General features: G+C 36.3%; 4 protein-coding genes, 1 long non-coding RNA gene and 1 other non-coding gene across 6 annotated transcripts; 5 read left to right on the top strand and 1 right to left on the bottom strand.

Annotated features, from left to right (window-relative positions):
- The first annotated feature begins 3,896 nt into the window (after window positions 1–3,896).
- LOC145584994 (uncharacterized) lies at window positions 3,897–5,013 on the top strand. The gene is made up of 3 exons (XR_014100494.1): window positions 3,897–4,184; window positions 4,276–4,339; window positions 4,470–5,013. It is a non-coding gene; the product is annotated as an uncharacterized LOC145584994 (long non-coding RNA).
- Window positions 5,014–6,500: 1,487 nt separating this feature from the next.
- On the bottom strand, window positions 6,501–11,284 carry LOC145583965 (uncharacterized). Its single transcript, XM_081640909.1, has 6 exons — window positions 11,256–11,284; window positions 9,351–9,683; window positions 9,174–9,245; window positions 8,096–8,225; window positions 6,932–7,150; window positions 6,501–6,872 (listed from the first exon to the last, which is right to left on the bottom strand). The coding sequence occupies exons 1-6, from the start codon at window positions 11,282–11,284 to the stop codon at window positions 6,501–6,503; spliced, it is 1,155 nt and encodes a 384-aa protein (XP_081497035.1).
- Window positions 11,285–33,708: 22,424 nt separating this feature from the next.
- Window positions 33,709–33,814, top strand: LOC145587092 (small nucleolar RNA R71). The gene has a single exon (XR_014101132.1). It is a non-coding gene; the product is annotated as a small nucleolar RNA R71 (small nucleolar RNA).
- Window positions 33,815–36,748: 2,934 nt separating this feature from the next.
- LOC145583964 (protein FAR-RED IMPAIRED RESPONSE 1-like) lies at window positions 36,749–38,687 on the top strand. The gene is made up of 3 exons (XM_081640908.1): window positions 36,749–37,691; window positions 37,824–38,073; window positions 38,426–38,687. The coding sequence occupies exons 1-3, from the start codon at window positions 36,749–36,751 to the stop codon at window positions 38,685–38,687; spliced, it is 1,455 nt and encodes a 484-aa protein (XP_081497034.1).
- A 19,285-nt stretch (window positions 38,688–57,972) lies between these two features.
- On the top strand, window positions 57,973–59,432 carry LOC145583963 (uncharacterized). The gene is made up of 3 exons (XM_081640907.1): window positions 57,973–58,495; window positions 58,592–58,876; window positions 58,954–59,432. The coding sequence occupies exons 1-3, from the start codon at window positions 57,973–57,975 to the stop codon at window positions 59,430–59,432; spliced, it is 1,287 nt and encodes a 428-aa protein (XP_081497033.1).
- Window positions 59,433–60,001: 569 nt separating this feature from the next.
- LOC145583961 (uncharacterized) lies at window positions 60,002–61,252 on the top strand. Its single transcript, XM_081640906.1, has 2 exons — window positions 60,002–60,597; window positions 60,958–61,252. The coding sequence occupies exons 1-2, from the start codon at window positions 60,002–60,004 to the stop codon at window positions 61,250–61,252; spliced, it is 891 nt and encodes a 296-aa protein (XP_081497032.1).
- The last annotated feature ends 10,837 nt before the right edge of the window (window positions 61,253–72,089 follow it).

The following is a 72,089-nucleotide window of genomic DNA, read 5'->3' as shown; positions in this document are numbered from 1 at the left end:
TTTCACCCTTGAAGGAGTTCATGAACTTCAGGAGTTCCTCCCGAGTGACTGGGGTGTCCCCCCTGCTCTAGGGGGCTTTCCCTTCTGATTTTCCAGGGGGCCTTTTTCTTGGACCCGCCTGGTCAAAGTTCCGTTCCAGCTGGTCTCTGGAACGTTTGTATCTTGAGACGAAGGAGCCATCCTTGGCTATGTATGTCTCCACTTCATCATCATCATCATCCTCATCCTCAGTGACAACCTCTGATTGAGGGCGACTGATTGGAGGAGGAATACCAGAGCTTTCCGGTTGAGGAACTGGTTGCGGATTTTCTTGGCCTACCGGTTGGATAACCGGTGGCAGGTTGGTAGGATCAGGATGTGGTACAGACTCTTGAACCATCTTGAGGTACTCTCCCCACAGACGGCGCCAAATGTTTTGGGTGTTTTTAGTTCCTCGGGAGAGTTACAACTCGAAGATTGGTCCGGTGCGGCCTGTACCTGCAAAACAACGGAAACTCCTGTTGGTTGGAGTTCCGCCTCCGACGGTCAAGTTAGAACGTGTAGGAGAGTAAAAGGTGCGGAAATAAAGGTAAGATCTTTACAGATCCCGAGATCAGGTGCTTTCTCTGATGATTGAGAGAATGCAGGTGATGTAATAAATGATTGAATCAACTTGTTCCCAAAATGGGGAATCTCTCCCTATTTATAGGGTCATGGGAAAATGTGCCCTTATTTTAGGTCATGTGACCTAGATTTGGTGGGCTATGACAAGTCATGGGGAACTGGGCCTGAAGGCCGTCATTCCTTGGTGTGACAGTGGTGTCCACGTGTCACTTTTCAATTGGCCTTTGCATAGACCGATATGGCGAGGACAAGTGTCTTAATACTGGGCAGACACGTGTCGTGCTCTCAGGCCGCCACGTGGCAGGGTAATTTTACCCAAAACATAGGGTTTCACAATCTCAAAAAGTGTCTAGAAGGCCATATGAGTTTTTTCACCCAAACAACTATTCATATGTGGATCTCAAGCCGAATTAGTGCTAACTCACAGATTGTATTGCTTCAGATGAAGATTTTTATAAAGGCGATCGTTGATCAAATCTACGATGTAACTAGTTCTAAGGTGAATTGTATTTGTATTGAAATTTTAGATTTCCTCGGAATTGTTTGTAAGTGTCGTTTGGCTATCTTTCATTAATGAAATCCTTTCTCTTCTTGTCAAAAAAAAAAAAAAAAAAAAAAATTAGAGATGATAATTAAGCCAATGACCCTATATTATTCATCATTAATTTATTCTACTCATCACTTTCTCCGTCATTCTATCTATTTTAGCTTTAATCTAGTAGGCCTCCATTTGTTATGCGTCTGCAAAACAAAACCAAAAAAAAAATAAAATATTAAGGCAAAAAAAATACATGTGATCTTATTGGAAGTATAAAAATCATATACATACATAATTAATGAAATGAAAGAAATACATGTAGAAGTATTGGCACCCATACGCTATAGCATTGTTCCTTTTGCTGTTTGTGCAATTCTTCCATTCTATATCATGTGTTTTAATTTCCAAATTTAAGTGAATGAAAAGATCACTTTCAACTTTACCAATGTATATTAAATTAAAAAAAAATAAGAAGAGAAAAAAAAAATCACTTTATTTATTTATTTTTTATATATTTTACATACCTTGCCAAGTCTTGATTTTCACAAATCGTGATAAGATGATAACTTCACGGCTTGGATGCTCAGATAAATAATCTTGTAATTGATCCGCATATCGATTCCATAAAGTGGATCTTAAAACATTATTTCTAAATTCAATAAACAGAAATATCATTAATTCAACATTTCTATTCTTTATTAATTATTTAATATCTTAATGGTTAAGGGCATGTTCACATTAACTGAAATGAGCTGAACTGAATGGAGCTGAACTGAACTGATTGGAGCTAAAGTGAACTGAACTGAGCTGAAATAAATATTTTATGAGAGGGGGAAATTAGGAGCTGAACTGAACTGAACTGATAAGAGCTGAACTGAATTGAACTAAAATGAACTAATTGGAGCTGAACTGAACTGACCTGAAATTAAGTTGAAGTGAATAGGCCCTAAATGTACTTACTGTAGGTCTTCTAATTGGATAGTGGTCACCTTCGTTCTTTTGCTTTTCTTTGATTAATCATCACTACTTAAAATTCCAGAAATATAGCCAATGACATATATTATACAAAGAACATATATATTCTTTAAAATTTATTAGAACATCTTAAAAAAAAAAATGATCACATTATACATTAAAATTCTTTTTTAAAAAAATTATATCATACCCACTAAATAGTTGCTATCTAGATTATTTGAAAGAATTATTGCATCAAAGGGCTCCAATTCAAAACCATATGCATTTATCTCGTCTTCGTTTAGTTGATGTTGGAACGTTGAATTGACAACAAATGCTTCTTAGTTAAAGGATGTATTTTGTCACCCTCGCATATAAAAAGATTAAAAGTTATAAATTAAATGTAATAGCAAAATATAGTATATGGAGAAATACAATTGGTCAAAAAAAAAACAACAATACCTTTTCATCTAATAACACAATCTCAATAGAATAGATATCAACGAATGACTCTAACTCGCAAGGTTACATTTTCATTAGTAGGACTTATGTCCTTGATGAATACGAAATTTTCAGCCATGAATGAATGAAAATTATAATTAAACAGTATAGTAGAAGTTAAACGGTATAATAAATATTTAAAACTCAAATCAGTTGTGATCAATGCTTAATGCTTATAGCCTTATATAGGTTTTTATATAGTGTAAATATCTTAAGTAAATATGGAAAATTAAAATTTTGTATCCATTATTAAACATGCACATAAAATTAATATTTAATGGTAAATGGATATATATAGATATATATAAATATATAAAAATTAAATACAAATAAAACTATATTTAGATAGTATTGTGGAGAATAAAAATTATATTAGAATATTTTAGATTTTATGCTGCTTGTTCACATTATTTACTATGTATATATTTTCTTATATTAGTTTTTTTTTTTTCTTTTGAGGAAAGTTTATTAGTTTAATAATAATATTAGTCTAAAAAGTATAATTGACGTGTTAGAACTTAGAAGGGGTAGTGGAAGAGGGTGGAATGATAACATTTTGATCTCTCTTAATTACAAATAATACTTTGATGATAATAAAAGTATGAGTTTACCCCAAATAATGTGGAGTATCTACTAATTGAGATATTATAGCCTAGCTATTGCCATATGCTCATAATAAATCACTCAATTGTTTTAATTAAGCTAAGTAAGATTATGGGTTCCTTAAAAAAAATAAGTACAACGAGATATTTATGCATGGGTATATGTTAGATTATCATTCTTTGACTTTATGGGTACATTTTAGATCATCATGCATCAATTATAAAATTTAATGATTTATAACCATAGTTAATCATGTATAATATGTATAAGAGTAGAATCTTATTATTGATAATATTATATTATTATGTAATAGAATCAATTACATTTAGAAATAAGCAACACATTATACACTAACTAAAATATTACGTCAATCCTTCTTAAAAAAAATTGTGTCAACCAAGATTTATATCCATATTAATCACGCATATTATATAATAGAATCTTATGATTGATAATATCATGTAATACATACATATGTATATATATAATATAATATAAGAATATAAGAATGTAATAAAATATAATAATTTAATAAGGAAATATGAAAGTGGCGGGAAAATAATTGATGACATTGTGACAAGTGTCATTTTAGGTTCGCTTTTAGTATAGGTTAATAGATAGATAGATAGATTAGGAATTTTAATATGTATGTGGTAATTAACCACCATTTTATAAAAATTTGTTGTCTTACTCTCACCCTTCGGCCTTCACAACTATACTCGCCGGAAGAAATGGAGGGCAGCCAACAATGATCAGTGCATCACAACCACCATCGGCGTTAACCATTGGCTACCCACCACCGCCATCACTCATATGTTATCCTTTTAAAGCAAGCTTCTTTCTCTCTCTCTCCTCTCATTCCCCCAATTTCTGCCATTTCTACTGTTTCATCATACCTTCAAATTCAAAATCTCCTTTTCATGCTTCATCCCCAATTTTCTTTACTCTTCTCACCAAATCCTTAATTCTTTGCTATTTACCTCAGGTTCTTCCACCATTTCAATTTGTTGTTGCAATTTCAAGTTGTTTTTACAATTTTTTTAATTTTTTATGGATTGTTGTTTGTGGAATTTAAGGTGGGACAATTACTAATTGTTGATGACCATGATGGGTGTTTCACAGATGCGAACCACTGCCATGGTATTTGATTTTATCTTCTTTTTTATTCAATTGATTTTTGTTGGGTTTTTATTGATCTTCGAAATTGATTTGGGTAATTTATATTGTGTTGGGTTTTTAAACTCCATTTTGCTGGTGGTGCTGGCCGTAGTGGGTATTCTAGAGATAGTGGGTTGTCATGGCAAAGTGGAAAGGTCCTTCGGCGGAGTTCATGTGGACATCTTCGTCAAATCGTCGGCCTTCATGATTTTTGTACTGCGGGCTAATATGTAGTATAATAGTATCAATTGGCGTTGGTGCTTGTGGGTTTTCGCAGGGAGGGGGTTCGGTGATGGTGGTTTGGGGGAATTGGGGAAGGGCGACGACAGTGAGGGGCGGCTGGACTGGCGCCATCGAAGGTATAAGTAGGGGAGGGAGGGGTGGCTGGTGTTGGGAAGGAGGAATGGCCGGTGGTGGGGAGAAGGAGTGAGTTTTTTTCCTAATTAATTGTTAATTATGTCTTAATTAAACTGTTAAATGAATTTATCACAAATATAAAAAAATTACCGGTCATTTAGGTGGAAGGTAAAATATTTCGTTTATAGCAGAAATCCCCTAAAGTTTGTATTATTTAGAAATACTCAAAAGTTTGACTTGTTTTTGGCAGACCGCTTAAAGTTTGTATTATTTTAGACAATTTTTCCTTATTTATATTTATAAACATATGTTAATTTGACATAACTGAACCACCTGATTTATTTACCACCTTCCCCTCTGGTAACTACTTTCCGTTTATAACCTAAGATTAATGTAGATAAAAGCTCTACTGATTACCATTCTTAACAATCACGACAACAAGATTGTTTTGAATTTCATACTATCGAACATATGTAAGTAAATAGAAAGATCATGTTGATACTGAAACCATGAAAAGATCATGCTAATACTGAAACCATGAAAAGCATCAGTTGGAAGCCTACGACAACAATCACTAAATAAAAAGGAAAGCAAATACGGCAGCTACCAACTGTTGAGACATGCAAAGGAAAGAAAATCCACACAAAAAAAGTATGCCAACTTGGGAAGCATGGTTAATAAAAAATATCCAAAAAACACACCCTATTATGAAAGTAACACATGGTTTTTCTCCATTCTAATTGTGGAATAAATTTACTTTCATGTCCAATCTAAAAGCACACCATTGCAAAGCAAATTATTCAAACGTAGTCTGATAAGATCTCGAGTTAAACTTTACATTTCCAAAATAAACAAGACGAAAGGAAAAACAAATTGCCATCAGCAAGCTACTTATGTCCAATACTAAATTAGAAGTTGGATGGTGCGTGCCTCTGTTCAATGAACCACATACCCGAAACTGAGGGAAAAAAAAGACACTTTCACATCCAGGAGATTTGCAATGGTTTATAACGTAAGACTAATGCTTTTAATTTCTCCATAGAAAGATAATAATTGAGGATTCCACTTTGCTTTGCTACATAAGAAATATTTAACTACAAGCAAATACACACACACACACACATCATACCCTTTTAAAAAAGAAATGGCAAATGTCTCATAAGTGTAAAAATTATTAAGCTATTGGTGAAAGGTGAACCAATATCTTATACTCTGTATCATACTATGCAGTGTAGTGGTATATAATATTGTCCTACCACTTACATGTATAATCCTGTATCTGAGTCTTTGTGCATGTGTGATAGGTACAGTCTATGCTACTCCAGCTCATAATTCTCTCTCTTTATGACATAATATACCAGTAATAAACTTATGAATTTGTCAAACCAAAAAAGAATTTACATCAAAGACCGTAATCAGCCTCCAAATGTGTTATAAGCTCGTGAAACATGGACATGTGTGGAGAAAGAAGGGGAGAGGAGTTGTATGTATGTGTTTGAGGGTGCACTACACAAAATTACAGAAGAATCTAAAAGCAAACTGCATTGTTTGATTTCTCCTTTCCTAACAAGATTATCTCCCAGTGTTTATAGCATGAAAAGTCCCCAGGAGAATTAGTTACTAACAAAAGGTCCCTTCATCAATAGAAGAAATGACAAAAGGCATACATTCAACCAACTTACGTGCTTTTCAGAAGGCAACTAGCATATGTAAAAACTTGTAACCATAAATTATAAAGGCATACCTGTACAGCCTTCCCAACCGCCAACACATTGCAAATCACCATTCACAAAGCAGATGGTTTCATCACAGGGGAACTCTGAGATTCAACATGAGTACAGCTTATGTCATTTGTATTTGCAGGAGGCTGTTCTATATGAATGATCTTTCCAAACAGCTGAAATGAAGTGACACCTTTTCCGGGTAAGTTGAATGAATGATGACCAGTATTCATTGCACCAAAGAACAACACACTATTGAGACTATCAAGTGAAGGTGTCTCAGAGGATGAACTGGCAATATTCAGGTCAGTGGATACACCTTCCACTTTCTGTGACATACTACTATCCAAATTATCATCAGTGCGCCCTTGGTGAGAATCGTTATTCACGATCGTAGGTGAATTAGATGGATAAATACTAGGAAATTGCCTGGCTCCCTGCATGCAGCGGGAAAAATGTTGTAATTCATATAGGATGGACTTAACTGGTCCATCACCAGTGAACCAAATCCGAGTTGAGGAGTAAAGTAGATATCTCCCTTCCCATCAGCAAGTAGAGCAGAGTTCTGCACACCCTTGAGCCTTTTGGCTAGGGAATTAAATGCAGCATGAATAGTAAGTAGGTGGTGGTGGTGGTGGTGTTGGAGCAATACACTCCACTTGCCATGGACTAAGCATAATACTTCTTCCAACTTTTCTGGCTCATCCCAAGTAACCTGGAAAGAATTATTACAACATTACAGAGTATTTTTGATTTTTTGATTGAGGGCCATACACATTGCTTCGACTGGTAATTTGATTGAAGGCCACATACATTGCTTCTACTGGTAAGCTACAAATAACTTTCTTCAAATTAATTCTTATACCAGAGAAACATGGATAAAGGCATGATCACAAGTCATGCAAGGATTGCCCCCAAGCAAAAACATTAATATCTTGCATGAGCTCGTTGCACATAAAACAAGCAACTCCAACAACAATATTAAGAGTGTCATAATAGGTCTGATGTCTTGGTTGAATGCACTGATGCCTAGTGAATGCAAGACTTCTCTAAAAGTCGAAAAAAAAAAATTGACAGTATCCATTTAGCATATTATCACAAGCTCACAACACAAATTAACTGTTAGATCAAAACCTATTCATACACTTGCTCCATAAAACTAACTAATTTATAGGAATGTGAAGTCATTTTTTAATAAGCTATGATACCCCCCCCCCCCCCCAAAAAAAAAAAAAAAAAAAAAACCTTTCTCTTTATCGTTAGAAATTGGATTAGGAAGTATAGAAAATTTATCAACAGCACTGTACTCTGTATCCACACAAATGATGTATCAAGAACAAGCCTGACAAAAATTATTAGGTCGGCACATGGTAATCATTACAACAATATCTGTCTCCTCAGATGGTTAGATAATGAATGCCTTATGCCCTTACCACAATTTTATCATTTAAAGCCAAATGTCAAACTTTTAAAAAACAGTAACAGGTAACATGAGAAACTTTCTTCAAGAATGGCATCTGGTCATTTTACAATTTATTTAGGGACAATTGAAAACATCAATGGGAACATGCGAAACGTTCCATATTGTTCCTAGCGCTACTATTGCATCTGATTCGTGATCTCTTAACTCTACATATGATCCCTCAAGTGATTAATAAACAACTATATGAAGCAGATTACCCAAAATAGTCATAGCAAACACGTAAGCATGGAAGTCAAGTAGAATCATGAAGTATTTGTCTTCATTACAAAAGATGTTTCCAGCAACATTGGTCTTGCTTATTCCAGCACTATAAATCCATAGCAATAACATTGAGGAGCTGTGGTATCATACCACTCCCCGAGTAAGGATAGCCAAAGTCGCTATCCCTTAGACCTCATAAAAGACAGTCTATGTCATTTGACAGGTATTCTTGCTAGTTCCACTCCACAATCGAGCTCCACTTAAAGATGAGAATATGATATCAATTTGGTATGATATTAAACCCACAATATCACCAGAGTTCATAACTTACAACACATTTCAAAAGTACAAATCATGTAAGACCTTAAGACACTTGAATGACATAAGACTTAGATGTTCCTAAATTATACCTCTTTAAAACAGCCAGTGAGCACACTCATCTCAACCCCTCCCCTCACAAACATTCCATAGAATTCCTATTTCCAATCCTAGATTCCTAGAATCAACTGCATATCATGTGGACGTACTAATTATTTGATAGTAAAATATACCAACAACTAACAATTACATTATTCCCATTGCTACAATCAACTGCATTTTATGTGGACTAGTTATTTGACTACCAACACATAAACATTTAATTACTCCGCATTTGATAGTATTACACATAGCAACATATAATCATAAATAGATAAATAAGGTAAGCAATGGCAATACCTGAAGCATCCGCCACATAGAACCAAGCCAAGGCCCGTCATTAGGACAAGGCACCACGGAAGTAACCGTCCCATTAAACTACGTCACCATTGGCCCTCCATCCACGACATTCTGGGGAAATTTAACCCGCGTTCCAGAAGTCCAATTCACTCTGCAAGCCTGCTCCACCTTGTGAGCTTCCACCACAAACTCGGGCAGCCCAGCCTTGGGATAATACACGACCTCGAATGGCAAATCTTTCATCGCCTTCTCCGTCTCCTCCACCACCGTCTCTGCTGGGACCCTCCCCCTCTAACTCCTGAAAAACACGCTCGGTCTTAGGGTTTTGGGCACATACCCCTTAGGCAGTCTCGATAGCGGCGTAAAATGCCTTCGAATCCCAACAGACAGTTCCCCTGTAACCTTATTCCTGGCAAAAATAACAGAATCCTTACGAGTAAGATACTTGCTATTCACAAACGTGGTTCACCTAGAAGTCAACAAGTGTCTCCTAGGCGTCCCTCTGTAAATATGCCTAAACGCCCACTTAACCCCATGAACATCATTGATTCTGAGTGTCTGCACCGGCGGATCCTCTTCGAAATTCAACGCCGGAAAAGTCGATATAGCACAATTCTTCGGAACGGAGAATCCACCACCATTGTTGGCATCCGAATTGGTTATACACTTGACGAAGGAATCAACCACATTATCATTATCACCCCCTTCATCATCTCCATTACCATCACCATTATAATTACCCGTGACATGAATGTTTATCAATGGCAAAAGCCGATACTTGACGAAAACTTCGTCAGTAACAGGATCAACCCAATAAGTAACATCAACAACACGACAAGCCCTACGTCTTGGATGACATCATTATTTTTAAAGTTTTTGGTTTTAAGACAAAACTTTGTTTTTTTTGATGCATTTAAGAATCTGAGTCTTAAAAAAAAAATGAAGTGGAGTCTTAAATACTCAAGACTCAACTTAAGACTCAACTTTATACCTTATAGACAGTGTTTTCCTTATATATACCTCAAAACACAGTATTTTGATAAAAAAAATAATAAAAAAAAGAAAAAAAAAACTTTTTTTATTTTTTAAATACAAATAAATCTATGTACATTTCTTCAAACGAAATTGTATGTACGTTGTTTTAAAAAAAATTTATGTATTTATGTACGTTTTTTTTTTATTTTTTTTAATGTTTTTATAAAGATAAAATTATATATATCATAATGTTTTTTTTTTATTTATTTTATCTTAATTATGTGTCTGTCTTGTTTCCAAAAAAAAGAAGTACCTATCATCATGAGTATATTTAACAACAATTGAAATATACTTCCTCCGTTTTTTAATAGTTGCAACACACACTTTTTCACGGTATTTAAGAAATGTGGGGTTCACATGATATAATACACTTTAAAAAGAGGTGAGTGGATGTTAGGGGTGTAATTTAGTGGGTCATGTGCTTTAAATAAGGAAAATAGTACATATTTTCTCTAATATAACTTTCCATTTATAGTATGTTGCAAGTATTGTGATATTTCCATTTTAGAGAAGTGTTACAAGTATTAAAAAACGGAGGAAGTATATGTTAAAAGGAAAAAAAAATTAATAAATGTTTTAAAGAAATCTAAAATAAGTCTGAAGAATGAAGAGATAAATCTAATTGAGTCTTAATAAGTCTTAACATGATTAAAAATTAAAAAAATAATTAAATTTAATATAAAATCTGATGTGGCAATGAATTAAAATCTTAAGATTAAACAGGGCTAATCTTGCTCTTATAGACTATAGTAATAAGGACCGTTTTTTTTTTTAAAGCAAATAAAGACCGAATATCTTGTATTCTTATGAAAATTTTGTGCACTGGTTTAAATTGAAAATCGAACGAGTAAGTCTTGCATGTGGCTAGCCATATGGTGTGACCACATTATGTTAATAGAAAAATCTTCAATTATATGTATGAGTAACTTCAATTTTGCATAAGAGTAACCTCATGTTTTTTCATAAAAGTAACCCAAATCATATCATATAACTAATATATAAAGCTAAACTTTTAGCCAGGTCATGACATTGCGGGCGTTCTAACTTTTCGCCAGTGTCGCGTCATGTTGGATAGATTTCAATAGACTTCATAACATAAAAAAAGTTAGTTTAGGATTCTATTTAGATAGAATTTTAGGATAAAATTGTTACTTTAGAGTTTTATTATCGATAAAATACCAATATTTCAGATGTACAAATTGAATTATAATTTTATTCAAAAAGAATTATTAGATTATAATTCTAAAAAATTATCATATAAATTTATTTTTTATATCATAATATTTTTTGGAGCGAAGGAAGTAGTTCAAAGCGTAAAACATCCATTTATAATATATACTAATCGGTTAAAATTATATACTTCACAATCTAATAGAATTGATACCTGTCAATTAGGGTTGGGTCACGAAACATCTCAGATTGGGTCACGAAACATCTCGGATTGGGTCACTTCAGGTTACGAGTCAAAAAATGTTCAACCCTTACCCAAATTTTTGAGTTCGGGTCAATCCAACGTGCTTTGAACATTTATTTTATTTGGTTTATTTTTTGCTAATTTTAATTTTTTTAATGTATTAAAGCAAACATTTTCATTAACATAATTATTAGTCATTACATGCCTACTAGATAGCAAATCGTAAGAAAAGCACATCAATTCCTAACTAATTTTGTATCAATGATATATTTTAAAATTTGACATATAGATTATAAATTTATCTTAAAATCCAATAAACAACCCGGACATCGCACGGGACACAAAACTAATTCATTATAAGAGTGATTTCAAGTAATTTAGAAATAAATAACTCCATTTGTTTATTCGAGTATCCCCTATTCTTTTGTTTTAAAAAATAAAAGAATAATTTCACTTATTTAAGAGAGTAACTCCTATTTTTCATTTAAGTAACCTACATGCGCGTTAAGGTAACCCCATTTGTTCATCACCGTAACCCCCTATTACTTAATTAATTGTCTTGTATGTAGTTATGTGAAATGGCCACATCATGTGGCTAGCCACATATAAAACTTTGTGATATATAACAATTACAATTTAGAAAATCAAGAAAATATAAAACTGATCAGAAAACATGATAAATTTGATTTAATCTTGTGCGACGCACCGATGCACCATTATTTGTTTTGACCCGGCTGCGCTCGGGTTTAATTAATTAAACTAATTTTAAACATTATTGGTGCTAATTAAGTAATGTTGATATCAAATTATGCCAAGCGCAAAATTTTTTATGATTATACTAGTATGCTATATTCCTTGCATATAGAGTGCTTTAGGCTAGGATAATCAAAATGTTATTAATATTTAATACCTGTCATACTTATCTTTTGTTTAAATCTTCAATGCCTATATGCATTCAAAATTATCTTAAACTACTTTAGTGTCATGTCATTAATTGTTTTATTAATGTGTACATTTTTTTTCTTATAAGTAAATGTTACTTCATAGTGTATTGTATTGAAATATATAAATTTAAAAAATTATTATGTACAAAGTATAGAGATCAAAAGTACTTTGCTTAAGATGAATTAATCATATATTTTCCTTAAGTGATGCTCTTTATGTTTTTGAATTAAATTATTTACATATAATAATTTAAAGGAATATTTGTAAATATTAAGTCAACCTTTTAGCCATCGGTTTTTGTTATGTCAACCTTTTGATTATTTTTTAACACATCAACCTTGTAATAGTATTAATTTTTATTACGTTTTTTTACCGGTGATCGGATAAACCCTTAAAGTTTTCCAAAATTTTAAAATGAATAATTCAGTTGGCATTTTAAGTTATTTTTAACCCAAAAAAAAATTGAGTTGGCAGTTAATTATACAACCAATTAACAATTTACTACTGCTCTTCTGAAAAATTCACGATCACCCTCCTATTCTCCACTCTTCCTTTCATCTCCATTAAAATTTATACATACTCCATTATAAATTGAGTTGGCAGTTAATTATACAACCAATTAACAATTTACTACTGCTCTTCTGAAAAATTCACGATCACCCTCCTATTCTCCACTCTTCCTTTCATCTCCATTAAACTTTATACATACTCCATTATTCCTTCCTCTTCTTGTCAAACCCAAGACCCACCCTCACCACTACTCACTTGTTTTCAAGCATGCTCACACCAGCAAACTCCACAAGCGGTGCAGGAAAACCACCATGGTGACTCACTGCCACCAAACAAACACCCCACCACAACCAAATCCATCTCTTTTCCCATCATCCTCTTCGAATCACACCCCAATATTCTCAATTGAATTAGGGATTTTTAATTGCATTCATCTTGGAGAAATATGGAGTATGTGGACTGTCTATCAGATTTGGGGTTTTTAATTTTCAAGGGAAACTGATATAAGAAAGAAGAGGAAGAATGGAGAAGAAGAAGTAAGAAAGTGGTAAACTAGGGAAGAAGAACAATGAATGATAGAAAAGGTATATTAGTTATGAGGATTAAATTTTGAAAAGATAAAAATTAGATTAGTTTTTTTTTACCTTCATCTTAGTTGTCCACGTAAGCAGTTAACCTGTTTTAGCAGGTCATTTTTTGTTTTTCACGTAATAAAAATTAATACTATTACAAGGTTAGCGTGTTGAGAAATAATCAAAAGGTTGACATAATAAAAGCGGAGGGCCACAAGGTTACCTTAATATTTACAAATTATCCTAATTTAAATTAATTAAAACATATCATAAATCTAGTATCAGAGCATGAGCAATGGTGAGTTATTAGTAACTCACAGTACTCTCTCTCCTCTTTGTGACTTAATTCACTATTTTGGAAAGTGACTCACAAGTTACTCATGGTAAGGGGAATACCCCAATGCTAAGAAACTAGTGAGTAACTGACATGCACATAATTTTTTTAATTTTTTTTTAATTTTGCTATTATCTAATTAAAAGATGACAAGTATTCCTTACAAAGAAAAATGCATGTGATTTCATTGAATCTGCTATTCACGTAGAGTACAATGGCTAGTTTTCCACTTTTATTTTTACAACCATAATATTTGTAACGGTAAAATATACAAGGCATGTAAATTTTTTTCAAAAAATAATTGCACCAATGACATACTTATAATTTTATCTATAAATAGAGCTTAATATTGATATAGTTTTTCATACTTAAAATTTTACCCTTCTTTTTTTTCATTGCAAAAATATTTTTTGATTATGGATCTTTTATAACCCTAATTATGGAAGTGGTTCGTCTCAAAATACTCCAAACTACCGATCTTCCAATTCTCCAAATTTTCAAAGTAATTTTCATCTTGATCCAAGTAACCTTACTAATTCAAATGTTCAAAGGATGTTATTTTATAACATTCCTAATCAACCAATGCATCCAAACCAACAATTTGTACAACAATTCCCAAATCAATTTTCAAACTAAAATTTCACACAACAATTTCCAGACAAATTCTCAAACCAAAATTTACAACAAATTCCCCAAAATTTACTATCTCGTTTTATGTTTCGAACGTCACAACATTATGGTGGGAACCAAATAATTCAAAATAGTCCAATAACTCCTGAAGGAGAAAGAAGCAGTAACTTAACCTCAGCTGATGATCCAAGGGTTTCACAACAATCTAATGATAATGTTGGTGTTGATGGTGCTGCTGATAATGATGATGTCGATGCTCCGCACGGGAGCAACACCATTGTGAGGGAAGAAAAATGGGGTGTAAAAGAAGATGACGCACTTGTCTCTGCTTGGGTAGAATGTGCAGTTGAAGATCCAAGGACGGCTACAGATCAAAGTTTGGCCATAATGTGGAGGGACATAAAATCCCTTTATGACAAGCTAGAGAAGAAAATCAATCCACCATGAGCCCTAAAACTTTGAGATCAATGAAAAATCATGATGAGATGACTAAAGCTCGTGAAATATATAGAGGGACATGTGATAGTTCACGCTTTGATTTCACTGGTTGTTGGGAGATGTTGAGAGACTTAGACAAATGGAGGCCAGTTGACCTAGACATACCTTCTAGTGATGGTGGCAATTCGAAAATATCAGAACTAGATACTCCAACTGATGATGGTCCAAAAACTTGTTCTCATGGTTGTCGTCTGGATGGGGTGAAAGCATAGAAAAGAAAAGGTAAATCTGTTGCTAATTGTGAAAATCAAAATGATTGTAGTCTGAAATTCAAAATTTAAAGTCTTTTACTCAAGCCCTTTCAGAGATGAATGTGAGCAAAGGACAACATAAAGATGTTGATGAGAGGCGAATTGATGTAGCAAAACATATGCTACAATATCAAAAGGAACGAGATGCCGTCAAAGCTAAGAAAAAACAGGAGGAAAAAAGGTTCATGCTATTTAGTGTCCTTCTTGCAAAATCAATTCTATCTGAAGACGAAAAAGAAATTTATGTAAAATTAAAGCAAGAATTTGCACATCTGTTAGGCTAGTTTAAATATCAATTAAGTTAGTTAAAATCCATGTATTATGCTAATCTTAATTGACGTATTATAATGTTACTTTTATTGTTTTAAATTTCCTTTGTAATATTTTGTTGTCCTTTCTTAATGCAATGAAGTTGAAGTTTTTATTATTAATCCTCTACTTTTGTTAACTTCATAAATTAATTATTGCAAATAATTAAATTATTAATATCAACTACTTAATGAGAAATGTTCTATACTAACCTTTGAAAATATGTAAAGTATGACCGACATGCAATAATGCTACATTGGAATGTCACGTGTCTTGACAAAAAATCCTTATGTATCATCAGAAAATCTTATCTTTCACTATTATATGTACCCATGAATTGAATTTTCATATGATAAATGGTCTAAAATACCACTTATATGCCTTTTATACCCCTATATTTAGTCTCTTGCTCGGCCTCTTGCCCTTATTTTATCCCTTTTCTCTAGTTGTTCTTTCTCTCTTGTGGTTAGCTTTTTATGGATGTTTTTGACCATTTTTAATTGTTTCATGAGTGTTCTAATTGCATGAACAAGATCTCCCCTCCCCTATCTTCTTACAAGTGTGCTTGAGTGCGTGTTTTAGGTTGCTCCGAAACGATAATTTGCAAGCGAACGCGAGCCACTTGAAGACCAAGACTTGAGGAGCAATTTGGAGCTTTTGAGGAAGACATCTAAGCATTTGTGCTCCAAGGCAGAGAGCTTGGAGCGGTCGCTCTCCCCTACAGGAGCGGCCGCTCCACTTCATACTTAATATTCGAGCAGTTTACATGGAGCGACCGCTCCTCATATTGGAGCGACCGCTCCAGACCGCTCTTCTCTACTGGAGCGACCGCTCCACATTTCTGAAGTGCCCGCTATGAATGCTTTGTTTTACGCCGCTTTTAACTCTTTTAATCTAGATTTTTAGGGGTTTTAAGGAGGGTTATAAATACTCTTTTGGATGTAATTAGCCTAACTATTCTGATTTTTAGCCCTGATTTAGAGAGAGAAACATTCTTAGCTTTGCTTTGTAGAGAGAGAAAAGTGTGAATTTCTCCATTGTTGAGCTTGGATTTTGAAGAAGAAGTTTAATCAACCTCTTTGTAGACCTTCAACTTCAATCGATGAGCATTTTCTCACTCTATTATCCTTACTTTTGTATTTGATTTGTTTAGTTTGATCTTGTTTTCTTATTAATCATGTTGATGCTTATTGATTTAATGATTGATTTTTCTTCGAACATGATTTGTGAGTAATCTCCCTTACTAAGGGGATGGTGATGGTATAGTTGAATCTCAAGCATGTTTTGGTATTGAAATTGACTTGATTGTGATTGAAAGGCTTTGTAGTTCATGTCTTACTAGTTGTTTCTCTTGGGTGGCTAACCATTAGTTGCAATTAGGTGGAATGAACTAAGTTGTGGCGATAGCGTAGCTTAAGAATTTCCATTAAATGGTTTTGCTTTATTATTACCTTGATTTTCATAGCTTATGACGATAGTGTAGGCTATTTGATGAATTGAGAAAGCAATTGACTCCAATAGGAAGTTGAATTGTGCATTAAAACCATTGATATGCGGTGCTTAGTTCACATTTAAAATTGATTTCATGCTTTGTTATGCTTGAGTGAATGCTTACCAAACCCATTCCCTTAGTGCTTTAGTTATATTGCTTCTAGTTCATTTTAATCTTTGTTTTAGTATCTTTAGATAACTCTACTCACTTTTTCGAGATAGCTTGATTGTTAGTATTGAATGTGGTGTTTAGCTTCTCCCAAGGATGACCCTTGACTTACCACTAGACTTGTGTTTGTAGGTTTATAAATTTTGTGTTTGATTAGAAGTGTTTTAGTTTCAACGACCTAAAATATCTCTTGTCATCATACAAAAGAAATCTACAAACCCTATCACAAATGAAGAAAATTTGTAAACCGTATCGAAAATCATATCTCTTTATACTTGTGTGCCCATATATCATAAACATACACTAATTATTTATATTGAATTATTTTAGAAGTTATATATAAGGGGGTTGTATTTCATCTATAACATTCTAAAAAGAGAATAGTTGGTTTGGCTAAAAAGGGCACTGCTACAGTATATTGTTTTCTCAAAATACCCAATATATCCTACATGCCTATGGAGTACTACTATATGATGAACATCATTTTTGGAAGTATTCTCCCTTATACTACATGGATGATGTTATTATATGTATAGACTTGGACACCTTTATCATTTTTTTTTTATTTTTTTTTTTTAATTTTTGCATGTGTACAATAACTTCTTTTGCAAAACTTACATGCGTGTCCGTTCATTAAGTGTGTTGTGTTGTCCAATCACTTGTCACGTGTCGATTGATTTTTTGAATCTGTTTTTATGATAAAATTTGTATACTATAGGAGTAGTCAAATCTCAATTGATAAACTTCTGCATTGTTAAGATATATACAAGTGTTATATTTTTATGATAAAATTTATATACAGCTATAGGAGTAGTCAAATCTCAATTGATAAACTTCTACATTGTTAAGATATGTACAAGTGTTATAGAGTATAGGTCTTTTGGCATGCATTCTTTATTGATATGCATAGTTATCGAATTACTGTTCATGTTTTGGATTTTTTGACTGTGTATATAAGTAAATATTCGATGCGACGATAACATTTCACTCCATCTCCGTCCTAAAAATTTTGGTACATCAAATTAATGTGTAGTACTATATTTGTATTTATTTCCATTCCGGTGGTTATACTGATCAGCACATAATAAGGTATTATTAAATGGTATTGTATGGTTGTAGCATCCGTAATTATTATAAGATTTTAATATTTATTCTTTCTTAGATGTTTTAAAGTTTTAATTTACGGTTAATATGGTTTTAATATACATAGATACTGTACGAAATTAGTTATTTTTTAAAGATGGTTGAACATATCAAAATCAAATTAGAAATGTCCTATGTCGACTACAAATAGATTAGATGACGATTTAGAAATGGGTGATTTTACAACTATGTGTAGCCCTATATCTTCGGCACAAAAATAAAGCAAGTAAAAATTAGTCCAATTTTACTTTATAGCAACTAACACCGAGGGTATGCAAGTGCATATCCCTTGTGTAAAACAAGAATGCTAAAATCACATGAAGTTTGGGTAAAATCATTGTAGACTTTTAAGCTTTAGGTGAGTAACCAAATTAAAGCAAATATATTGATATATTTAGAGAAAATTAAATATTTGCAAAGTCTAATTAACTTAGCTTTAATTTGAAAGATACCCAAAACCTCTTGGGTCCCTACACGTGAAAGGGTAAGAATGTGGTAATAGGATATTTCATACCTTAGCCTACATATATTGGCTAAATCTTGATTAGAGAGTGTATAAATATTAATTAATTAGCCTTTTAAACAACAATCCCAGAGTAATTATTGAGTCAATCATGGTTTAAACATCATTATGCCTTCCATTTAGCAATTTTAGTGGTTGAGTAGGACTAATATTTCTAACTACGACCACCCCACCAATTTATATCATATGAATTATGGAGTTCTGAATTTTTGAAGTCGCTCACCACTATGCTTGTTCATGCATGAATATGACTTTTTTTATGTTAAGCAAAAAATAATTTGATTGGATAGTTTGTGATTAGAGATAGTAAATTATAAAAAGGCCAATTGTAATATACTCACTAATATAGTAATAACTATACAAAAAAAAAAAAAAATGCTACGTAATTAATCATAAGTCTTCTCTACAAATATGTAATATAGTTACTACATTCGGAACCAATATGATAGGTTATAAGTTTACAATTATAATACTTAATATTATTGGTTAAAATAATTAGATATTTAGAGTATCGTCTTTTTAAAACAATAGAAATACTTTATTGTTTTTTTTCCTCTGAATTTTTTTTTTCGGCCAAGTATTTTAATTCCTACATTGTATTGTTTTATTTATGTAGGAGAGATTCTTGTGTACCGAAGGCTATTACCACAAAATATTCTGGAAATTCGGTTGTTGTAGGTAAGTTTTTAACTTTATTATGGTAATAATTTACATATTCTATGAATATTCGTTACCTATAAGCATGTTCATATATTTTAAAAGCTGTAAATTGTTTATTAGTACTAATATATAATCTATATTTATAATTTTTGTTCGTACTTTAAGATGGAAAAACAAGTAAAATGAGTAGTAATGAAAAAGTAGGACAATTTTGTGATATATTTTTTTTTTCATCTAAAATACTTAAACAATTAATTTTTATGAAAAATGAACATGTAGGTTGACATAAGAAAGAAAAATAGGAAACAGAAATATGAACAATAAGAAAAGTGTGTGACTTATTAAAATATATTTCAAAATTGATTTCACAACTAGATTATAAAGAAAGTATGTATACTCATGTACCTACAATGTATTTGACACGATGATACCTAATTATTTGCTAAGTATATAAACAAAGTCAAATGAGTAGGCACTAATACAAAAAATGGTTAAGAAACCATTCAAAATAGGCCTAAGAAACAAACAAATGTATGGTTTATATCTCAATGGTCTCTTAGCAAAAGAAACCATAATTTTGGTATGGTTTGTTAGACAAAACAAAAAGACCTTCCTTATAGGATATATGATTTCTTAGGTACCATTTTAATTTATGATTTCAAAAGGCAAAGACACTTCTTTTCAATAAAAAATAGAAAAAATTAACATTAATAATCCCAATTTTGTTTGTCATCCTCATTTTAATCCATACTTTTATTTAACTCATTTTAATCCTAATAAAAATGGTCTCTTTGTTAAAGACCACATGTGTATGAAATACGGTATCTTAGAGTATTTTTTTTTTCTTTTTTTAATAATTAATGAGAAACCCAACCACAACCATTATCAATGCCATTTCCAATATTGTACAACCAGTTCATAATCGGCGGATTTAATTTTAGACCGGATAGACTTGAATATATTATATCGTACTCTGTAGTATATAAATCAATAACAAGAAGGAAAATACATACTTCCTCCGTTTTTTTTTACTTGCAACACAGCCTTGTGGCACGTGTTTTGAGCTCTGGTTTATGTAATGTAAATGGACAAATTTTTCATTATAATTTTTACAAATGATATTTAACTCTATTCTAATTTTTGTATAAAAATTATATTGATAAAATCGCTCGTTTACCCTCACTAATCATCTCCTAAAACTGCGTGCTTAAAAGGTGTGTTGCAAGTAAAAGAAAACGGAGGAAGTAGTACATAATCTAGAATTATGAGAAATATACTTAAATACGTAATCTGAAAAGGTAGGAAAAAATACAAGTACTCCAGAGTATGGAACAATATAGAATGCAAATGAATTGAACCCAAGGAACATAGAGCTTAATTCAATATACTCGAGCAAACCCAGACCGTCACAAAGTTTTCCATTACCACCAATGTCAAGCATTAAAACATTAAAAAATGCATTCTTGACACTATTAAAAACTCATTAAATTTCCAACCCAAATCATACCCAATACCATCAAAACTCTTAGATTTAGCAACCCAGAAATTTTCCGAGAACCACCCACAAAACCCAGATTAAAATTTTAATTTTTTTTTTTAATTTTTTGAGCTAATTTTAAAATTGGGTGAACTTAGAAAGTGGATTAAATTTTAAAATGGGTGTTTAATAATTGGAGAAGAGGAGAAGAACTATAATCTAACTCCTCATTTGCAAGTGAATTTTATGAGAATGATTTTTTTTTTTTTTTTGACCAAATTTATAAGAATGAATTAAATTAAGAGGCTGCCCCCATTCATATTCATGATAAACACGGTATGTTCATCACGTGGCAAAGGTGTAAATATGTTGAACATCAACTTGAACACATGGCAAGTGAACTGGACTCAATTGCTGACTAGTGTACAGGTTGTTAGAAACGACGTTATCACAATACATTGACGCCCAACTAATTGCCGTTACGTTGAAAGTAGTTAGGATTTATTTATTAGTTATTACAATGGTTTGAATTGAAGTTACTCCTTTTTGAATTGCAATTCCTCTTTAGATGGATTTCCGCCTGCTTGTTGAACAAATACATTCCCTTTCAAATTGTGAGATCTGCTGAGAGAAATGGCGACATGAGCAGCACACTGACAAGGGAATAAACGCGTCGTCAATATGTCTATCCCTAGATCAAATATAATTTATACACCTAAACAAACCTAATACAAGTATAAGGCAAGCATAGGGGTCGAACCACAAGGAGACATGCATAAACACCACATTCACTACTTAATACTTAAGCTACCTCGGAACAAGAAGTGTGAATAACTAAGAGATTAAATTAGGGATTAAGAATAATTAAAAATCAATATAACTAAGCACCAAGGGAAGTAGGTATATGTAGTTGCCAATTGATCATGCAATAACACGGAAGCAAAGCAATGGAAAACTAAGCATGCAAGAATATCGAATTAAAGCTCAATCTAACCGCCTTCCGGGGTTAATCAATTTCTCCTAACATAGCCTCCATGTTTCCACACTAGAACCATATATTAGAAGGTGCAATCAAAGAACTATCGATAACAATGAACCTTAACTAAGTCAACTTCCGTTTCTTGTTAGCAAAGATTCACCTTTAATCAACTAACAATGTGCACTTGCAAGAAGATTAAAGAATATCGAACATACAAAGATTTTAATCACCATTAACAAAACCCCAACATCATAAGCATGAATCAATCAACAACTACACCATCCCCACACCCTTGGCTAGGTGACTACTCACAAACCATATTGAAGACAATATCAATCATCAAATCAATAAGCATCAACATGATCAATAAGCAAAGAAGGAAAATCAAAATAGGCAAACAAAACTAAATACAAAAGTAAAGAAAGAGAGTAAGAGATTGCTCATTAATTGAAGATGAAGATTTACAAAGATTCAATCAAGCTCCTTCTTCAATATCCAAGTTCATCAATGGAAATCCACACTTTCTCTCTCTACTAATGAAGTTTCTCCCACTAGATTAGGGCTAAAATGTTTCTAAGTAATGATAGATAATGCACTAAACTCCCTACGACCTATATATATAGGTCCCTTAAAAGATACAAAAATACGAAATAAAAAGACTGCAGCTCAGCGGTGCGCGCCCGCGCACATACACTGCGCGCCCGCGCAGAAGTTGTGTGTGCGCCCTCGCAGATCTTGCGCGCCCGCAGATCTGTGGGTACGGAGAATGAAACCCATGGATGTGCGCCTTCGCTCAGCAACACTGCGCGCCCGCGCTTGAGGAGTGTGCGCCCGCACACAAGGCGCACACAAGGCGCACGCAACACTCTGTTTTGATTTCTGTTTCTAATGCTGTTCCGTGCGGGTTCTCCCAGGGCTGCGCGTCGCACACATCAAGGTCGCGCGCCCGCGCACAAAGCGCGCACAAGGCGCACAAATCTTCTGTTTGTGTTCTGTTCTTGGAGCAATCCTGCGCGGGTTCTCACAGTGCTGCGCGCCCGCACACAGGGGAGTTTGGGGTGAATTGCTCTTCTTCCAACGCCTTGATTCCTACAAAACAAAAACAAAGAAAACAAGGAGAAAGGCAAACAAAGAAAAGAGGAACAAAAAGGAGAGAAAAGGGGGCAAACAAGCTACAAATGGGTGGGAAAAACCCGTAAAGAGAACACTAAATTGTGGCATAAATGCCACTCATCAAATTCCCCCACACTTGCTTCTTGCTTGTCCTCAAGCAAAAGAACCCAAGGCAAAAGACAACAAACACAACATGACAAGGTTCAAGAGAATCAATCTAGTACCACGGTGAGAAATGCTCAGTTCGGACTCAGATATAATGACATTGATCAAAGAATACTTACCTTTCTCAATTCAAGAGGGAAAACACTCTTTAAGATGCTCAAGGTTGAAAGAGACAAACCTAAGCTAAGCATAGAGAACTAATGATTTCATCCTCCGCCCTAGCCCCATCCAAGACGGTCCACGTTCTCTCCGCTAGCTTCAATTCATCCCCTAGTTGGCTCCTCATGATTCCTCGAGGGAACCGGAAAAAATAATTCTATGTGGAACAATGAGGCTATCCCGACATCTCAACCATGCGTACTCTCTCCATAAGGTTGAAATCCATCTCCCTCCACCGTTTCCTTGACCACGCCCCTCTAAAGTCCAAGGGTCTTAGTTAGGGTTGTAATGTCATGGCTAAAGGTTAAGGTAGGGAATTAATTTGAAAACTTTGGTGGGAACTCCTAAGTGAAGCATAAGAGTGGCCATCTCTCAATAACAACATAGGAATCTAACCTAAGTTTCAAATCACAACCTTCAATACAAATTACATGACAATACTACTCTCTTTTTGTAAGATTTTCATTCAACTCAATTTTTCCTTCTCAATTTCTTTTCTTTCTTTCCTCATTTTTTTTTTTTTTTTATGGTGTTTGGTTTTCATAGATTACAACTTCCTTGCCAAACCTTTTGCACACTTTTTCATGAATAGACTTTCAAGACCTCATTCGAACCAAATTGCACAACTTCCTTGCTTAAAATCAAGACTCTCAAACCCGAACCTCACAAGCCGATGCTTCACTAACTACAAGGGTTGGTAGAACATAGGCCGCTAGGTTTGTAACGTGGTTTAACCAAGAAAGGGGGAATAAGGCTCAACATGGCTAGCAAGAAGGTACACGTAAAATAAAAAAAAAACAAATTTGAAACAAAACACAAGGAAAACAAAGAAAAATGAGAAGAGATGCCCTCTTCCTCCTCTAGAGTTATATGATCACGGTCTTGGGAGCTAGATACCGACACAAGGATTAAGACACGCATAGTTAAGGATCCAAAATGCCGCTCAACAAAAGTGATGGAGGCTTGAACAATAAACGCTTACATGGGATATGAAAGTAAGCAATTACCAACCAAGGGAATCCTATTCACTACGGAGAGCAACACCATCTTACCACTTTCCCGTGAACTAGGGGTTCAAACGTCCTTAAGAGTTCTAAACCGAGCTACCTTAGCTTAAAATGTGTCTAGTTCAACCCTAAGCACTCTCAAACCGTGAAGACCCTCTTCAACTAGGAAGGTAAGCATTCAAAAATATTTCATAGCAAAAGCATATAGGTCCACATTTCCAAATGAACGAGCAAATTCTCAATTTTCAAAAATTTTTCTCTTGTCATGATTATGAATGTCACATAAAGGAAAGAAGAAAAGCAACGCACATAGAAAAAGGGAGAAATCAAGAAGGTTCATAAATGAGGCATGTAAATCATATAAATCCCAATCAACATACAATGATCGTTGAATACAACATCAACGATCCCAGGTTCCTTAGAACCAAATCAATCAACCTCGAACCATTCAACTCCTTCCTAAACTAACCTAAGCTATGCAACCAATCAAATATTTAAAAAGTTGAAAAGGAGAATTTGTCACCTAATTACGCTTAGCAAACGCAAATCCACAATCGTTGAAACTCCATTGCTCGGAGAAATTTGGGGAATGCGCCCATAAGCCCTACAAAATGTCAAAGTCCAAAACAACTCGGCAAATATTTGGTTAGTAGCAAGAGAATTATATACAAAGAAATAAAGAGAAAAACAAAATAAAAAAAGTTTGGATTAAAGGGGAGTTTGGGTTTCGAGAAAAACGGGAGCCAAAACAACACAAGGTTTCATTGAAAACATCATCATCATCATTTTTTTTTTTTGAAAAGAAGGGAAGGGACCTTCCAAAAAGACACCTATTGGCCCAAAATTGCGCCCCATGAGAACAAAGCCCTTAAATGAAACAATAAATGAGCACCCCCCCACACTTGAACGGAAAACCGTCCTCGGTTTGAACAAAGTGGAGAATGGGGTGGGAGGAAGGGCTAAACTCGGCCCGAGGGCCCTAGTCCTCCATGTGAGAACTAGAGCCCTCTCCATAAGGACGCCACTCGTAGTCGACGTCAATAGGAGGGCCATGAGGGTCCCAACCACCGGTGTAACCCGGTGGAAAACCGCGGTTCCGGTACAACTCTTGTTGGTAGTCCGGAAGAGGGTCATAGGGAGGGGGCATCTCAAGGGGCTCGGATGTGCACATGGGGTAGTTGGGGTCCCCACGGTAATCACACCCCCCGGTGCCTTGTAATCATACCCCTCAGAGGTGGGGTAGTTCACTCGGGGGGTCCCTTGAGATGAAGGCCCGGACCAATAGGGCCAAACCGGCTGACGGGGAGTGCCGTCAGAATGCGGTTCCTCGTGAGAAGGAACCGGCCCCTGTTGGGGAGGAAAATACGGATAGTTCACCGGTGGGTCAAAGTGTCCTTGGTTTACATGCCAATCATAAATGTTGGCATTGTAAACCGAGTACCCATCTGCGGCTTCCGTCAACCGGTTTACCTGCATTGACAGGTTTTGGAACGCTCGCGCAAGGTTGAAAGAAGAGGAGGAAAAGGCCATACCTCCCTCGCTAGAGGAGGGGACGCGCAAACCTTGGGATCCCTCCCCATACTGAAAACCTTGTAGTTGAAACCCTTGTTGTTGTTGCTGTTGATGAAAGTGCTGTTGCTGAAATTGCTGTTGCTGTTGGAATTGTTGTTGTTGTTCTTCTTGTTGTTCTTCTTCTTGTTGTTGCTGTTGTTGCTGCTGATGCCGCTCGCGGACGATCATATTTCGCTCACCTCCAAGAGCGTTAGGAAGGACACCATTGTCCTTAGGAACTTTCCACACATTCCTTGCGTTCCTTTCCAAGGAAGTGTGGCTTGGGAATGGAAGTATGCAATGGTGCTCCCTCTCAACGCACCAATCATGGAAGTTGTTCACATCGTCGGTCGGTTGGATGAAGACCGACTTCCGCATGTAGGAGATGTCCACGAATATGTCTCTGTCTCTTCCCACCCTTGTGCAAAAAGGGAAAAGAACCTCACCCCCTAGCTTCGAGGCGATCCTTGAAATCATCCCTCCCAAGGCAATCTCTCCCGTCTTGTTCCCATTCTTGATTGCCTCGCAACATAGCACAAACCAATACCCCATGTTGAGCCGCCCACTCAACTCCTCCTTTGTGGCGATCCAAAGAGTGAAAAGCTCTTCGTGAGAGAGCTTACTCAAATCTTGCTTGCTAAACACCGCAAACCCCAAGATGCGGTGAAGGATGCGGAGCACTAGATGGATAATTTGGCTTGCCACCGAGTACCGAGTACTAAACTCATCCGAATCGGTAATTGTCCGCCACCAACGGAAAGCATCGTACTCGGGGAAGAGCTCGGTGGATGGGGCAAAAAGGTCGGCGTCGGGGTTAAAGTCTAGGAGTTCATTTAGACGCCGAAGAGAGACGACATGGCGGGCATTGAAAAGTTGGAAGGAGATTTGGAACTCGTTGTTTCTAACGGGTTCCTTCTCAAAGGAAGCGAGGAACTCGTAGGTGGGTTCCTTGAAGGTTGGGTATTGGTGGTTGATGAACTCACTCATCCCAAGGTTGTCAAGAAGGGACCGACGGTCCTCATCTATCCCCAAGTCACGCATTGAGCGTTGATAGTAGTGTCGGGTGGGGTTAAGCTTGCGTTTGAGGAGTGTTTGATGGAAGGGTGCATGGTGTCAGTTCACAAATTTTAAAGTGGGAAGAGAGGATTGTGTTTGGTTTTGATTTTGAGAGGAGGGTTGGGGTTCATCAACTGACATTCTAGGCTCCTTTCTACTCCTTCTCCTACCACTCATCTTCACCAACTTTACTTAACAACCCAAAAATACCGAGAACACCAAGGAGAGATCCACAATCAAGAATACCAAATCTTTCCCACAACAACAACAACAATTGAAGCCTTTGATTTTGTTATCTGAAAAGGGGTTAGGAGCAACAACTTTCCAGGATACAAATAACACAAGAGGAAAACAACTATCACCAACAATATTCAATGCCAAAATTTGCAATACTCAATCACTAAAGAGGCAATCACTAAGCAAATTTCAATATCAAGCATCAAAAACTCTCAACAACATACATTTTCAATTCCACATGCATTAACAATTTTCAATGCTCAATATCAAGCTAGTGATCACTCACACAATTCTCAATATCCAAGTCAAGTAATTGCTAGGCAAATTGCATAAAAACAACAATTTCATCAACAATACTCACAAATCACCAAGAAATTCATGACAAATTCCACAATTGTAAGCAAAACTACCCCAAAATCACACAAAATCCATACAAGCTCAATTTTTGCTTAACAATCCTAAAACATGATCTTATCTAATGAATCAAAACCACAAAGTACTCAAGGATTAGGATTATACCACAATTGAAGAGCTTGAAGACCTTCAAGAGCCCTCACGCACCACCACCTTGACCACCGAAGAGCAACCACGAATTTGATGAAAAATGGGTGATTTTGAGAGGGGAAAGTGATGAATTTGTGAGGAAATTGAGGGAATGTAAGGGATTTGTTGAGATTTCGAGGAAATAAGTGAGATTAGAGGGGATTTGGGAAATTAGGGCTTGAGTTCTTGAGGAGAGAGAGTGAGAATCGTGAAGTTTGATGAGGAAACGAGGATAAAATCGGGGTAAAATGAGTATTAAGCCCCGATAAACCCAGATCTGCGCGCCCGCGCAAGTGAACTCCGCGCCCGCGCCGATGGCGCACACATGTCGCGCAAAACCTTCTGCCAAAATCTGCATTTTTATCTTCGATCTGCGCGGGTTCTCCCAGGGGTGCGCGCCCGCATAGCCTTCTTCGGCGCGCCCGCGCAGATGTCGCGCACATGTCGCGCGAATGACTCTGCCAGGTTCTGTTCTCTGAGCTTCCCTGTGCGCGGGTTCTCCCAGGGGTGCGCGCCCACACAGCCTTCTTCTGCGCGCCCGCGCAGATGTCGCGCACATGTCGCGCGAATGATTCTGCTAGGTTCTGTTTTCTGAGCTTCCCTGTGCGCGGGTTCTCCCAGGCCTGCGCGCCCGCGCACAGGGTCTTCATCAAATCCTCTCGTGCATTGCTCCTCACTCACTTCCAAGTCTCCAAACCTCAACTTAGCTCCAAATATAACACCAAACGGCCTGCAAAAATAGTCCTTAATCACACATCTAAACTCCATACAATCATGCCAGATGCACCGTTTATCAAAGACTCAAATATAATCAAAACTCACAAATCCCAATAATCCAAAGTTGTAAATTGAAAAATGAAAGTAACATGAAGAGAAGAAAGTAGAAGAGGGTTAGAAACTCGGGTTGCCTCCCGGAAGCGCTTTTGGTTAGCGTCGTTAGCTCGACGTTCTTTGAGATGATTAAGGAGGGCGGAATTGATGATGCACATCAATTAGAGTAACCGAAATTGGTTCATCACTTGGGAATCCTTCAAAATAAGGCTTGAGGCGGTGGCCGTTGACTTTGAAAGGGGAGTGGCCATCTTGGAAAATTTCATAAGCACCATACGGAAACACCTCCGTAACAATGTATGGCCCACTCCATCTTGATCAGAGCTTGCCCAGGAAGAGCTTCAACCTTGAATTAAAGAGGAGCACCTTTTGCCCTTTGACAAAATCTTTCTTGATGATTTGAGCGTCATGCCACGCTTTTGATCTTGCCTTATACATACTTGCATTCTCATAGGCACTAAACCTCAATTCCTCTAGCTCATGCAACTCTAAAAGCCTTTGCTCCCCCGCACTATGGAGATCCAAGTTGATTTGCTTGATCTCCCAATGAGCATGATGCTCCATCTCCACGGGCAAATGACAATTCTTCCCATAAACAAGCTTGTAAGGGGTGGTCCCAATTGGCGTCTTGAAAGCGGTCCTATAAGCCCATAGAGAATCAATGAGCTTAGAGGACCAATCCTTCCTCGTTCTGGCAACTGTCTTCTCCAAGATCACTTTGAGCTCTCTATTTGTGACCTCCGCTTGACCACTTGTTTGGGGGTGATAAGCAAGCCCCCGCTTGTGAGATACCCCATATTTCTCAAGTAGTCGCACGAAGGTGTGGTGTTTGAAATGTGACCCCCCATCACTAATAATCGCCCTCGGAACACCGAATCTTGGGAAGATCACTTTCTTGAAGAGGTTAACCACCACTTTTGAGTCATTTGTTGGAGAAGCTACGGCCTTCGCCCATTTGGACACGTAGTCAACGGCAACCAAAATATATTTGTTCCCATTTGAGGAGATAAAAGGGCCCATGAAATCTATCGCCCACACATCGAAAACTTCAAGCTCAAGGATGGGTTTTGTGTGGCATTTCATCCCTTCTCGAAATATTCCCCACCCTTTGACATCTATCGCAGGTCTTGACAAATATCCAAGAGTCCTTGAATAAGGAAGGCCAAAAGAGCATTGATTGGAGAACTTTTGAGGCGGTTTTCTGAGCACTCATATGCCCACCACAAGGAGAAAAGTGGCACATATGGAGAACACTTTGAAACTCATTGTCGGGGACGCATCTCCTCAACAACCCATCAACCCCTCTCTTCAACAAAATCGGTTCATCCCAAATATATCTCTTTGCCTCGTGCTTGAGCTTTCGACGTTGTTGTGAAGTGAAATCCGGAGGTATGGCACCACAAGCCAAGTAATTCACAATATCCGCATACCATGGAGCCGACTTCACCTCAAGAACATATAGTACATCATCCCTTAGAGCGTCCTCTATTGGCAAACCATCATCCTTGAACCTTGCACCGCCCAACCTTGAAAGGTGATCCGCCACCACATTCTCGGCTCCCTTTTTGTCTCTCATTTCATAATCAAAGTCTTGGAGAACTAAAACCCATCTCAACAACCTTGGTTTAGCTTCCTTCTTCCCCATCAAATATTTGAGAGCCGAATGGTCGGTGTACACAATTGTCCTAGAACCAATGAGGTAGGTTCTAAACTTCTCAAATGAGTGAATAACAACTAAGAATTCCTTCTCGGTGGTTGTGTAATTTCGTTGAGCATCATTGAGAGTTTTGGACAAATAATGTATGACATGAAGCTTCCCATCCTTCCGTTGCCCAAGAACCGAACCAATAGCCTCGTCGCTTGCATCGCACATGAGCTCAAATGGAAGAGACCAATCCGGACCTTGGACAATAGGGGCGGTGCAAAGGGCCTCTTTCAACCTACAAAAAGATTCTTGACAAGCATCATCAAATATAAACTCTTTATCTTGTTGCAATAGGGATGTGAGAGGCTTTGCAATCAAAGAAAAGTCTTTTATAAAACGCCGATAGAACCCGGCATGGCCAAGAAAAGACCTCACTTCCCTCACGTTGGTGGGGGGAGGAAGTTTCTCAATGACCTCTACCTTGGCTCTATCAACCTCAATGCCGGCATGGGAAATTTTGTGCCCAAGAACAATCCCACTTTCTACCATAAAATGGCACTTTTCCCAATTTAACACGAGGTTAGCCCTCTCACATCTTTCTAAGCAACGAGATAAATTAGATAGACAATCTTCATAGGTGGCTCCTCCAACGGAGAAGTCATCCATAAAGACCTCTATCTCATCCTCAATCATATCACTGAAAATAGACATCATACAACGTTGGAATGTTGCGGGAGCATTACAAAGCCCAAAAGGCATCCTACGATACGCATAAGTACCGTAGGGACAAGTGAAAGTCGTCTTCTCTTGATCCTTGGGGTCAATCGGGATTTGGAAAAATCCCGAATAACCATCAAGAAAACAATAGAAGGAATGCTTTGTAAGCCTCTCCAACATTTGATCAATGAACGGTAATGGAAAATGATCTTTGCATGTACTTGTGTTGAGTTGGCGATAGTCAATGCACATGCGCCAACCGGTTACAAGCCTAGTGGGGACTAGTTGATCATGATCATTTTTCACTACCGTCATTCCCCCTTTCTTAGGCACAAATTGCACGGGAGATACCCAATCACTATGAGCAATTGGGTATATAATTCCCGCATCAAGGAGCTTAGCCACTTCCTTCCGCACAACCTCTTGCATGGAAGGGTTAAGCTTCCTTTGCCTTTGCCTAACGGGTTTGGCATCTCCCTCTAGATCAATTTTGTGCATGCATAAAGAAGGACTTATACCTTTGATGTCATCAATGGTATAGCCTAAAGCTTTCTTGTGTTTTTTCAAAACATTGATCAAGAGGGAGGTTTGCTCCTCCGTTAGGTTGGAATTAACAATTACGGGGAAAGACTCATTAGAGCCAAGAAATTCATACCTCAAGCCCAAAGGTAGAGGTTTCAAGTCTACCTTTGGTGCTCCCTTACCATTGGTGCTCTCTTCTCTTTCCTCAACTTGAAAGAAGTCATGGGTGTGAAAAGCCTCCTCCTCGATGCTCTCATCCATGCACTCGCTCTTGCTTTCCTCTAGCAAATCCTCATAGAATTGAATGTCGTCCTTGTGAGCACCTAGCTTAGAATCATTCAACAATACACTTTCTAGGGGATCGTTAGAAGCATGCAAATGGGAACGAGAAAATTCACTAAGCATGGTATGTAGAACATCTACTCTAAAGCATTCACCACTTGAGGAAGGTTGTTGCATGACATTATTCAAATCAAACTCAATTGAATCATTGTCAATTTTCAAAGATATTTTACCTTCCTTTACATCAATGATGGCCCTAGAGGTGGCTAAAAACGGCCTACCCAAGATAATAGGAATCCTCTCATCCTCATCCATCTCTAGCACATAAAAATCCACGGGGAATGTGAACTTTCCTACCCTAAGGGGGATGTCCTCAACCTTACCCATGAGAAATTTAATGGACCGATCCGCTAGTTGGAGAGTAATGTTAGTGGGGGAAAGGGTTCCTACACTAAGCTTTTGGTAGACGGAGTAGGGCATGAGGCTCACACTTGCTCCTAAATCACACAAAGCTTTGTCAAACTCAATGCCATTAATAGAACAAGGGATGGAAAAACTACCCGGATCCTTCAACTTGGCGGGAAGTTTGTTGGAAAGGATTGCACTACAATTGGCGGTCAAGCTCACCGTTTCACACTTCCTTCTCCCACTCAATAGATCTTTCAAAAACTTAGAGTAATGGGGCATTTGTTTCATAGCATCTACAAAAGGAAGGGAAACATGCAAATTCTTGATCACATCCAAAAACTTCCCAAATTGAGCATCAAGCTTAGCTCTCACAAATCTTTGGGGAAAAGGTAACCTCTCCTCTCTAGGTTGGAGATTTAGGGGCAAGGGGGTGGTCTCGTTTTCCTTTTGCACCTCAACATCCTTCTCCCTCTCAACATTAGAAGGCTCCTTGGTTCTCTCATTCCCCCTCTTTAACTCTACTTCATTTCGAGGTTCCTCCTCAACTAAGGGGTCACTCCCTACTACCTTTCCACTCCTTGTTGTCACAGCATACAAAGGTTTTGGGTTGACTCCTTGACTAGGGATAGAGGAAGAAGAAGAAAAAGAGGAATTGGAGGCAAGTTGGGCAATTTGGGTTTCAAGCATTTTCATATGAGCATTGGCTCGCTTTTTATCCTCCTCATTTCTCTTCTTTTCCTCCTCATGCATTTTCATGATGGCATCTAGCTTAGCCATCACGGGGTCATTAGGAGGGGCCTCAATTTGAAGAGGTTGTTGTGGTGGAGGAAGTTGGGCTTGATGGAAAACCGGAGACCTATTGGTTTGGGCATAGTTAGAAACATTTTGGCCCCTATTGCCTCCGGTGCCTTGGTTGGGAACATTGCTTTGTCGATTGTTTCCCATGTTACCTTGATCACCAAAATTTTGATTTTGATGGTCATGGTATCGGGAGTTGGGTTGTTGGTTTTGATAGCCATACCCCCTTTGGTTAGAGTAGCCTTTTCCATTGAAATTGGAAGGGCCTCCCCCACCATGGTATTGGTTACCATAACCACCACCACTTTGGTTCCAACCACGGTTTCCACCTTGATTCCAATTCCCCATTTGATTGGAGTTTGGCCTCAAGTTCCCTACATTTTCCATTCTAGGAGCAAAATTCATAGCATTGACATCTTCTACATTATCATCATGTTCATAGGGAGGGGGTTGAACTTCACAAGCATACACACAATGGGAGGTATCATGATCATAGGTTTCACAATTTGAGCAAAACATGCATCCTTGAGGCATTTTATTATAAGAAGAGGGGGAAGAAGTGGCCATACCATTGCCTCCCTTGGTTGAAGGGGAGGTATTACCATGAGGGTTGGACCTTTCTTTCATCATTTCGTCCATTTGCTTGGCCATCTTGGAGATTTGGGAAGAAAGGTTGTTGATTGCGTTGGCTTGCTCCAATGCATAGACACCTTTGCTAGAAGTGGCCTCCCTTTCTCCTTCGTACCAATCATCATAATGCTTTGCGGCCTCCTCTATGATGCATTCCACTTCATCCTCTCCTTTGTTCATGATTGGACCGCCGGCGGCGGCATCAAGGCTTGTTCTCCCTTGAGGTGAGAGACCTCCATAGAAAGTGTGGATGAGTTGATACTTGGGTATCCCATGATGTGGGCATTGACGTTGAAGCTCTTTGTACCGGTCCCATGCCGCACTTAGAGTCTCACCACTTTTTTGGCGAAAGCCTTGAATTAAAGATCGAGCCTCGGCGGTCTTCCTATGGTTATAAAATCTCCTCAAGAAAGCCGTAGTCACTTGGTCCCAAGTTGTGAGAGAGTTAGGGGGCACCTCCTTCTCGAGCCATTCTAGACCTCTCCCAATTAAAGAAAATGGAAACATCTTGAGGCGGATATACTCTTGAGTCACTCCGTTGGCTTTGATCGTGTCACAATACTTCTCAAATTCTTTCAAATGCTCATGAGGGCTCTCAAATTTTCCACCCGAGAATTGTTTCCTCTCTATTAAAGCAATCAAATTGGGCTTGATTTCGAAATTGTTGGCTTGAGTGGTAGGGGTTAGGATCCCACTTTGGGCTCTAAAGGCTTTGGGAGCCCCAAGACGACTCAAAGGTGTATTCTCTCCCATTTTAGAACCTTCTTCACTTTCGGACTTAAAGATTGAAAAGGGGTTAATTTCCGGACTTGATGGCGAATTACGGCTATCTAAGTCTTCACTTGAGGGTGAAGATGGTGGAGTATCTTCCAATTCTCTTACTCTTTCTTTTGTTGGGGTGTGAGAATTTCTACTCCTCGCTCTCGCTTCTCTTCGAAGTAAGGACAAAGATCTTTCTAGCTCCGGATCAATGGGAATCAAAGACCTTGAGCGAGTTCGTCCTCTGTTCATACAACAAAGCTAAGGAGAATGTAAGCACTGACAAGTAACAAGTAGTAACAAATACTAACAAACAAGAAGTAAGATAGTATCAAATAAAGTAATGAAAAAGCAATGGAAGCTGTCTCCCCGACAACGGCGCCAATTTGACAAGGGAATAAACGCGTCGTCAATTTGTCTATCCCTAGATCAAATATAATTTATACACCTAAACAAACCTAATACAAGTATAAGGCAAGCATAGGGGTCGAACCACAAGGAGACATGCATAAACACCACATTCACTACTTAATACTTAAGCTACCTCGGAACAAGAAGTGTGAATAACTAAGAGATTAAACTAGGGATTAAGAATAATTAAAAATCAATATACCTAAGCACCAAGGGAAGTAGGTAGATGTAGTTGCCAATTTATCATGCAATAACACGGAAGCAAAGCAATGGAAAACTAAGCATGCAAGAATATCGAATTAAAGCTCAATCTAACCGCCTTCCGGGGTTAATCAATTTCTCCTAACATAGCCTCCATGTTTCCACACTAGAACCATATATTAGAAGGTGCAATCAAAGAACTATCGATAACAATGAACCTTAACTAAGTCAACTTCCGTTTCTTGTTAGCAAAGATTCACCTTTAATCAACTAACAATGTGCACTTGCAAGAAGATTAAAGAATATCGAACATACAAAGATTTTAATCACCATTAACAAAACCCCAACATCATAAGCATGAATCAATCAACAACTACACCATCCCCACACCCTTGGCTAGGTGACTACTCACAAACCATATTGAAGACAATATCAATCATCAAATCAATAAGCATCAACATGATCAATAAGCAAAGAAGGAAAATCAAAATAGGCAAACAAAACTAAATACAAAAGTAAAGAAAGAGAGTAAGAGATTGCTCATTAATTGAAGATGAAGATTTACAAAGATTCAATCAAGCTCCTTCTTCAATATCCAAGTTCATCAATGGAAATCCACACTTTCTCTCTCTACTAATGAAGTTTCTCCCACTAGATTAGGGCTAAAATTTTTCTAAGTAATGATAGATAATGCACTAAACTCCCTACGACCTATATATATAGGTCCCTTAAAAGATACAAAAATACAAAATAAAAAGACTGCAGCTCAGCGGTGCGCGCCCGCGCACATACACTGCGCGCCCGCGCAGAAGTTGTGTGTGCGCCCTCGCAGATCTTGCGCGCCCGCAGATCTGTGGGTACGGAGAATGAAACCCATGGATGCGCGCCTTCTCTCAGCAACACTGCGCGCCCGCGCTTGAGGAGTGTGCGCCCGCACACAAGGCGCACACAAGGCGCACGCAACACTCTGTTTTGATTTCTGTTTCTGATGCTGTTCCGTGCGGGTTCTCCCAGGGCTGCGCGCCCGCACACATCAAGGTCGCGCGCCCGCGCACAAAGCGCGCACAAGGCGCACAAATCTTCTGTTTGTGTTCTGTTCTTGGAGCAATCCTGCGCGGGTTCTCACAGTGCTGCGCGCCCGCACACAGGGGAGTTTGGGGTGAATTGCTCTTCTTCCAACGCCTTGATTCCTACAAAACAAAAACAAAGAAAACAAGGAGAAAGGCAAACAAAGAAAAGAGGAACAAAAAGGAGAGAAAAGGGGGCAAACAAGCTACAAATGGGTGGGAAAAACCCGTAAAGAGAACACTAAATTGTGGCATAAATGCCACTCATCACACACGCATTGCAATTTCGGAGCAATTATTGTTAAGGTTAGCACATTAGCATTACCAATATGAGAAGTAGAATGACATGTTTGATTTCTGTAAATTAATGAAATGAATGAATTAATATTACAAAAATTGATTATGGCTATTGACTACGAAGCATATGTATGTCGATGTATGGTATGATCATATTATTGAAAGTGACCTGAATTAGGATTCTAATTAAGAGGCTTCAGAATATATTTTGTAATGACTCCATTAGATGACAAGTGTTGTATTAAAAAGAAATAATTGGTATGTAACAAACTAATGATGGTTAGGAAGGGATGGTAACAGCAAAAGTCCATTCTCAAAAGTATATTGGCAAAAATACTCACAAAAGTGAAAATGGTAATGATTGGGATCAATAAAAGGTGAAATTATTATGTATTACATTAGCTAAAATATAAATGCCATTAATCTATGCTTTTTAATTTCATTTCATTTGTTGCATAGAATTGGTTGGTGTTGTGCACATGTAAGATTATAATTAGTTGATTGTGAATGGAAATCATATAATGCAGAGTGTAACTAAACCGAAGATTGTAAGCTGTAGCTTATCAAATGTCAATGGATCATTCTGTTCTATCCCCGGTTGTTGTGCATGGAACTGAAATTGGGTTGCAAGACAAGGGAAACGGGGTTAGATGCGGTGGAGTGCAAAATGCAAGTGAAAGTGGATTGAATGAACCGATTTGGGTGGAAAGTCTAGGTGTGAGTGCAGACAATATAAATGCGGAGAGTACAGAAATATATGAACAAGGGATGCAATTTGTTTCCCAAAGTGAAACAATATTGGCTAGTGAAGCAAATAACATAGAATCACCAAAGGTTGGAATGACATTTAAGAATTGGCAAGAGGTTGAGGCATACTACAAAGAATATGCCCAGGGAATGGGCTTTGGGGTTAGTAGGGTGGCAGGTGTGTACTCCAAGGGTGAGGTTAGAGAGCGTATTTCAACAACATGGAGGTGTGAGTGTTATGGTAGGCCTGACATGAGGGCGCAAAGGGAAGCGAAGAAGAGGTCAAAGGCAATGGAGATTTGTGGTTCGGGTGGCGTAGTTGGTGGAGTGGTGGGCGAGGATGAGTTGAGTCGAAGTAAAAGAAGGTCTAAAAAATGTGAATGTAAAGCTATGGTTTATGCTAGGGTTAATCCTCATGGAGAGTGGGTAATCAAGACAGTACACTTGGAACATACTAACCACACACCAATTCCCGAAGGGGCGAAGCTAGTGAAAGAGTATCGAATGAAACAATTGACTTCGAGAGTAAGGAAGCAGTTGCTACGTTATTTTGATGAAGGGGTGCCAGTGTCCCAAATCCACGGTTGCTTAAGCACTGAGGCAGAAGGGAGTGAAGGTCTGATTTTGACTGTGAAAGACCTTCAACATGAGGTTTATAAATATCGGAGGTTGAAAATGCAGGGTGGTGATTCACTTGCTATGATGACTTACTTTCAACAACTGCAATCGGGGAACCAAAATTTCTATCATTCTCAACGGCTCGATGAAGGTGGACGGTTAAAAGATGTTTTTTAGGTTGATGCTCGCAGTCGTGCAGCATATGAAGAGTTTGGTGACGTTGTATGTTTTGATGCAACGTATTTGACAAATGAATACGATCTGCCGTTTGTAAATTTCGTAGGGGTTAATCATCATGGTCAATCGATTCTCTTAGGATGTGGTCTGGTTTCCCACGAAGACTGTGATACATTTCGTTGGATCTTTGAACAGTGGTTGGATTGCATGAATGGAAAAGCTCTGAAAGCTATACTTACCGACCAGGCTGCTGCCATGAGGAGACCACTGGAGGAGGTGATGCCTCAGACACGTCACAGATGGTGCATTTGGCACATAATGCGAAAGATTCCCGAAAAACTTGGTAAATGTGATGGGTTAGTGATCTTTGATCTCCACTTTGTTAGTTATTTACTCTATTTTGTTTTAGTTATATCGCAGTCTTTTGTAGTGAAGAATGATGATGTGACTATGTATTAGTACTTGATTCAGAGTGGTTATTGAGTGCTATTCTATAATATGTTACAAGGGATATATAAAATAGTGATGAAATCTGCATGTAGAAGTGACTTGAGTTACCCAAACTCAGCTTCTCAAAAGTGTCATAAGAAAACTCATAGGGGATGGTCGTGATCCTGATGCACTAGGCTTGGATGGATGGTGGTATTGGGCCAGGGAGTCTTGGCTCCATGCTATATTTCTGACCTGGTTGTGGCTTTTGATTTGCAGGTATCAGTATTTAAAAGGGGAGCTGAAGGGTGTTGTGTATGACAGCTTTACCATTCTTGAGTTTGAGAATAGGTGGAGTGAATTTATGGTGAAGTATAAGCTGCAAACCAATGACTGCCTCCAGAGTTTGTACCGAAAGGCATATGTGGGTACCCGCATTCATGAAAGATTATTTCTGGGCCGGGATGAAGACGACACAAAGGGTCGAGAGTATAAACAGTTTCTTCGATGGGTTTGTAAACCAGAAGGCAAGGTTATATGAATTTCCCAAAAAGTATGCTAAGGCAATGGAGAAGCGAGTTCGAGATGAGTTAGAAGCTGACGCCAAGTGTGCAAAGTATGTTCGAAGATTCCTTAGTAGCTTCAGGGTCGAAAAGCTATTTCAGAAATTGTACACGGACACTAAGTTTCAGGAGGTTCAAACTGAATGTTCTAGAATGTTGTACTGCGTTCCTCGTGAGGAGTCAATGGTCACTGATAACTTAATTCAATACCTAATTGAACACCGTGTGTGGGTTATTCCCGAAGGGAAGAGCGAAGCTGTGCTAACTGACCGTCGTCGCTATTATTCTGCCACATTCGATACCCAATCAAAAATTGTGTGTTGCGACTGTAGGAAATTTGAGAGTGATGGAATCATGTGTAGGCATGTCATTAGGATCCTTGATCTTAATCTAGTCGCTGACATCCCGGAGTGCTATATTCTTCATCGATGGCGCAAAGACGTACTAAGGAAGCAGACTATGGTAAAGGTATCATACCATGACCCAAACAACACCGAAGAAGGGAAATGGTATAATAGGATGGTGAACGCATTTGAGCCAATATGTGAAGAGGCAGCGATGGTCAACGAGGAGGCGGTGGAGTTGGTATTGTCTAGTCTAGAAAAACTGAAATCAGACATCAGCAAATGCAGCAAGAGCAAGTATGACCAACATGTCCCCATGACTGACCCTGAAGATGGCGTTGAACATGGTGAACAGGGTAGTGGTGACATGGGTGTAACATCATCAGTGCAGAACCCATTCGGTGCTGGTACACCACCTTCCAACCAGGCTGAATGTGATGGAAGCAACGTGGTTGTCTGTCCAGTAAAAGATCCCGTACCAAAAAAGAGAGGGCGAGGCAGGTCAAAGGGTTCAAGGAACAAAGGAATGGCTGAGATTGGCTACAAGAAGCCCCCATCGAAGAACACTAAGGTGATATTCCTGCCCTTCTGTTGGTTTAAATAATAATTTCTTGGACTATATTGTTAGGTTAATGTTATTCTCAATCCATGTGTGCAGAAAACAAATGCTTCAGATTTACCTCAACTCAAAGCGGAGTTACAAACATCCAAAAATAAAAAACCCCGGAAGATGCCTGTAGGTTACTAACACCTATCCTCTTCTAACCAAGTGTTACCATTATCTTGTTATTTTACTTTGTTTGTGTTGTTTATTTTTTTCCAGGTTAGGCGGTCTGCACCAACGCACATTCCTACAGAGGACTCACATCCGCTAGAAATTATTGCCGAAGATGATATTTTGGTTGGTGGATCACAAACCGATGTATCTTACAGCTTCTGATGTGGTGCGGGTGTACTATAACTTTGATTTCTAGACATCATTTTCTTTGGGTTATGGGTTTTGTTTGTATTCCTTTATGTAGTACTGAATATGTTTTAATGGACTTCAATCTGTTGCTTTTGTGCTTCGTTTTACAACCTTGAACTTTTTACCATTTCATATTTGAAGGAGCTTTATTGCCTGAAGTCGTTACGGAATCCACATACCCCTCATACAGTATTGATCGGATACCCGTATGTTAACCATGGCTAACTAGGCTGTTGGCCAGGGTCCACAAGAAAAAAGGGCCACAAACTCTAACTTATGTATACATTATATTAGTCATGAAAAGAGCCCAAATTGATTGAGGCCAACAGTGTTATGGGCCCAATATTTTCAACCCTAACAATCTAGTGTTTGTGTTGCCTACTATTGGATATTGAGTTTAACTACTTGTAACAAGATCGAACCAGATTCCATCTACGCGCGTTATGAAGTTGGTCTCACAATTTTTCCCAACACAACCAATGCTACTCTTTTTAAAAGGTAAAAAATTTGTGGTTCGATTTGGATTTATTTGTAATTCGGACTGGAACGGTTAGGAAAAACTAAATATTATCATACTCATACTACGTTGAGTTCCACATATTCTTAAGTGCACACTCGTGCACCTATAAATAGGTGTAATAACAGCACAATATGAATATTAGCTTTTCAGAAAATAAACATAGGCATAAAAAATATGAACATTAGCTTTTCAGAAAGTGAACATAGGCATAAAAATGTGTGATTTTCGATTTCTTATGTGGTGACTTTGTGATTAACTTCAATTGATTAAGTTATACTACCTTCGTTAACATTTAGTTGCAACTTTGGGGTATTATTTGAGAGACATAAAATATTCCAAAGTTCCAACTAAATGTTAACGGACGTAGTATATGATTTTCTTAATTCTATCGAATTTAATTTTATCTGATTTTCTGCATTTTTTTTTTAACAATGAAAATAATCATGCAAAGTATGAATATAATCCATTTAATTATGAATATAAAAATTTAAAGAAATAAAAAAAATATGATTACGAAACATATTCATTATAAGTATCAATGTTCATTTTTTTAACGTGTTCATTTTTTATTATTAAATGTTCTTTTTTTTTCTTGTTCATATTTTTTTACTAAATGTTCATTTTGTAGAGCGTAGTGTTGCTTTTTTTTACATTGTTGCACCTATCTAAGGTGCACAAGGGTGCACCTTAGACTAATTGGTTCAGTTCGGGGTTTAAATATACGAGTAACCGGATAGAAAACCGAGTTTGGAGCCCAATTGTTTCACCTGTATTTTCTTTTTTTTTTTTTTTTAGTTTTTTTTTATTTAGGGTGTATTTAGGTGTTATCCAACCGATATCCTCCACGTACAAATTAAAAACAAGGCCTAATGCTCACTTCTCATTTATCATTATATTCTAGCGCACATAGCAAATAAAATTTCCACTGCATACACATATGGAATGGTCGTAGCACAAAGCAAATTCAAAAAAATAATAATAATAATAAAAAAAAAAAAATTCAATTTGCGATGCATTGATGTTTAATTTGTTAAATTAATGGGCCAGCCCAATGAAATGTGTTAGGTAAGGTGAAGTCTTTCATTTTGGATTGGGCCTTCCATTATGTAGAATGAAATTAGGCCTGAAATCTAGTCCAATAAAGCCCTAAAATAAAAACTGAAATTCATAAGCCATATTTTCGTGCACATTACAAAAAGTTAGTTGGATCTCTCCGGATCGAATCCTTACTCCTTACCACACATAATTAAGAGGCGTAATTAAAAACTAAAAAACGAATTGTAAGTTAATAACCATAATGCTTACATATACCTACTACACAAAATTCATATAATTAGTAAGTACCACCTTCGAAGGAAATTAATTTTTTTGTTGAACTACTGGCCCATCATCCTCTTAATTTCGTCCTCCAATGCAAAGAGCTCTCTGAGAGTTACTTTTCCCCTAACTTGCTCCGTCCGTTGCTTGTTTTTCCCAGCCTCAACCCTCTTTCTGAACCAAGTTTTTGCTTTTCCCCTTATCACACCCACGATTTCGCAGGAAATTTCACCCACTTTGTTGAGCAACATAGTGCAACCATGGAACCTTATCATTTCTTTCCTTGAATCCGGCAAATCTGGGGAGACATTCAACTCCCTCATATCACCGCCATTCTGATTCCTAAAGTTCTCAATGGGTGACATGAATTGAAGCATCAACCGCAGATTTGTCACCGACAGGTCTTGTTTTACTGGGAACAGTTCCTCTTCTGGTGGCCCAAACATAGCAATATGCTCTTGCAGCATGATGTCAAAGTCCGCCGATGTTGGCCTTGAGCCCCAGGCAGGACCAAAAGGACACCTAGGTACAAGTGTATCGTTGTCACGAAGAACAGGAACGAACAACCTATCCCTTGGACCATTTAAAATGGTCGACTTCACGGAAGTAGGCCTTGGTTCCCTTGTTTCACTCATGGCCTCCATTTTCTAAACAAGAAACTTTGTGTATGCAGCTGTGTTTCTAGTAAATAGAACAGTGAGATGTATTTAAAGCAATTCAAACACTCCCCTTCCCCCCCTCCTTTATATACAAGAGTGTAGGACAATAGGAGGTGGTTGAGAGTAAATGAGTTAATTGAATAAGGGTCAATCAACATGAACTTCACTATACTTCACTTTACTGAATGTTCCTTTAAACCAATGTGTACTTGGCTAATACACAACTTCTTTTATTCAATGGTCCCCATTCTTTAGCAACATTTTAATTACCCTTACCTGTTTGAAATTAATTACAGCGATGTTTGTAGATCGGATTTGATTGTCTTAAGTCTTAAGTTTTACATGCAAACTAATAATAATAATAATTTAAAACCGTTATTAATGAATATAAAGTTAATTTCAAAGTAATTAAGGACGGTGCATATAAACAACAATAATATATTTCACATAACACGATGCGTACATTGCATTACCTTCAACCCGAAATAACTTCGGATAGTAATTTAGAATCATAAACATATTCAAATTTAGAAAATCATAACCATATTTGACCTTGAAATTACCAACCATTAGCTACCAGACCTCTTCAACACGAATAAACCATCACAATATCTTAAGTTGTACATCAAATTGCATCACACCACACAAACCATAATAGATAACTACGTACTAATTTATTGCTCCTAAAACATAGCATAGTTCATACTTAGTAGCAACACCACTTCCTTCACTTAATTATATTTAATACGACACCATCAGTCTTAGAGCGGAAAATTACTCCCTTACATTGTCAAATTCCTCCAGTTGTTAGGGAGAAGATAAAGACGACCATTGTTCCTGATACCAACTTCACGCATGGTGTGGAGACAGGTAACAACAATGTTGCGATGAAACCCAATCAAATTCAAGGGGTCTAAATTATGCTGCCTAGACCAAGTTGCATATGCACCGGTTAGCACGTCAGTATGCTCATATGTGACAGTCACCTCTTCGGGGCGGTCAACAAGGTCCTGAATCTTGAATCTCTTATAATGGGTGTCAATATTGTGCTCAGGATTCTGCATATATACCCAACATCACTAGGGGAAGCATAAATTTAATTACTATGCATGAACTACCTGCTTCATCCTTGTAAATCTTAACACTAATTAATTAATAATATGTGTTGACTTGGCTACAACACCACTATATATTATTCTTGTGCTTTCAAGGTTGACTTTTCAACACTTGAATTTCTAATGCTTAATAGTTAGGTGTTGACTCATCCGCAAACATTAAAATAAATAGTACGATGCATAGAAGTTCAATTAAAGACATCTATTGCTTGGTTGTTAGTTCATTGGTCATAATTTCATTAGTTTTATGAATCAATCCAAATGTCACTCTAACATTACCAATGATTAATGTACATATATATGGTACCACATATGTATTAAAATTTAGCCCTCTTTTTTTTTTTTTTTTTTTTTTTTTTTTTTTTTTTTTCTAAAATAATCCTTGTATCACTTCCAATTCACTATACGAAACATAATATTAGCACATAATGTATATAGTCATGCTCTTAAACACTATCATCACCGGATCTCTAATTTCAAATTAAGATGTAACAACAATAATATACACACAAATATACAACTAAAAATGACGTGTAATTTTTTACAAATATGCAAACAAAAACATCCCCCTAAAATGCTCAATAAAAGTTAAAATTGCTCATTTTTGCCAATTATCCTATTTTTGAAACAAAGATCACACCTTGTTGCTACTATTTGTAGTATTACTAAACTACTCAACTGACATATTTCTAATAAATAGAAAAGTATATGAAAACAATTATGTACAGAACAAAGAATTTTACCTTGGGGTAAGAAATGAGGATATCCCCGTTAATAACACCTGCTGCAACAGCGCTATGCATGGGCGAGAGGATCTTCCCAAATTTCTTGATCTCGATCTCATCAAACTCCAAGTCAACACGAGCAGAGTAGTCGTAGTATATCCGATACATGGACTCATAAGATCCAATGCTATAAGTCACGCCTGGATCATCGCCGTTACCACTGGTAACCCGAACGGTAATCATTGGAAATCCACCGTTGTAGTTGAATTGGAATCTGATTCGATGGGACTGTGGTAATGTAAAGTAAAAAGGTATCCCGGCAAAAGGGCGGATAGGGGTGGGTGAGATCACGCCCACGCCGCCGTTAACATTCTGATTCTCCTGATCCTCGCCAGTTGGAGGTGCATCTTGTGCTTCTGCAGGAGGGATGTTTAGATCGGGATTACCTCCAAAAGAAGGCGCAATTCCACGGGAAGAACCGGCTATGTCTGTGACATCCACCGGGGAATCCACAACCGTTGCGGGCGGTGGTTCAGGGACGGAGGTGGTCATTGAAGCAGCTTGTGCTAGCATTGCGAGTGCACGCAAGCTGTTGCGGGGTGAAGCCCCTTCTTGCAGCATATAGCTGTTGCGGCGACTCCTCCTGCTCTTAGGTGGTGCAGGAAAGTTGTTACAGCCACCGGGAGGAGGAGATGGTGGGGGAGGGTTATTAGAGTGAACTATTTTTTCAGAAAGACTATAGGAGTAATGGTTATTGTTGCATTGTTGGTATAGACAGTTGGCAGAGTACTTATAGTGCTCCAAACCCTAATTGCAGTTGACAAGACTTAAAGTGATGTGTGTAACACTTTTTGTCTTTTTTCTGTGGATGATTCTATAAGCTATCCAATTAGAGTGATTATAGTGCAATTACTATTTTTTTAATTATATTTTTTTTTTATTTTGTTTGAGGAAATTGTAGTGCAATAACTAATGGTATGAAGTGTATATATTTTTGATTAATGTCTCATTTTTAGCCAAATGTGCATTCATTTTGTTAAAAAAATTACACTAGAGGGTATGTTCGGATTCATGGATTGATTAATATAAACCCCCCATAATGACAAAGCTTGTGTGTGATATTCATGTATATCACGTTAATCTTGTCTCTAGATTAATATTTGGAGCACCGAATTCAATCTATAGTACTTTTTAAATTGTGTCCTGATATTCAAATTATTATACTAATCGGGCTATTAATTCGTTCACCACTATATATTATATTCTTATACGTAATACGGATTTTACGAAATTATTTTACAATAGTTGTAATGACTTGACATGTGTCATAAGCAACTCACTAAACTTTTTGCAAAAACGAATTTCTGCACATAATGTTACGCTTCTTGGCTTGTAGGATTATACAAACCGTACATAAAAATAAGCTTCAATATTTTCTTATATGAAGTACTCATGTTGACGAATCATTTTTAATTAATTTTAATAACTTGACATGTGTAATCATACAACACTAAGCTTGTTTTAAATATAATTTTCATACGAATTTTACTCAAACAAACATGGAGATACTCTTAATAACCGTACCTCAAAATTAATGGATTAAAATTCGATAATATCCTTTTTGAGTCTGAAAGTCTATGGTAGATATTCTAAGGTTATCCACTACTAATTGAATCTTCTATGACAAGGTTCTTACATATTATTAAATGAATTCTTCTACCCTCTCACTTTTAATGCAACTGTATATACGCGGCGCTTCCATAGTTCTCTTTACATAAAGTGAAATAGTGTTATTCACTTGTATTAACTCTCCTCAACTACATAATTGTACTATTAACCTTCTTACTCAAACTCTATAAACGGTAGTTTAAACTCCGTAACTGGTTTCCATTACTGAATTTCTAAAAATAACTTCTTTTTTTTTTTAAATAAAACAATTTCCTTCTTTTCCTAAAGTGATTGCAAAGATATTATGAATCTGATTTATTTGGTTTAAGTCGTTCCAAGAAACCGAAATGTAAAAGTCTGTAATAACTACAATGAATGCTTAATGGGTAATTTAACCATAAAAAGAAAATAAATATTACAACCGAACTTCACATTTTTAATTTTTTTTTAGAATCAACCGACCTAAGCATTTGTAATTAGATTAGTGGTTAATTTGATTTTTGATTTTGGTTTCCTTAGTATTGAATATTTTGTATTTCCTAATAATGGTTATTAAATTGTCTCATCTCGCTAAAACCCACGTCGTTAGAAAGCTAACCGTCACGAAAAACCGTTCCCTTACTACACTGAGGCATCAAGCGGCGATGTGACATGTAACTAATGGATTGTCTTATAGTCCTCCCTTACTTGTACTATATGTTTTACTTATTTCAATTGAGCTGGTGTAAGCTTGCCCATCTTATGGAAGAATGAAATAATTAATTAAAGTATTGATGTTGCCCAACTACATATGTACTATGAGAAACTTATATATTTATTATTTTTTTTTCCAAATATTTAAAAAAATTTTACATATTTATTTCCACACTAGGAGTCTACTGAAGAGAAAACTAAAGCTCTTACCAATTAAAAGGAACATGTGGCAATTTCGACTTGAACGTAGGATCTTAGGATTTATATGAAATAAAAAAAAGGGTTAAATAAAGTAATACACATCGTATTATATAAATTTAAACAAGCTAGACATAGAAATGTTTTAACTGATGTTGGAAAAATCCAATTGTTAAAATTTTAACAAAAACATAACGATGCCAACTAGAAAAGTTGTGGTGGAAAATAATTGAACAAAATTTCCGATAGGACTAACTTTGATAAACACGTTTCATAAGTTTCGGTACGAAAGGCAACTCAATTTTAATAGTTTATTCTTCTAATAAGATAACTAATCGGACCATGAACCATTTCAACACCTTTTAGTAAGAGCTACCGTGGTACTAAAATTATCAGATATAACATATACAATGATATATATTCTTCTTATCATGGTCCTACATAATCTTCCCTAGTTAAACCTATTTTGGTATCAAACATATTATGAGTGTTCTTGTTGTTATGGTCCTACAAAATCTTTCCATTAAAAAACAAATCTGGTAATGAGGTCAGTACTATGTTTATGGTTCGCTACTATTAGCAAACATTGTGGAAGTACCATAAAGCTTTCAATAATAATAATTTTAAAAAAATAGTACCCCATTTGTCAATAAATTAAGGTGTTATTTCTTTAAATAAATAACCTTTAGCATTGTCAAAGTACTTTCTTGAATAGGGGAAGAACACTATTTCAACTACATAAAGCAAGGCATTCAATTGAAAGGACACTTTACATTGCATTAGTACTTGCTTCTATTTTCAAACATCAATTTATGAGATATTAGTTTTTTATTTGTCAATCAAAGTTATGAGCTGTTTCAAAAAAAAAAAAAAAGTTATGAGCGTTTAGATATTTTGGAGCTGTTAGTTTTTAATAGGTGAATCAAATTTCAATTCCCTTGTTCATCCCAAATTTTAAAAATTATGGTTGGCATATGTATACCGTAATGCTTTACAAGCGTACAATAAGTTACAATTACTCAAAGTAGGTAACTAAGATTTTAACCATTTTCAGTATAATTCAAACCAGTATAATTTACATAGACATAAAACCAGGTTATTTTTGGAAATTATAGCAAAATTTACTACTTCATAAAAATTACTAATTACTCAAAGTAGTCAATTGAACCAAAACCAAAAGAAAAAAAAAGGAAAAAAAAATAGGGGGTTTATTACTGCAGGCTTCGTCAAATCCAGGCCCAGTGTCGCGACCCAAACTTTATAAAAGGATGCCCCTTTTTACTTTGGGTTATATAATACTTAACTCCTCAAAATACATATCTGCACTCCTGGTTCATTGGTAAGTCATTGATAGTTAGATGCTTGGGTTGGAAGTTCGAGCCTTGATAAGAGAAAATTCTACATTTTTTTAATTACTTTTTTTATTTTATTACGAAATAACCCAAATTCTTGATAAGTAGGATTAGTATTGTTCATTTGGTTCATTGTTCACTAATATCCCAAAGTAACTCTACGTTACTCTTTAATTTGTCATTCCTTTTTTCATTTTCCAATTTCATTATTAGAATTAACTTCTAAGACAATTCGATTACTGGGGTAATTTTTGAATTATCCTGTTTTACTTGTCATACATTGTGTACAATTTTTTATGTAATACACGTGCTTTATCTTACAAAAATTTAATTTTTTTATCTAATTAATGGGCTACGTCTTACAAAAATTTTTTATGTCTAATTGTCCGAAACAAACACTTTTTTAATTTTTTTTTTTTTGGATGCACTTTTTAATTATGTATTTCACAAAAAATAAAATGTTTCTTTACACAGAGTAAATTATACCTTTTGTGGATTACTAACTATTTTGATACTTTAATGTCAATGACTATAAATAATTGTTACAGGTTGTCATCTAATGTCACACATGGGTGAAGCTTGTCAAGCAAGCTAATATGACCATGGTAACAACTTAATCCTGATTAAACTTAAATAAACTCTAGTTAAACACTGTACCAACCACTAGTTGGCAAGGCAAGGGCTCATTTCAATTGGATTGGGTGTCGGCGAGTTAGTGAGACATTGTTCTATATAAGGGTGCAACTCACTTGCAGGGGAAGATAGAACACACAGTTGCAAATTCGAATGGCATCTCACAGTTATTCAAGCGGGAGTACCATAAAACAAGTGGAATGTCGCCATGGAATTCCGGCAAGACTATCAGTAGTTAGAAAGGGTATTAACGCTGGTCGAAACTTCTTGGGGTGCCCGTACTGGCAGGTACCTGGCCCTTTAGCATTGTTAGATTAGTTTATTTACAAACACGTAATTTTGTAATTACAAGCTAACCAGGCCAAATTCTTCCTTGTTGCAGGATAGGAATAAGGATTGCGGGTTTTTTAAGTGGGAGATGGAGGAAGAATCTCCGATAAACAGCGCCGATATTAACATCCAAAATATAATCAAAAGGAACGAAGAGATGTCCGAGGAAATTAAAAGCCTCAAGGCCGAATTAATGAAGTTTTCTTCGCTGAATACAAAGTTATGTACCGAGAACATCTCAATTACAAGGCGAAATAATATTTTGGCCACCATGTTATGCCTTTCTTGGGTTGTGGCATGGTTTGTATGTAAATGAGGTGCATGTCATTGATGTAGCCCAACCCTTTAAGTTGCTTTAGTGCATGCTGCTCATGTATTTAGCTACTAAAAATAAAGTTGCCTTATTAGCATAAAACTGTGATAATAATTATTTAAGTAAATTTCTTTTTCTCCTTTAATTCGATGTTCACAATTTTCATAAATTTTAGAAAACCCGAAATATTATTATTAGCACAAGTCCAGAAGTACAACATTGAAATACCAACATCTTATAGAAGATCAACTTAAACAAACTTCACATGAAACATTTTTGGCAACACAAACTAGTACATAAACTAATACTTAGGCAGAAATTAATACTACATGACATACGAGACTCTTTTTCTTATCCTGGTGCCATTAATCTAGAATAAGCTCCTCCTCGCCTTTGGGTGTCCCTGTTAATGATTAAGAAAATTGAAATGATAGATATTAATAAATTTATTTTCCAAATTAAAATCATGGTAAACTTGATTTAATAGTTATTACCTTAAAATAAACATTCCCCTTCACTTCATCTGTATATGTTCGCTTGAGCTCTGGAACTACCAACTTATGAAGCCACAAATAAACCACACCACCACATAGTCCTTCATGTGGGGGTGAGTACCCGAAGTTATAGTTCCTAGGAAGTTCTTTTACAACTTGTCGGACTGTTTCGTACCCGTGCCTGGTTTCAAGCAACACAACTATGAGAGGTTTATGAATGGCATACATTCTGTTGAAGTTTTCAATTAACGAAGGCCGACCAAGACCTCTGACATTCCAACAACATACACGACCTTCCTCCGGGAGGGCACCATAGTGGCTTTTGATAAAACGCTCAGCTGTATCACCCTTAAAAGGAGCAAAATCTACCTTATGGTAGCTGGGGCAAGAGCTACGTTTTTTGGAATACCAAATCCACATATGAAGAATATGAGGATAAGGTGGAATCTTTAAAATCTGGACAGCGTCTATGTAAGACCCGAAACACAGTCGAGGAGGGAGTTGATCAATCTCCCATACAGGACAATCAAAGTTAATGATGGGCTTAGGGTCAAGTACATGCAATGCATCTTTTAAATTAGCAGGATTAAATGAGGAAGGTGGTAGGGTTCCTAAACAACATTTCACATATACTTCAAATTCCTTCCTAATTGGGTAGATATCACACAAGTAAGGGAAATGCGCTGGCCAAAAAGCATTCTCCGTGCCGGCCTCACGCATATACAATGTATCAAAGAAATCGTGGTTAGGGCTACTAGGGTCTAGTATTACAGCGGCAATAGTTTCGTGTGATATTGTGGCCAAGACCTCACCATCAACACTCAAGAAGGTATATTCAAACTGGGTAAAGTCCAACTCCGGAACAAGTCCGTGTGGAGGATCAAACCACAAAAGGGCTGGGGTGTAACAACTAGTAGTAGCTCGTCTAGGCATGTTGTTGGGATACTCTGGTTTAGAAAGGAAATTTGCTTAGTGAGTAGGGGGAGGATAAGTAGATGAGGCAAGTGAGCATGTCACTCCTCTAGTCCTATATATACTAATCTAAAAACCAAGGGTGGGGTGGGGTGGGGGGGGGGGGGGTGGGGGGGGGGGAGGGGGGCAAACATTAAATGCTGGTAGTTGGGACATTGGGTTTGGCGGGTTTTTAAAAATATTTCATAAATTTTATTAAAATTTATAATTTATAAAGTAAAAAAAATTCAAGTCCCTAAATGAGAAAAATCTCATATAAGAAAGAAAAAAAAAAGAAAAAACTCATATAAGAACAAGAATAAGTTCCTAGAGTATATGTGACACGTGACTAACACTAACATAAGTGCGTTAAGAAGATTAGACCATTCTAAATCTCATGGATATTTATTAATCATACCAATAATCATTATCAATAATAATATGTAATAATTCAAACTATTAAGAATTAATAGTGAATAATATTATTTACATGAATACTTTGTAGTAATAATAACAATTTTTTTTATTGACATTTGTTGTTAGAGTCACAATGTGTAGCGAAATTTGATGTGGGTATTGTTTGTTAGTTCATTGAGTTCAATTAGTTTCGAAATCTATCCATACATTTTAAGAATTAAGAAAATAAAATGGTCTGTTTACAAGTAGTACTTTGTATGTTATTATTATTGTTAGGCTTAAAAATATATGATTAAGATCAATTTATAGGTAAAATCATAATTACTCATTAACTCAATTTAATTTAAAATAACAACAATAATAACAACAACATCAACAATATTAATAAAAATAATTATAATAAATAGAACATTAATAATAAAATCCGATGTACTCCGCTCGGCTCAGCTTTACTTTGCTACGCTATCTTGAAATCTGCTCTTCACTGCTAAAATTGAATATGCTCTGCTGAGCTGAACCTTGCTACGCTCTGCTCAGAAGCTCAAAAGAACAGGGCCTGATGAGTAAGTATTACCCACTACCAGGTATGGGCAATACTACCCAATACCACAATATAATTTTTTTCTTTTCCCTTTTTTTTCCTTTCCTCTTCATCTTCTTCCTCCCTTAAATCCTTTACCCACCTCCATGGATAGCTTCCATTGCCGACCAAACCTCTGCCCACCACACCTTCACCTCCTACAACAAAAAAACCCACCCCACCAGCTACTACCTTGGTTGAAATTCAAAAACACGCAACTACCTCCGTTAAAAATCACCGGAAACCACCCAATAAAACATAATCCAAAAACAAAAGACACAAACTTATGGCTTTAGCCATTAAAATCGGTGAGTTCTATGCTGGAATCCGTTGAGGTCGGTCGAAATTGACGACGGTACCTGTTTGTCGGTGCTCAGTTATCATTAATTTCTATACTATTATTATTGGTCTATGTACTGTTATCTTGGGTTGTATACTGTTATTTTTAATTTGTATACTGTTATTGACAGGAGAGAGACTGCATTTTTACAACATGGGTAAGTAATACGTAAAATTACATTTTTGCCCCTGGTATGGACCCAACGAGCCCTACCTGGTAGTGGTCTATCACTACTCGCGCCTGATACAATTGCATTCATTAAAAAACAAATTACCTGAGGTACGCTTCTTCACTAACTAAAGACTTTTATTTTAATATTATGAATAAACTAAAACCATTCCCGTTTGTGTGGATGTTGGAAAGTCAACACACAGATCGCTGATTGGTGATAGAGGTAGTAAAAAAAATTGAACAAAAGCATTCTAAATATGAAGATAAGCATTTCAGAATTTGAACATATGCATTTCAGCAACCAACTGATCTAAGGGTTCATAAGATTGCTTGAATTGTAAGGAAAGTCCGACTTCAACATAAGATCGTTGTGATGGGTAGACCATGTTAAGTTTAAGTAATCAAATCCTCGAAATTAAGCACTCTCGTACAAATAAGGTAACAACGACACAAAACATTGGTCACATGTAATTATCAGATCTAATCCTGTTGAATAGGGAATACGCCTAGACAAAATGTGTTTGCCCTCATATGATTTTGATGGAAAATCATATTTGGATTACTCAAGTTGGATTAGTGCCACAATGAACATGCGTTGACAAACGAGGTACTTGAGAAACGCGACCTCAAATGTTAAAACATTTAATTGTATTAGTATGCTACAACTACAACCCCTCCCAGTTAGGGATTTCATAAAGTGAACATATACATTGCAGAGTGTGTACAACAGTATTTAAAAAATTTTACATAACCTTTGAAAATATGTAGAATCCTAAATTAATATAGTGAACATTATGCATTTCATAAATCAAAACTTCCTAGGGTTTTTTAGATTGCTTGAGTTATAAGAAATGTCTACCACCAAGATAAGATCGTTGTAATTGTTAAACCAAGTTAAATCACATTAATGATCAACATCCTCATACTTATGCCATCGCGTGTGTGAAGGTAACTAGGACACACAACAACGGTGACATGTAAATTTCACTAAATCGGCAATTTGGTTTGAAAAAGAAGATGGAATACCATGATATGATCGTTTTTATGATAAGTTAAGTATCAATATCATTAGAACATTGTTACTTGATTGTAATTAGATCCATTATCATCTCTACTCCCCGATAAATAGGGAATAGTGCAATATGTAGAAGAATGAACTATTACCCTATTACCAACTTTGATAGTATTATTATGCTTACACTATAGCCATTCGCGTTGATATATTTTAAAGAGCGAACATGTTCATAAAAAATATGAACAGATGCATTTGAAAAAATGAACATGGCAAGCCAAGATATGACCATATTAATTTCATTGTCTTCCTTAGTGAGTGTCAAAAATATGAAGAAATGTAATAATCACTATCTAACTGAAATTTTCGATATGAAAATTTCATAAGAAATTCGAACTTAAAATCACTGAAAATGTACCCTTTTTTTTTTTCTCTTTTAGGCAAACATCAAATTTACTTCTTTCTTAAGATAATCATGTTAATGTTGCATCTCATCTCGTATAACAATTGATGACTTTTCAGTTTATAATGGCGGTAAATCATAGTTTGGACAGAGAGCATTCAAGAAACAACTTGCAACCGTTTTTTGAAAAACTAATTAACTATGTAAATTTTTTTCGTATTATTTTCTTTTAAAAAATTTTACAAATAAAACAAAATAAAAAAGCAAACTTCCTAAATGTGGCGAATGTGATTTGAGTGGCGTTATGTATGTGGGTCTCAAATTCTTTTGGACGATTTATCCAATTAGACTTCATTATCGGCCCAGAGTTAAACCTACCCTATGTTCATCAGGGTTTCTATATCGGCCCTTATGAATTTATCGGCCTATATGAATTTAGTTCTTCAGTGGGTTTATTTTAACCCACCTTCAATTTAGGAGCAGATTATAGGCCCAGTTTCAACAACGATCCACTAGGTAATTATCTCAACACGAAGTATTGCAATCTCATCAACCGAATTGAATTAGTAAGGCAATGATTCCAAACAAATTAAGGTCCTTTCCCAATATGTGAAGTATATGGATGATTAAAAACAGTACAACAATTCCTCAGTAAAACAATAATACAAAGAGTACAATCCCGATTAGAGATTCATATAAAGGGGGAAAGATGTCAAACATGCCTTCCACAAAATTGGTCTACAATCTCAACATACAGACTTCAAAGTTCTCCAATGAATCATTCAGCTGCTTCACTTAACACTCCTTGTACAACTTCTCCGATTCCCTGGCAAGCGACATATCTTAGTCCTGCGTCGTTCAGTCCTCGTGACAACAACAGTCGATACATCCTACACAAGATAACGATGGAGAGTAAATCAGATTACTTCTGCACATGGGTGTATAGCCAGGACAAGAAACACATTAAAATATCATAATCTCAAACCTACACGCACATTATGAACAACAATTCCTTGCGGTGCATCGATATCTCTTGGTATCCTTCCATGGTTTTCACCATATGCGACATAAACCATCTGCATGCATTTCATGCTCAATACAATTAAGATAACCAAACATGTCAACTTAGAGATTCACTCGTTATACATGCTACTTCATTAACCATAGTCAGGCGTTTACTTACCCCTAATCTACCATAATCACCCGATCGTTTGTGATCCTCCTTGGCTACCAACCGTATTTCCTTCATGCCCCACACCTTGATCCTTGGAAATACATCCCAGCATACTGGGTTCCTGTGTAGACGATCAAGGTAAAATATCTGTGGAATCATCAATAACATACAATATAAATATCAACAACTGTGCAAATTAAGCCATTTTACTATGACACCAACTTACAATTACTTAGCAATTACTTACAATAGCAAATATTGAACATCCTCCACAACCGGCTGCATATCCATTAGCATAGAAACGTCTAGCAAAGTTTGCAACACTATCCATCAGCTTATTCAAAACCAATTCACACCAATCATACTCAACACAATCCATGATACAACTAACAGCCGGCAAAAGATCGGAACCAAGCCTCGGTGATTGCGTAGGACATAATACTGTGTGCAACGTAACAATAAGGAATAATGTTTTGAAATCTTCCTCTTCTTCGTCAGCAAAGTGGCCCTCTAGTCTGTTCATCATTTGTGTCGTTAAGGGGACCCCAACAGACGTATAAATGCTCCCACACCCTCTACTAGATTTAGTCTTCCACGAAGACCCGTATTTCAGCAAAACCTGTTGTACTTTCCCCCGTACTTCATCACTCATCATTTTGGTACTTGGTATGGACTTACCTCCATTCGGGATACCCAAAATCCACCTAACTTGGTTTTTGGACAAGCAATATACATTACCATCAGGAGCAATTATGCTTCTATTGAAAGGATCTATTCGAGTCATTAGCCAATAAGCTAACTGTCTCGGTAATTGCATGCCTGAGACCAAATGAAGTAGTCCCCCAAAACCCATCTCCGTCACCCATCTGGTCCTTTTGTCATCAAATGTCTTACAAATACGCCCAAAAGTTTGAATACGACAAGACATATTTGGTGGCTGTAAAAATAATTACACCATCTCAAACCACAATATCATGTAAACTCAATAAAATTTCGTACCAAAACAATCAACAATGGCGGAGACAATGAAAACAAATAACTAAATTAACCACTCGCAATTATATAATTCCAATAGAATAGATTGACCATAAAACTTACTCTACAAATGGATAGTGAATTCTGCTTCAATACTTGACCAGTGGCTTTCACATATCCTCCTTTACTCAGGCTATTGTCCTACATTGTACATTAAACACTAGACTTCATACACAAAGCTTATTTAACTAGTGCTAACCAAATTTCTATAATCATTGTTACCTTGAAGAGTGCAGGATGTAATTCAATTATGTTACTATCACAGCGACTTGACCCTCCATCTACAGAATTATCCTAAGATGCACATAGGGCTAGAATCAACACCACATAGATGCAAAATGTTGCATTTCATAAATTCTAACTAATCTTGCTTCATACATTAGGCATACTGTATGTTAATCAAGAATTAATTTCAAAATTAGAATTAGCAATTTAAAATGTTTCCATCAAGACTAAATTGCGGGATCTGAAATGCTTGAGCATACCTCGTCTGAATCGAATCCCTTTACTTCACGCGATCGCTTCCCCATAAATCCAGCGACAAACTAAAACATAGCAATCGACAAACCCCATTATAAATTAACTAATAAACCTCTTTGATACCCAATTTTGACTAAAAACCACAATTGTATATAAAATCAACCAGAGTTCTTTTCTGTGTTACTAGATAGGGGAAACTTACATTGCAATTGGGAGCAGAACTGGTCAAATCGATAGAATGAATCTACGTTAACTGTACTTCCTCCGCAAATCACAATTTCCCGAACTTCGAATCAAAGATTTGCTCTTAAGTCGTTGAAGAAGTCGGATATCGGGAGAAATTGATCCGCAATTTACCTTCGACCAACAAATACGTGTCTCAGTTAACAGTGCCTAACACCGTTCATTTCTTATAGACTGGACGTGAAAAACGACGTTAGTGATATAGTGTGACTGTAACGAGATGACATGGCAAATACGAATACGTGGACAGCCTGGAATTGACAATAAACCCCAACTGAAGGACGTGCAATGACCATTTCAACCCTATGATGAACAATTCATGTTCATCATGAATATGAATATGAATTTACCGATTAAATTAAATGTAATTTAAGAAGAAAAAAAAACCAAAAACCGATAATGTTTACCTCAAACTTTCATTAGTTTTTTTGAAATGGTGTATCTTCACTACCATACCACTTTCGTTGGGTTGCTGCAATTAGTGGCCGAAGATAAATCACCTTGTTGGTTGTTGTATCACTAACCTTTAGAAACAAACACCACCAGTCCATCACTCACCCTCTACCGCCAATTATATCTATGACAGCAATGGCAGCGACATATGGCGGAAGCAGCAAAGGAAAACTGATGAATGCTTATCTCCAACACCTAACTACTTCCGAGAATTAATATCAAGAAAAAAAATCATAACTGTTTGTGAAATGGTGCTTTCATTTGGGGGAGATTAAAAAGAGAAGGGATAAAAAACTTGACAACTGATTGAAGGGTGAAGTAGAGGCTACTGGTCTAAGGGTTGTTTATAATGGGAGAGTAATTTTGTAAAAGATTACAAAGGAATATGTTTATGCTAAATTAATGTTCACCTTTTGAATTTAAAATTTAAAAAATAAACAAAATATTTACGTAATACCAAAGAAATTAAAACAAACTCAAATACTTTAAAGAAAAATCTTTTGTCGTGTTCAAAGTCTTAAAAATAGCAAACTACTTATACTGAATTGGTTATACAAATAAAAGTGATTGTCGATTATTGCATACAATGATTCTTTATGTTAAATTATTATGTCCTACTTTATTTTATCTTTTTTTTTCTATACTAAATATGTCAAATAAATTCAAAATTAACAACATGAAAAGACCTCCGAAACGTGCGTATGTTCTTCCTGTGCCAACACTTTGTGAGCATTGTGGAGCAAAATTGTTTAGAGATGAAACAATTAAACTATGTTGCAACCAAGGGGAAATTCGACTTGCTCCTAACCATATACTAGATAGTCTGCGCAGCCTTTTTTTGTCATTAGATAGCAGCTCCGAAAGTTTTCGCAAATACATTATTCTATACAATAACATGTTTGCGTTCACATCTTTGGGTGTGAAAAAAGACAAAGAATTAGCACAAAGACATCACGGTATTTACACTTTTAGAGTTCAAGGACAAGTTTATCATTACTTAAATGATATACATCGAAATGATGAGCAACCAAGATATCTACAACTATATTTCTACGACATAGACGCTAAGTTTCAACGTTGGGTATCAATGTTTAAGAATCTCGATCCACATGTTATTAGCCAATTAATGCGACTAATGGAGCTAAATCTGTATGCCCAATTTTTTCGCTCGCTCAAGGATGTTAACATGACTGACACAAGTCACATTATAATCCGATCTGATCCAAATCAAGATCAACGCACTCACAATGCACCTACTACTTCCTAAGTTGCAGCAATCTGGTTGGAAGATGCAGGTTCATCTGCTCCATTTGAGCGCGATATTGTGGTTTGTGCACACTCAAGTGTAAACCATCATATACTGCATTATTATGGATGCTACGATCCATTACAGTATCTGATTTTATTCCCTTACGAACAAACTGGTTGGCATCGACGGATATACATATACAAAACAAAGTACCAGAAACGACAAGAATGTCCTACGTTTCTGATTAATGAGGTTCTGGTCCAGACTGTTGACGATCTACTTAAAGCTAAAGAACAAGGTGCAACTACTTACCAGTTTACGTGTAAAAAAGGTTTCTTTTAAATAACAAAAAAATATCACTTTAATTCAATCTGTTGTTTTTTATTTATTTTTTATTTTTTAATGTAGGAATTCACTCTTCTGTATCTGAGAAAAAGGTTTCTTGTGGAGAGTATTACTGCTACCGATTACAAATTCGTGTAAAAGATTCTTCCTTCCTTTTGAGATGTGGCCGCTTACTACAGCAGTTCATTGTTGATATGTACATCAAAATTGAAACTTCACATTTAGATTTTACTCGCCGTCACCAGGATACAATAAGAGTTGAACTTTACCAAGGCATTCTCGACAGTTTGAACACCGATATCTTGCACGGGTCAAATATTGGACGTGGCTTTATTCTCCCTCCGTCGTTTATTGGTGGTCCACGAGATATGAGGCGAAGATATCTTGACGCAATGGCTTTAGTTAAGTATTTCGGCAAACCTGATATTTTCTTAACCATGACCTGTAACCCATCATTGCCTGAAATTACAGACGAATTGCTGTCAACCGAAGAGGCGCAAAATATACCTGATTTAATTGCTCGAGTTTTCATGCAAAACTAGCAGAACTAAAAAAAGACATTGTTCAAAAGAAACTGTTTGGCGAGGTTGCAGCATATGTTTATGTGATTGAATTTCAAAAAAGAGGATTACCACATGCACACTTTCTTATTATTTTAGAGTCATCCGCTAAGATTAGAACTTCAGATCAATTCGATGAACATGTTTGCGCAGAAATACCCGAACAAAAACATAATCCTCATCTTTATGAAGCTATGTTAAAGCATATGATGCACGGCCCCTGCGGAAATGATAATCCAGGAAATGTATGCATGCGAAATGGAAAGTGTAAAAGTCATTACCCCCGAAGCTTTTCGGAAACAAAATCAACAAGTCACAACTCATATCCTATATATCAGCACCGTGATGATGGAAAAAAACATTTGGTACGAAAAGTATAGCTTGATAATAGGTGGGTTATATCGTATAATCTATACTTACTTGCAAAATATGATTGCCATATAAACGTAGAAGTATGTTCTACAGTAAAAGCTGTGAAATATTTGTATAAATACATATACAAAGGTTATGATCGAGTTGTTTTCGCACTATCTAACCCTGACGACGCTAGCATGGTAGGTGACGAGATCTCATCATTTCAGAAAGCAAGGTGGATATCACCACCAGAGGCTACTTGGAGGATTTTCAGATTCCCTTTGAATAGCATACACCCACCAGTTGTTTCTTTACAAGTGCATCTGCCGAATATGCAAACAATGACATTCCATGCAAAAGAAAACTTACAAAATATTGCATCCGCTTCGGCTAGCCAACGAACTATGCTAACCGCGTTCTTCAAGATCAACCAAGTTGATGCTTTTGCGCGTATGTTACTGTACCAGGAATTTCCTCAGCATTATACATGGCATCCAAAAAAGAGTGAAAATTTTTGGCAACGACGTCGATCGACAGCTGCTGAGATTGGTTGTATTGTACATGCGCATCCCTTAGAAGGTGAACACTTTTATTTGCGGCTACTGCTTGCAAGCATTCGTGGTCCAACCTCTTTTGATTATTTGCTGACCTTCAACAACATAAAATATTCTTCATTTCGAGAGGTAGCATTCCACCGAGGTTTACTTGAAGCAGATGACTCTATAGACAAGTGCCTACAAGAAGCTTGTCAAAGTCAGATGCCATTTTCCTTGCGACGACTATTTTCTATATTGTTAGTACACTGCAATCCTGAAGACCCTAACTGTTTGTGGGAAAAATATTACCAATATCTTTATGAAGATTACAATCATAATTACCCTACAGACAAAAAAAGCTCGCAAACTAACTATAAAAAGTATTTGTTACCTTGTTGAATCAATGGGAAAGTCTTTCGATACTTACAATTTTAGCTTACTAGAACTCGAAGAAGACGACTTTGAAATAGGGATGAAAGAAATTGAAGAACTTCATATCCCTATACGTCCAGAAGAAATAAATACAATTGAATTGCTTAATGATGAATAGAAACTTGCGTACAACACTATCTACAATAAAGTGCTGAATATAAGTCAGTTGCTTTCTTCGTGGACAGGCCTGGTGGCACTGGAAAGACTTTCTTATATTCTACATTACATGCTAATGTAAGAGCAAAGGGAATTATTTCTTTAGCCGTTGCGAGTTCTGGCATAGCTGCATCGAGTCTGTCTGGGGGTAGAACTGCAAATTATCAATTTAAAATCCCTCTTGATGTTGACGAGATTCCAAGCCCCAGTATTTCTAAGCAAAGTGCTCTAGGACAACTTATTCGTCTTGCAAGACTTATTATATGGGATGAAGCGCCAATGGCAAAGCGTCAAACGATTGAATACTTTGACAGATTGCTATAAGATGTCTGTTCAAATCAACAAAAATTTGGAGGAAAGGTTGTTGTATTTGGTGGTGATTTTCGACAAGTATTACCTGTCATACCAAAAGGAAGTCTGCGTGAAGTTGTTGTAACGAGTTTTGTGATGTCCCCCTTATGGCATGAACTCTAGAAAATCCACTTAACATAAAACATGAGAGCAATTAACGATCTACCTTTTTGTAACTTTGTGTTGCAAATCGAAAATGGCATGCCTCCTTATGAAGATGGGAAAAATATAAAGCTACCTAAACCATTAGTTATTCCATATGACAATAAACAGTCATCTCTACATCTCTTGGTAAATAGTATCTACCCTGATATAGCGAATACGACTTCTGAATCATTCTTTGCAACAAAGAGAGGTATTTTAACCCCCATAAACAAACATGCTACAAAAATAAACTCTCTGTTAGTTTAACAACAGCCAGGAAGAGCTTACGAGTATAGAAGTTTTGACGGATGCACAAACGACTCGAGCGAACAATACCCAACTGAATTTCTCAATAGCCTTTGTCTGTCCAGTCTTCCGCCTCATCATTTAACTTTGAGGTAGGCATTCCAATAATTTTACTTCGAAATATAGACCCGACATCAGGCTTATGCAACGGAACAAGATTAGTATGCAAAGCATTTTTCCCTAATGTTATTAATGCTGAAATTATCGTTGGACATCGTTGTGGCTAACGGGTTTTTATACCTGGAATCCCGTTGCAACCGTCAGCTACGGATAAGTACCCATTCAGATTTACTCGCAAGTAATTTCCAACCAATCCGAGTTTTTCAATGACCATCAATAAGTCTCAAGGTCAAACACTTGATAGAGTTGGCATATATTTACCACAACCGATTTTTTCTCATGGTCAGTTATATGTTGCATTGTCTCGTGCTAAGAAAAGTAAACATGTTCAGATATCGATAAAGCCCACTATGGATGAATTAGATGGATGGAAAAGAACTAAAAATGTTGTATGTTATGAGATTTTAAGGCGCGCTGGAATATTGTAGACCATTCTTTTAACAGATACGGTACTAGCAGAAGTTTAACACGCTTTGTTTTCTTTAACTCTACATTATACCATGCTGTTGTTATTTTACTTCTCATAATGTTTACTGACAATACATTGATGACAGGTTCAAATCATAGTGCAGAACAACATAATGGCTGCTTAATGACTCACCCTCGCCATACTGACAGACCAGAGCCGAAATTTTACTATAACCGCTAAATTAATAAAGAAGCACCCACCTAAAAAATCTCGCAGCGGATTAACAACTTTACAGCTGCTGATTTTTGAAAACGCAGTCGTATATTATATGCAACTTATAAAATATTAATTATCTTAACATAATTAACGATTATGTAACATTGAAATTGCCAGAGAACACAAATGAAGGATGTGATCTTTGAACGAGATATTGAGCTATTTTGGAATCTGCTTCTTGAAGGGAGAGAATACAACATTACCAACTCTATCATAACTCGTACACCGGAGATGTATACAAGAGAACAACAGTTGTATCAAATGACAATCAATTCCGCAACAAAAGTCTCTGAAACACAACAATAACCTGAACCAAGCTCATGCTTTGTCCCACTTAACCAGGTTTTGGATCTTGTTGGCAGATCCGATCGAATGGGTAAATATTACTTTCCATTTATTAAAATATTGTAAGTAATTACTGTACGTGCATTGTGAATACACCTGAATTAATCGACATATAATTAAGTTCTTTGTTTTATTTTTTTCCTAGATATCATTGGAATTGCTATTCACATACATGATATAGAAACCATCCGCTCTAAGAGTTCTGGACTGCTTAATGAAGTGCGTAGGATTGAGATAATAGATTCCAAGTACGTGTATATACTACAATAATATAAACTGGTTTTCCAATACGTAGGTAATTACAATTATTTTTATTGAACATTTAATTTCTTCTACTTTTGGCAGCATGACACCTGTTAAGTTATCAGTGTGGAATAGTTTGGTTACACACGAAGCTGTTGCTGTTGCTGAAATTATAGACACGATGCCTATAATAGAAGAGTCCTGTGTCAAAGCATCAACTTTCGACGATATATAATATGAACAAATATTTATAAAATAATGAGTACGCTTTAATTAACTATCTATTGCACACATGTTTACAGAGGGTTCATTCAACACAACCTTCGCTTCTACACTGAAAATTAACCCAACTAATCCGGAAGCACAACTTCTCCGAAATTGGTAAACAGAACTTCTCAAATTGGTTCTATTTGTGCATTACTTGTTGCTTTATAGGACGGCATATAATAAGGACCAAATTCGAATCCTTTAAAATTCATTTGCAACTGAAGTAGCAGAAAGCTCTCAGCAACTTGAGTTACTGATTCCAATTTCACAATTACCTGAACAAGAGGTAATTTACATAATATGTTTCATTACACAAATTAGAGTGAACAACATAATGTTTTGTATAACTATATCATGCATCTATTTTTGTACAAGTCTGGAAAAACACTAGGGATTGTCGGACGCGTCACTGACATTACAAGCAAAAACAGTATAGTATACAATGCCTGTAATGTTTATAGCAAACGATGTGAAATTAAAAGAGGATCGGTATTTACCTGTCGTGCATTTAGCTTCCTACATGTAGGGACATCCGAACCACGGTAATTGATGTACCATTACTAATAACATAGCATACAATCACTCCTTTCTTTATTCTGTTAACTATATAATCGTGTGTAATCATACGCGTTATAGAACTATGCTGCATATCACTTTTGCTGACGATAGTGGCGACATACCAATTACACTTTTTGGTCATCTTGCTGAACAACTGATAAATGATGACGCTAATCACATGGCTACGCTCACACTACAAGTATGTATTCTTTAACTTATTACTATTACCTAACAATTACAACTTATATTAAACTCAACACTACAAATTGTTTGCGGTAGTCATTACATGGGTAAAAAAGATTCATTTTATACACAATTGCAGGATCAAAGGTCTCTTGTAGAAAGTCACATTGCAACTTTAAAAGACAAAGAGCTGACCATAGAGATGACCACATACACGTTGGGAGAAGGATTTCAACAGCTCCGCTGGAAAGCTAAACGTATCACTGGAGTTTAGATGTGTAATAATTTTCTGAAATTTTTATGAGCGTACGTATGTGTATAATTTCATGATTTTATTATGAACTTTATTTTCTTAGGCAGTTACAACTATAAAATGTATACTAAATAATGTTTGTTTGTGTATATATGTACTTATACATGTAGCTTTACATAAAATAAACTTTTACTTTAAGTATTTATCATATTTTAAGCTTAACTTTAATCCCGTACAACTTATTGGGGTACCAACTACATAGGATTAATATGATATATTATAAGCACATAGGATTTAAATAATAAATTTTAAAATAATACATAGATACACACAAATAAACACACACACACACACGTGTAAATTGTACAATTATTGTACAATTTAGAGTATGGTACACTTGTACGCTATACATAAAACATAATACATGTCTGACATGTGTATTATAAAACATTTTGGGTTTTAACACGCATATTTGAATTCTCAACACGTAATAAAAAGGATCACTACAAGGTTTTTAAAGTACACCTATAAATAGAAATAGAAACTGAGATTTTCTCTCACAACAATAACTAATGTAGCTTAACTTCATACATAATAAGTTCTCTTCTTTACATTAAAATACTAAGTCCTAAATCAACATATTAATGGATGAACCGCGGAGAGTTCTGGAAACAAATATCAAAATAATTCCACATGATATACTACTTCAGCTAGGATTACCTTGAGCAGAATTCGGTATATATGCTATCACTAACGATGAAATAAAAGCTTCCATAGATATACATGGTGTTCCTAATGTCCCATGTCCTGTACGATTCATTGGGACACCAGCCACCCGAATTGGTCCATCACGGCAAAACGCTGCTAGACAAGCACTCAAATTTCTTCAGCAAACTTACAACATAGATATTGGCGACTATAATTACTATCAACTGAAATTAGAAGAACACAATCACAAACAAGTTTTACAACAAATGTCAACAAATTTTACTAAACTCAAACTTTAAATTATATTCATACGTATATTTGTTTATAATAACGAATGTATATATATATATATATATATATATATATATATATATATATATATATATATATATATATATATATATATATATATGTATATATATATAATCTCTAGAGTTTATTTTATATATGATATATTTATGTATGGACTTTTATAGTATATATGTATTTAGTTTCATGTATGTATATGTATCTGTATATGAGTTTTACAACATTTAAATACTTGGACTGCAACAAGCTTTACTTATGTAACACAACAGTTGTATTGTACAATAAAATAATATATTCAGTTTATACATGTATTTCCTCCCAACTCTTTCATATTTCGTAATTATTTGTATGATACTTAAAATTGTCAAACAACAGTTGACAAAAAAAACCTAATCAACTATACTTAAATATACACTAACTAAGTTATTGCCCGCGTGCGTAGCATGCGGCGCCACAACTAGTAGTTCAAAACATAAATATAAGTATCATTTTTGCAACAAAACACTCTTTTCCTCTCAACTAAAAATATATTAAAAAATGAACTCTGATTCAAATTCTTCTAGTTCAGGTTTATTTGATCACATGGGAATGACTATGTAGAGTGTCATGAATCAATTACCCTTAGGCAAAAAGAAGAAGAATTGATCGAAGATGCGATCAATACAGCTGTTGTTCCCCTTGTAACCTCTACTCACCAGGTCCCCTTCACTCCTAAACCTACGTACATAAGGCGGTATGTATAAAGAGATCGAGAATATGCTGATATACAATTATATAATGACTACTTTAGTCCCCAACCATTGTCCATAGACGATATGTTCCGCCAACGGTTTCGGATACGTAAGAATGTATTCAAATGCATTATTAATCAACTAAGCGAAAGTAATGTTTACTTTCAACAAAGGTCAGACGCCACTGACGAGGGGAAAAACTAGGTCGTTGACTAATCCTCCCTAAGTCAAACTAAATTTATAGATGCTTAACAAACCTAAATACAAGTACAGAGGTAAGTTAAGGGTCGAACCCAAAGGAATGGTTATGGTCAAGTGCTTTCAATTTAGGAGCCTAAGCTAGGTCGAAGCCAAAGGTAAAGAGGTAACACTAATAACTAACAAAACAAACAACCAAACAAATAAAGCACTAGAAATGGGGATCAACAAGTAATCATGACATTTGCAACAACTTGGGAAGAACATGCCAATCAAAGGTTGCAAAGACTAATGATAAGAGTTATCAATTGGAATCAAAGAGCTATCTCCTAATCGTTAAGCTAGATGTCTCTACAATAACAAACTAGGAGAATCTTTGCAACCTAGGAGAATAACAAACTAGATGTCTCTACAATCGTTAAGCTAGATGTCTCTACAATAACAAACTAGGAGAATCACAATCCAAACCAATCGATAATTGCAATTCCTAAATCAATTGGTCGTATCATTAGAAATCATAATGCAATCTAGCATAATTCTCAAGGCCTAATCGAATTACACACATGCAAACTTACATTAATCACTTTAATCTCAACAATCAATCAACACAATTCCCAAATTAATCACAATCAATCGATCATACAAGTTTTACCCAATTCCTAGCCAAACAACTACTCAAGAATTATCATCTATCAACAAACAACTATAGAAATCAAGAATCAACAAAATATCAAGAACAATTACACTAATCAAGATCAAACATCCAAATCAAATCAAACAAACATGAATCTCAACAAAACAATAAGATGAGATAGAGTTAGAAATGCTCATTGATAATAGAGAAGATTTTCAACACAATTGTCACCCTTGTATCATCAATCTCTCAAATCACCATTGAAATCTCTCACTTTCTCTCTCTAAATCTACTCTTAAACTAACCCTAAAACTAGAGAGAGAAACTCTCAACTAAGCAAAAATTATGATCAAAATTATGTCTATAACTTATTTTCTCTCTTAGAAAATGAAGGAATTCTATATATAGTAAAACTAATTAAGGAGAAGTTAGTTAGACGTCTAAAAGAGACCTCAAAAGGCGTGGCCTCTTATCCCTAAGCACGGCCGCTTCAAAATGGGTACGGAAACAGGGGGAGGAGAGATGCGTGGCCGCTCTTGGTACCTACGCGGCCGCTCCTCCCTCGCGCGCGGTCGCGCCCTGAGAGCAAGGGAAATGGCTTGGTGCGCTCAAAGATGCCCCCGTGCGCTCCACATGATGCATGTTGGTGAGGCAGTCACTAGAAGCCCTTATGGTGGGTTCAACACCGTCTTTTGATGTCCATGCGGCATGAGAGCACGGCCCTGAAGACTTGACTCTTGTACTCCTTTGCTTTTGAGCTTCAAGAGGGGGAACCGGGATGCAACCTAAGCCTTTTATACCCCAAGAGAATGCCAATGCTCCTCGAACATCACCAACTTCCTATAATCAAAGAAAAGTAAACAAGTAAAGAAGAAAATGCAAAATAAACTAAGAAAAGCAAGAAATTAAGGAAACAACTAAAGAAAATGCAAAATAGGGAAATTACAAGTAAAACTAGAGAAAATGAGATAAAAGAGATGCAAAAGTAATGAAAAATCATCCTAAAAGAAGCTACATGAGTGCCATAAATCACATTCATCAGCCACTAGAAGACTAGGTGCATCCCCCGGCCCCCTATAAAAATACACTGTAGCAATTCAGATGTTAGCATACGGTACATGAGTCGATTTACCACAAGGGAATGTCTCGCTTACTTTTTTAAAGGTGGCGTCTCTGAATTTGGACTAGAGTACTTGAGGAGGGCGAATACTACAGATACTGAACGACTCCTCCGGTGAAAGTTATAGTCGTGGATTTCCTGGTATGATGGGGCAACATTGATTACATGCACTTGGAGGGGAAAATTGTCCACGTGCTTGGATAGGAATATATCAAGGTAGAAGTAAAACAACAATTGTGATCTTAGAGGTCCTTGCTTTATAAGACTTGTGGATATGATATGCCTTTTTTGGCACACCAGGTTCTTGTAATGACATACATGTCCTCCAATGGTTATCGGTGTTCTTTGATATATATGAGGGGAGAGGTCCTAAGGTTAGCTTTAATGTCAACAGAAACACGTACAATATGGGTTATAATCTTACACACAGTAACTATCCAAAATGGGCAACATTTATCCCAGCGATCAAACACCCACAAACCGCTAAGCACAGATTATTTACTAAGAAGCAAGAGAGTTATCAAAAAGACGTTGAACGTGCATTTGGAGTGTTACAAGCTCGATTTGCAATAATGTGTCAACCAGGTCTAGCATGGTCGGCTGAAATTTTATGGAAAATTGTAATGGCTTGTGTTATCATGCACAATATGATTGTTGAAGATGAGCGAGATGGATATTTGCATTACGATGCATCGAAATTTATTAATGACCAACCGCAAAATGTAGTTGGGTCATCATCTAGTAACAACAACCAACCATTTACCGTGAGAAGTGGATGATTGGATAGGCTCAATTTAAAAGGTATATGGCAAATAGAAATAATGTTTGTGATAAGGAGACCTATATTGCAGTAAAAAATGACTTGGTTAAGCATATATGGGGATATTTCGGTGAAGATATGAGCAAAGTCGCTTTTAATGAAGATTGCATTTAAAATTTTTATGTATCTCTTTGTTTTTATATACTATGTAATATAACTTTTATATTTTTATTGTATTTTTCATTTCAAAAATTAGCCAAAAAAAAAACAGATTACATATTTAAGTTATTATTAATATTGTAGTAAATAAAATGTTCTAATTAAAATAATAAAGGGAAATTCTCTTTGGTAACACCCAATTTCTTATTTTTCTCTATGGTAAATTGAGAAAAAAGTTATTCTCTTTGGTAATCTTGAATTTTTGGTTACCAAAGAGAATAACTATTTTAATTTAAATGACTAACTATGGTTAGTTTTATAATAAAAATAATTCTTTTATAAAATAAATAAATAACCACCCCTCCCTCACCAACACAGCCACCCGCTGGCCGCTCCCCCTCCCTTCCACTATCGGCGTCGGCTACCTTTCCTTGCGGCGTTTTGACCACCCCTGCCCGCCGACCCTAGCTTGAACCCCACCGGTGACCCCCCACCATTAGTCGTAAACCTGCGAATTATCTTATATTCTGGTTCGTGCGCCATTGTTATAGAAATTCGAGGTTGACATAACCTAATTGTGGCCTAAAACTTCAATATATGGTATTCCAAACTTCAAAATGCAGAAATTAGGGTTTTTCAGCATGAAAGGCTTGGATCAATTTAGTCTTTTTTAGATGTTTGATTCATGTTAGTGGTGAAAGGCTTGGATCAATTGGTTGAAAGAGCATACGTTTGCAATTAGGTAGTGGAAGAGGAAGGGCACGCGGCTCGATTTAGGGAAAGGGGAAGGGTGGAGAGGGGTTACCGGTGGGCAGGAGGGTAAGGGAGTGCTGCCGGATAGGGGCTGCTAGCAGGGATTAGGGGTTATTAATGGTGGATGCGAGTTGGGGTGAGGTGGATTTTTTGTAAGATTGCTATCTGGGCAGTGGCAGCTCCTGTCGATTTAGGGGGAGGGGGAGGCCGGGCGCCAGCGTGGGTAAGGTCAAAGAGTGCGTGGTGGCTGGTTGGTGGGGGAAGGGGTTTTGTTTTAATTTTTTTTAAAAGTTAAAAAATAATAATAAAACAAATAAATAAACTAACTATAGTTAAATATTTAACTTCAATTTATCATTAATGTCATGGTTAGCTTAATATTAAAAATTCAAGTTTACCAAAGATAATAAAATTTTTTCGCAATTACCACTGAGAAAATAAAAAACTACAGTGTTATCAAAGAGAATTTCCCAATAATTAAAACAATTAACAATGTCTTAGTTATATTAATTAATTATGTTCTTATTTAGGTAAAAATACCCAGGTCACATTGCCCAATCAGAAGGTGACACGTGTCACCCTCACCACAGAGAGGTCTAAAGAGGACCGATCCCTAGCTGACACGTGGCATCCCATATCATTAGGGAAATGGAGGCCTTCAAGGGCCCAAATCTGAGGCGCCATAATAACCGCACAACCCATTCACCTAGGTTAATAACCTAGAAGAGGGCACTGATTCCCAATGCCCTATAAATAGAGACATTTACCCCATTTTGGGAGGCATGTTCATTTATTACATCACAATCAATTATCTCACATCAGAGAAAACACCTGATCTCGGAATCCGAGAAGATCTACTTTACTTTCCGAACTTTCACACTACTTTGACCGTTTCTAAGTTGATCGTCAGAGGAGGAACTCTGAACCCCCGGTGTAATACCCCGGAAATTGCCTTATTTTAAAATACACTTTTTACCCTAAATAAAACTCTTTTAAGAAAATATCCAAAATATTACCGCCACCGTGATAACGGCTAAGGCTATTTTTCAAAGTCACACAGTAGAAGTCTAAATTAAAAACCAACTTTCTAAATAAACTTGAGTTCATAACCTCTAAACAAAAATAGAAATAAATAATCCACAGGTTGGAACCAATCCTAACATGGCCCTTTTAAAAAGTCCAACTTAAAGTAAACATAACAAAGTTAGTCCATCATCAGTAATTCAAAATATAAATCTAGGAAAGCATAACAAATAACTCTCGACACTCATTCCCATCATGCTCTTAATGCTTCAAGTACTTGTCACTTCCCCTTTATTTCAACCCTCTACTCACCATATAAATGGGTCATAGTAGGGCCAACCAAAGGAAAGCTAAACACGAACACAAAAGTACAAATCAGCAAAAGCTGAGTACATATGCACCACACTAACATGAATATCCTATCATCAATAAAAATAATTAAACATGCTTGCCATTCAATCACAAGTCAACTTACCTTTGACTCATAACTAGCAATATTAATTATTAAATAATATCTTAGTATTACACATCGAATGGGTTTCCTTGCCTTAACTATCCCTTAAAATAATAAGGGACCCCTTACTTTGGAGCTAACCAAGCGAGTACCAACTAGCATCACCTTATGACGGAATTCCAGCGCATAATAATAAATTAAGAAAGTACAGCGTCCTGTACCCATGTAGAAGCTATGCTCAAATATAAAGTCACATAACTCCCCCTATATATTCATACTCAAGGTATATACTTCCAAGAGTTTTGGTGCATATACTCTTACACTTTACGTGATTTACCAATTTAGTGTTGGAACATTTATGTAATAAGTGTGCTTATAAGTTTCTCATGTTTATGTCATTTGGAGTTGTGTAGTTAGATGACATAGTTAATTAGCTAACATACTTGATAAATTATGAAAGTTATGTAATTTAATAACTTTTGGAGTTTTTAAGTTAAACGTTTATGGATTAAAAGTTATGTTTCTTTGAAAAATATCTTTTAATGGATATTAAATGTTAAAGACATTTATCTTGGAAAACACATATGTTTAAGTATGTTTAATTCTCTATAAATAGAGAATGCAACATTTGTGAAACAACATGTCATGGAAAACATATCATTCTCTTGCTTCTCTCTTATAAGTTATTCTCAAGTTATCTTCTAAGAGATTTGTGATAAACACAAAACACAAACCATTGTTAGACTAGCCTTGTAAGAACAACCAAGCCTAGTTGATCTTCTTTGTATCTCAATAGTATTACCGTGTTAACTCTGTTGTTCTAAGTGGGGTCGGTAAATTATATTAGGAAAGCGGCA

This window comes from Chenopodium album, chromosome 16 (assembly GCF_948465745.1).
Source record: "Chenopodium album chromosome 16, dcCheAlbu1.1, whole genome shotgun sequence".
Classification (NCBI taxonomy): Eukaryota; Viridiplantae; Streptophyta; class Magnoliopsida; order Caryophyllales; family Amaranthaceae; genus Chenopodium; species Chenopodium album.
Note: the sequence above shows the minus strand (reverse complement) of the source record. Positions and strands in the feature narration are given on the sequence as shown.

Excerpts from the sequence above, each read along its gene's own strand:
- LOC145583965 (XM_081640909.1), bottom strand. The coding sequence starts at position 11,284 with ATGTTTCGTGACCCAACCCTAATTGACAG. Across the intron at positions 8,226-9,173 it reads CTATCGAGACTGCCTAAGGG|TGCTGGAATAAGCAAGACCA; the intron begins GTATGTGCCCAA and ends ATGGATTTATAG. Across the intron at positions 6,873-6,931 it reads AACTCGGATTTGGTTCACTG|GGAGCCAGGCAATTTCCTAG; the intron begins GTGATGGACCAG and ends CGCTGCATGCAG.
- LOC145583964 (XM_081640908.1), top strand. The coding sequence starts at position 36,749 with ATGGATCATTCTGTTCTATCCCCGGTTGTTGTGCATGGAACTGAAATT. Across the intron at positions 37,692-37,823 it reads TTCTCAACGGCTCGATGAAG|GGGTTAATCATCATGGTCAA; the intron begins GTGGACGGTTAA and ends TAAATTTCGTAG. Across the intron at positions 38,074-38,425 it reads AAACTTGGTAAATGTGATGG|GTATCAGTATTTAAAAGGGG; the intron begins GTTAGTGATCTT and ends TTTGATTTGCAG.
- LOC145583963 (XM_081640907.1), top strand. The coding sequence starts at position 57,973 with ATGAAAAGACCTCCGAAACGTGCGTATGTTCTTCCTGTGCCAACACTT. Across the intron at positions 58,496-58,591 it reads TGTTAACATGACTGACACAA|GTTCATCTGCTCCATTTGAG; the intron begins GTCACATTATAA and ends TGGAAGATGCAG. Across the intron at positions 58,877-58,953 it reads CCAGTTTACGTGTAAAAAAG|GAATTCACTCTTCTGTATCT; the intron begins GTTTCTTTTAAA and ends TTTTTAATGTAG.
- LOC145583961 (XM_081640906.1), top strand. The coding sequence starts at position 60,002 with ATGGTAGGTGACGAGATCTCATCATTTCAGAAAGCAAGGTGGATATCA. Across the intron at positions 60,598-60,957 it reads CGACGACTATTTTCTATATT|GCCTGGTGGCACTGGAAAGA; the intron begins GTTAGTACACTG and ends CTTCGTGGACAG.